Source organism: Oncorhynchus nerka, linkage group LG6 (genome assembly GCF_034236695.1).
Source record: "Oncorhynchus nerka isolate Pitt River linkage group LG6, Oner_Uvic_2.0, whole genome shotgun sequence".
Classification (NCBI taxonomy): Eukaryota; Metazoa; Chordata; class Actinopteri; order Salmoniformes; family Salmonidae; genus Oncorhynchus; species Oncorhynchus nerka.
In genome coordinates this window covers 48408387-48480475 of record NC_088401.1, presented here as the reverse complement: position 1 = coordinate 48480475, position 72089 = coordinate 48408387, and the positions used below count along the sequence as shown (strand labels likewise).

The following is a 72089-nucleotide window of genomic DNA, read 5'->3' as shown; positions in this document are numbered from 1 at the left end:
ATGGGTGAACCTTTACTTTAAGTATAATAAATGTATACTATAGAACTGTGTAAATGTATTGTATTAAGTCAGGGCTATAGGGTAAGTGTTCCAGTCACCTGTGAGAATGTGGTGTAACCTGTCTGCCACCAAGTCTGCGTCCTCCATACTGAAGCACATGGGAGGTTTAAACTTGACAATGTTCTCCCAGGGGCCGTCTGTACTGACACAGATATACTCCTCTTTCAGTCTGGAATGGGAGACGAGACCAAAGGATATTTCTGCTTAAAGGTTCTCTTCTAAAAAATAATGCAAAGATTTATACCAAAATAAGAATAGTGTTAACTCTTCACCGAATTGTGACTGCAGCAAACACTGACACACTTTGATATGATTGTATAGTTGTTGCTTCACAAGGCCTCGCAGCAGTGAATGACCAGTCTGACCCCATACCTTCTGACAACTTGCGCTGCTGCGTCTGTAGCTGGGGTCCTCTGTTCTTTGTCGGTGACCATCTCCAAGCCCACAAACAGCCCCACTCCACTGCCAAGAGTAAACACAAAGCCAGTTATTGTATACTGTCTTCAGCCAGTATCTCCGAATGGATCATGCTGTAGACTAGAGAGTATGAGGTTGACGGCAAGGTCATATTTGAGTAGTTATTATAGAGACATTCCCTTCACATAATCCACGTCGTAGGCACCCTACCGGACGTCTCCAATGATTGGATGTTTGGTCTGTAGCTGTCTCAGCCGGTCCAATAGGTGTCCTCCTACTCTTGAGGAGTTCCCCCTCAGGTCCTCCTTCTCAATCACGTCCAGGACAGCTAGGCCGATGGCACACGACACTGGGTTACCGCCAAACTGCACAGTCACAGGAGAACCACAAACCATGATTAGGGATGAGACTCCTAATATGAACGTTTGTGCACGGTTAACATGATTTAATAGGCAGAATATAGGTTGTAACAGCCACCAGTTTCTCACTGTATTGAAGTACTCCACTCCGTTGGCTGTGAAGGCCCCAGCGATCTCCGCTGTGGTTGCTACACATGACAGGGGATGTCCGTTGCCCATCGGCTTGCCCATAGTCACTATGTCAGGGCTAAAATTATCACCCTGCAGCTGGAAGGCCCAGAAATGGCTCCCCACACGCCCAAAACCTGTTTGCACCTCGTCTGCCACAAACACTCCCCCTGCAGAGCGCACGTATCTGTCAAGACAGAGAGATACCAACACTCACTGTCACATGTCAAAGATAAAAGCAATAACTTTTACTATCATAATGACGATTTGGCTCTTCGTCCTTTTCTTCACCGATGAGAAAATGGTACAGTATAATAGTGCACTAATATTTTATGCTCAGAGGCAGTACCTACTCTGCTACTTTAGTTGAGTATCCCTTGGGCAAGAGGATTTGGCCTCCAACACTGGGCAATGACTCAGAAAAAAATGCAGAAACCTGTAGGTTACAAGTCAGTTTTGAGTTATTAGATCCATAGAATTAGTACAATACTGAACATTGTTATTACACTGTTACTACACTAATCAGCATTACACCCCGCTCGGTGTCCAAATTGAGACTATTTTCGAACTCTCCTTCTCCATGCAAAACCTATTGTATTTACTGTACCTTGCGACCTTTTTGGTGCACCTTGTCTATCACATCCTTCACAGTATCTGCATATGCCTGGGCTGGGTTGGGATGGTCCTCTCTGAATATACCTCTATAGATGTCTGGTATGGGTGCCTGTAAGGATTAAACAGGAAAATTACAATTTTAGCTTTTTGTAGCACACGCCAAAGAAATAGAGGCATGCTATATCTATCCTCTTACACACCACGTGAACCCACTCTTTCTGTCCTGTCAGCTTCTGGAACTTGTATGGACTGATATCGATGAGCGAAGTCAGGTGCCCATGATATGCACTAGTATGGAGGAAGAGGGGGGAAAAGAGGAAGAAGTACATTTTAGAGAAGAAATCCACTGAGATTAATAGTAGTTTTTGTGTGATGTGAGAAACCTTACTGGTCAAGCACAATGACATCTTCATGTTGGGTGTACTGGTGGGCCAAGCGTAGTGCCAGATCATTGGCCTCTGAGCTGTTGGGAGACATACATATTACATTATTCTTCCTATATCTTACGTGGATGTCATTGGGGCTGTGTTTCAGGAGGAAGTCATAGGTTGTAGGACATGGTGTCTTACCCTGAGTTGACAAAATAGAAGACACGCAGCTTGTCGGGCAGAGTGGCAGCGAGGCGGTCGGCATACTGAACTATATTGTCGTGAAGGAAGCGCGAATTGGCATTCAGAAGCTCCATCTGCGTCGTGGCTGCTTGTGTGATGCTAGGATGGCAGTGACCCACTGTAGGTGCAACAACAATCCAACATTCCCAACGTTTCGTTACATACAATTACCACTAGGAGGTACTGTCATGTTGATTATATTGTGGCACTACTGTAATGTTCAAAGGGCTTTGGACTGTGACCTTTGCCCTCACAAAATATTACTCACAAAATCAGATGCATTAAAATAATGTCACCAATTGAGAGCAACAGTTGGTTTGTTGAACAAAGCCTATGGGGAAAAAGTATGGAGTTGTTGGATAAATGCCGAAAATAAGGTCTGTGGTAAATACAGGCTTAGGAAATCTTAAACGTTTTGTTCTATTAGATCATCTTTATCAGGTCACTTTTGGTGAATTTTGAAGCATTTACCCAGAGGGCATACGACGTGATAAAGACGGCTTTTACTAGTTGAAATCTTGTCGGAATGTCTTAAAACCAGATCACAACCAGATTAAGATGTATTTTTGACGTATGAACAAAAAAATTAAGTCTTATGTTGGTTGAGATCTGGTTTTTGGTTGAAATCTGATTGAAATACTGACCAGTTATCTATATGCTACTCAATGAAAAGACATCAATCTATATAAACATGGGCATAGTGTTTGTGGCCATGCACCCATTGAATATAAGACACTAGAAGCATTACAATTATTACAGTTAGAGTAATGTTCTTTTTCAGCAGGGTTTGCATGATTCAGACCGGGCAGAATAATATTACTCTGGGCTCCGGATATTGCTACCTGGGCCAGTCCAATTCATGTTATCCGGCACGATTAACTTATTCAGGAGCAGAATGTGTTCTTAATTAACTGACTTGCCTGGTTAAATAAAGGTTAAAAAAAAAATGGCAGTGTTTTTCGTAGTTACAGTTCACCCAATTGAAAAGTTTATATGCACAATATTTGGTCTAGGCGATAAACATGCACAATAATACAGGATACCCATACACAAATGCACTGCTGTTAAAATGCAGTAAAATGGCAGTACTGTGAAATAATGGTTGTTTAATTAATGATATCTGGTAGCTTGCGGTGTATTGTACTGTTTATTGTGCTGCACATTTTTCTTCTGTTCTCTGAATTCTATTTGGAAGTTCTATTATGACTAACTATTTATTTAAGAAATAAAACATAGGCCTGTCTTTTATTTCAAAAGCATACTACAATCCACCAGGATTTATAAAACCCTACTTTTAATCGCAATTATTTCCACAACTAATTAGTCTAAAATTATTGCACCTGAATTTGACCCTGAAAATATGGCTATTATATTTTTCCTTAAAGGCTTTAAGCAATTCACATAATGCGTGCAGTAATTTAAAATTTAATTTCAGTAGCTAAATAAGGAGGTAGGCATATCAGTTCCAGTTAAAAGTTGGCTGGGAATCTGTGCCTCGCGCGCAGTAATAGATCTCTGCGTGCAGGCAGCCTGCTTGCACGAGCACATCAGTCAACAACAACAGTTTCTAAAAATGTACACAAAAAACTTCTAAAAGATTTTACTGCTAAGTGGTAGTCCCTGTTCTCCTGCATTATTGTTTAACTTTTGTAGGTAAAGGGGCATTTTGTTGGGGAGAAAAACGTCAAGGAATAATTAGCTAGCTTGCTAACTAACTAACTCAGCAGGGCTAATTTTAACTAGCTAACATTAGCTCTCTGACTAATCCTTCATGGATATGGTAAGTCTTCATTTTTACCTGTTGTAGGTGTTTGTTGTAGCTAGCTTGCAAACAGATTGACATTTGAATATCTGTTCAGTTAATAATAGCAAATGTGTGTGTGAGAAAGATGATCACAATAACTTTAGAAAACATTGTCATGTCAAAGTTGTCATGCTAGCAATGAGAGAGGGGGAGAGAGATGATGATTGTTATCACAATCACGTATACAAAAGATTGTCGTCATATCAACATTTTGTCATGCTAGCTGTGTGACTGTGTGTGTGTGAGAGAGAGATGGTACTGTGTGTCAAATCAAATCACATTTTATTTGTCACATACACATGGTTAGCAGATGTTAATGCGAGTGTAGCGAAATGCTTGTGCTTCTAGTTCCGACAATGCAGTAATAACCAACAAGTAATCTAGCTAACAATTCCAAAACTACTACCTTATAGACACAAGTGTAAGGGGATAAAGAATATGTACATAAAGATATATGAGTGAGTGATGGTACAGAGCGGCATAGGCAAAATACAGTAGATGGTATTGAGTGCAGTATATACATATGAGATGAGTATGTAAACAAAGTGGCATAGTTAAAGTGGCTAGTGATACATGTATTACATAAAGATGCAGTAGATGATATAGAGTACAGTATAGTGTGTGAGAGAGATGGTACATAAATACACATATAGGAAACATTGATTGTGTGGGACAGTAAGGTACTTTAATTCTTTAAATGTGTACCCCCAATATGGTTGTGAAGATTTTCTTGATTCATTTTTATTTAACCTTTATTTAACTAAGCAAGTCAGTTAAAGAACAAATTCTTATTTTACCTACCCCGGCCAAACCCTCCCATACACCAGACGACGCTGAGCCAATTGTGCACCACCCTAATGGACTCCCGATCACGGCCGGTTATGATACAGCCTCATGCTTAAACCAGGGTCACTCGGGAGCCCATTCATCAGAGATCCTTCTATTTTTGTGTATTTTGTATTTGACAATACAATTCATTTTGCCTATCCCTGCTCCCCCTCTACACTCATTCTAATGTTACACCTCTCAACTGCCTTTTCGATTCTTTATTTTTTTTGCAGGAATCTTCTAGCTTGGAAGGATGGAGGAGTGAACAAAGGGAAGGAGTACTGAAGTTACCCAGCCTGCTGACTAAGAAATGTAATTAGCCTATGTTTTGTTGTCTATCACTCTCTCCATCTGCCTCACTGCCAGATTGCTGAAGAACATGGTCGATGTACTTGCTAGGCTAAGTCTAACTTAGTGAAGAGCTTAGGCAATGGTTAATCATGATTCGTCTTTGTCTTTACAGCTCCTGAAACATGTCAATGACTTAATGTATGGGGTCTACAACAGTTACCAGTGACCTATTCTGCCACATCCCAGTGAAACCCAATTTGTAAGTCGCTCTGGATAAGAGCGTCTGCTAAATGACTTAAATGTAAATGTAAATGTAAAGGAGAGAGCAGAACCACCCCTCCTTAAACCCATAGTCATTGACAGTAAGTTGTGTGCTAGATGTTATTTTGTCTTCTGTTTGATACTTTTTTACTCTGGATTAGGTCTCACTGAGACTGGATTACCCAAGAGACATGCTATTCAGTTTCCCATGATTGCCTAATCTTACACTTTAAAAAAAATAGGTGGTATCTAGAACCTAAAACGGTTCATCGGCTATCCCTATAGGAAAACCTTTTGAAGAACACTTTTTGGTTCCAGGTAGAACCCTTTGGTTCCAGATAGAACTATGTTGAATTCCATGTAGAACACTTTCCTCAGAGGATTCTACATGGAACGCAAACGGGTTATACCTGAAACGCAAAATGGTTCTACCTGGAACCAAACAGAGTTCTCCTATGGGGACAGCAGAAGAACCCTTTGGAAAGCCGAAGAACCCTTTTGGAACCTTTTTTTTCCTAAGAGTGTAGTGTAAGTAAATCCAATTGAAATAGCACTGCTTCTAATAACATATGTTTGTAAAGCAAATAAAATACAATTTTAACTCCCCCTTTTTTCAGTTGCAAAACCTGTGTCCTGATCAACAGACACCTCCCTTGCTGAGTCATGTATAGTTTCTCACATTTCTCTCTTGCTCATTCTCCTCGCTCACTCAAACATTACAGTGCATTCGGAAAGTATTCAGACACCGTGACTTGTTCCAAATTTTTTTTTACCTTACAGCCTTATTCTAAAATGGATTAAACCATTTTTCCCTCCCTCAATCTACACACAATACCCCATAATGACAAAGCAAACACTGGCAAAGCAAACACTTTAGATAAAAAAAAATCTTCTTCATTTTATTAAAATTTAAAAAACAGAAATAGCAGATTTACATAAGTATTCAGACCCTTTACTCAGTAAAGGCAGTGATTACAGCCTCGCTGTAATCACTACAAGCTTGGCACACCTGTATTTGTGGAGTTTCTCCCATTTTTCTCTGCAGATCCGCTCATGCTCTGTCAGGTTGGATGGGGAGCGTTGCTGCACAGCTATTTTCAGGTCTCTCCAGAGATGTTCTATTGGGTTCAAGTTCGGGCTCTGGTTGGGCAACTCGAGGACATTCAGAGACTTGCTCTGAAGCCACTTCTGCATTGTCTTGGCTGTGTGCTCAGGGTCATTGTCCTGTTGGAAGTTGAACCTTTGCCCCAGTCTGAGGTCCTGAGCGCTTTATAGCAGGTTATCATCAAGGATCTCTTTGTACTTTGCTCCGTTCATCTTTCCCTCGATTCTGACTAGTCTCCCAGTCCCATAAAGGCCTGATTGGTAGAGTGCTGCAGAGATGGTTGTCCTTCTGGAAGGCTCTCCCATCTCCACAGAGGAACTCTGGAGCTCTGTCAGAGTGACCATTGGGTTCTTGGTCACCTCCCTGACCAAGGCCCTTTCCCCCCGATTGCTCTGTTTGGCCGGGTGGCCAGCTATAGGAAGAGTCTTGGTGGTTCCAAACTTCTTCCATATAAGAATGATGGAGGCCACTGTGTTCTTGGGAACCTTCAATGCTGTAGAATTCTTTTGGTACCCTTCTCCAGATCTTGAGTTCTACATACAATTCCTTTGACCCCATGGCTTGGTTTTTGCTCTGACATATACACTGTCAACTGTGGGACCTTATATAAACAGGTGTGTGCCTTTCCAAATCATGTCCAATCAATTGAATTTACCACAGGTGGACTCCCAATAAAGTTGTAGAAACATCAAGGATGATCACTGGAAACAGGATGCATCTGAGCTCAATGTTGAGTCTCATAGCAAAGGGTCTGAATACTTATGTAAATAAGGTATTTCTGTTTTTTACTTGCAATAAATTTGCAAAACATTCTAGAAACCTGTTTTCATTTTGTGATTTTGGGGTATTTGTGTGTAGATTGATGAGGAAAAATGTTTATTTAATCAATTTTAGAATAAGGCTGTAATGTAACAAAACTTGGAAAAAGTCAAGGGGTCTGAATACTTTCCGAATGCACTGTACACCCATTTCCAACAATGTTACAATGGCGATTCTGATCCAACCATAAATTCATACATTGTGCCCCTGGCCTGATAGGATGGAAGTTCAACATGTAGCTAGATTTGCCAATTGCACCCATTTCTAACAATGTTTGTTGCAGGAATGATATGACAGACATAACTTTTGAACAAGATAATATTTGATTGTCTCTTTAAACATACTTGAATTGTTGCATTTGGCATTCTTTTTTTAAGACTGCCAAGCTGTCTTCAATTGGGGGAACCTTTGTCTGGGACAATGTCCTCAGGATTATGGAGCGGTGTGTTTATGTAAAGTTGTTTGAATATTAAACATGTATTAGGATTAAGCAAAACTTTATCATTTGGAGATGAGTTAAAAATTGTAATTATACAACTACTGTGTAATTTTGATATCCTCTTTCTTAAAATGTTTCAGATTGATGACCAAGGAAGTAATGTCCCACTTCAATATGAAGGAACAGAGGAGCAAACATGCCTTTGCTACCACTTTTAGTACATTCAGACTGTTAAATATATTTTTCTGTGTGTTATGTACTGTCCTGCATGCCCACATTATGCCAATCATTAATTTATTTTATTTTTGGAAAATGGAAAAGCTTTAAAAGGCTTTAAATAGGCCCTCACTCACCAGCCTTCTGGAAAGCCTTTAAATATGCCCCTGAACGCCTTGGTGGAGAAGGACGCAAAGTATGTGCATGAGCAAGTTGCTCTTTTTTGAAGACATCTCTAAGCTATAACTGCCACAAAATCGTTTTAACTAGTACCATGGAAATATTTTTAGCCAGCTGAGTCCACAAAGTTACATCAAGAATGTCCTTTTCTAGTTGTCTTTTAAAATCTCAAATGTATAAAGTTGTGATGCACTGATTCTCTTCACTGCAGATCTGACCCATCGCACGACTCTGGAAGAGGGCCACTACGCTCCAGATCGCCTTCTGTGCTCAGAGGTCCTTGATGACAACCTACCCCATCGCACCACTCGTATGAATCACTAATCAAATAAAACAATGGGCCTTTATATAGTCCGTGTCCCAGTCTTTCTATGCATGTAATTAATGTCTGTGGGGTGAATTATGAAACAATTACGGTATGCAGATGTGCAAAAAATTGTGATAATAGATTTGTTTTTGCCATTGCTTGATCGATTTTAAAATGTAAGAATATGTTGCAGATTAACTTTAATTGGTGACTATGGAAACAAGTAGAAATGTAATGAACAATGTTTTCAATATCCTACTTTATCCTCTGCAATACTTTTTACAGTAAACTTCGAAACAAAGGTGCTATCTAGAACCTAAAAGGGTTATTCGGCTGTCCCCATAGGATAACCTTTTTTGTTTCAGGTAAGTAGGACCCTTTCCACGGTTCTACATGGAGCCCAAAAGGGTTATACGTGGAACCAACAAGCCTTCTCCCTAGAACCAAGAAGAGTACAGCCGAAGAACCCTTTAGGAACCTATTTTTCTAAGAGTATAGGTAATAAATTGTAGTCAGGTGGTCATTACCAGGTTATGATGCGGTGTTAACCTCAGACTTTATTTTCGGCGTTTAACTTTATTCCAAAACTATTAATTTCCCATTAATTTTGCACATAGGAATGGCTGAACGATCCTGAGGTATATCATTTCCAATTTGTTGTACTATAAATTGGCGAGCTCTATAGATGTGTGTCTTACCGTGCTGAACGTTGCTGATACAGTCCAAGTACCGCTTGCCATTTTCGTCATACAAATACTGTCCTCTGGCTCTGACTATCTTCACGGGATCGTCTGAATAGAAGAGTCTGCAAGACTGCCTAGGAGAGACATAATTTAAACCATTTTATATGTCAGTGCATAATTTCATACGAGGGCCAAGCGTTGTTGCTGCCAGTTTGAGTTTCTTCCAAGTCAAACACAGTTACATACCCAATCAGTTTCTTTCTCATTGCAAGAGTCTCTTCTTTCCTGAACATTTCCAACGCCATTTTCACTGCGTTTCTCTTTGTTTGTATTACTAAATTAAACTCCAGTTTCTAGTTGTCTTTTCCGTCATAACAACTTTCTGAAGAAATCACGTGGATTTTCATAACTGCGCATGCGTCTGTCTGAATGACGTAGACGCATTCTGGATTATAATATTATATATTTTTTTTTAACGAATGATGTGTCTGTCTTTTTGTGTGTTTCTTTCCCATGCAAAAACTTGTAATTAATTCACAGCACCTCATCGTCACGAAAATTTGACAAACTACACTACCCAGAGTTCAAAACATGTTTTTGTAGAGAGCTGGAATCTCGCCGGGCACATTCATTTTCAAAAGGACTAATTAAAACTGTGGTAGTGGCAAAGACCAACCCAACCGACACATTGCTGACTTATTATCGCAGAAAAATGCTGTACAGTACTCGATGCGTTTTTCTTTAGAATACTTTCTGTCTGTTTTTTTTCTACTTTCAGAACAATAGGGGGGTGATTTTAAAGAATTAAAAAGCTAAACGTTTTTCACGTTTAAGATTTACATTGAATTTCGGAGACAATATATAGTTAATTCCTAGATGGATTGTGGTATAAATAGATTTTGTATAATAGAGATACACGCATGTTAGACGTTTCAACCACCCCTTTTTAATGGTTTGTTCCGATGGCTATATATTCAGTGCAAGGCCATCAACTACCCCGTGCTGCTTTCGGTTGCTAAGGAGACAAGGTGGGCAGGTAAATTAATCATCGAGCTAGCTACGAAGCAGTCTTGTGTTGCTGTCAATAATCAACGTCGTTTTAAGCTACATTTCTTATACCGATATGTAAATAAATTCAGATACGCTGACAATTAGCTGCGTAAGCATGACAACATAGCAAACTAGCTAATAATTGCTAGCGGAGTGATGAGCCAGACTGTCAGTTCCCACGGGCTGAATGTTCATGCTAGCTAAAGTTAGCTAGACTTGAGTCGGCTTGCTAGCTAACTAGGTGGCTGTCAAGTTAACGTTATCTGACCTGGACAGCTAATGTAGGCCAAATGAATAACCACTAGCTTAGCTATATATGCTTGTGGTGATACTGCAATTTGTTAGTCAAGACTGACCGGCTAGTTTGTCAGCACTTGCAAACTGTTACGTTTAATTACTAGCCAGCTGCCTGGTTGGCCCACCGCACAGACCGTATTGCTGCTGGCTAACGGTAACTAGCTAATTGCTTTCGTAGCTATCATTAGCCTCTAAGCCTCGTATTTGGGATGATGACCAAATTTAATGTCATACATTTGTAAGTTGCTTGCTAACGGTCACCATGCCTTATTGCTACTAGTTAGCCTATTCATATTAGCTTGCAACAATCCAATTGGTCAAGATCACATTTGTTGTAGCGTTAGTAGGCTAGCTTGCCTACTACTAGGTAAGTAGTTACTAGCTGGTAACTAAGTAGCTAGATCAGAAGATGGAGACCTCAGAGTTGACCACAAGTATCTCGGTTTACCAAGCACTCCTATTATTGATTTGAGACTTTGCTTTGTTAACTTCCAAAAAGAGTTGCCTGCTAAGTTGCAAGCAAACTTTAACGTCTTTCGAAACATGTTGAGGTTCCGTTAGGTTAACTGTATGGGTTTGTCAGTGAGTGGAACACGTGTGCCATTTAAACCAAACTTCTTATGATTAACATTACCATTCACGTTTTAATCACTAGCATTTGTAACTGTTTGATAGGTTTGACATGTAACGTGTGTTAGTGATGATTCTCCCACAAACTAAGTCCAGTCATGGAACTTATTAAGTTAGCTTATCTGTCAAATGGCTCGTCCATGCCACCAGCTTTTGACTTGTATTTAGTGTTGCGTTTTTCATGTGCTGTAGAATTAACTTGCCACATGGAAACCAAGTCCCTGTAGGCCACACAGCCCCTAAGCACTTAAAGCAACAGTGGCTAGTAGGTGGTGGAAACTCCCCATAGTTCCCAAAATGAGAGTCCTCTTGTCACCCACATTGGGATGACTGCATAGGCAGTTGGAAGTGGTTTATCAATTGTTGGTTTTATAACTTTTGGTTTCGTTGTGCACAATATTTATACAGAACAGTGCAAAGGTTGCAATGACTAGTCAAGTGTTGTATCTGGGCCGGTCTTATTTGGTGTGGGACTTTGTATAGCAGAGAATCAGTGTGTTCCCATAGGGTGTGTCTAGTTTCAATAACTGTTACGTTTGTTTTAAAGCTGACTGACTCTGGCATTTGCATGGGGGGGGGGGGGGTGCATGGTGTGGAATGTGTCAGCGAACAACACTAACTGGCACCTTTGTTTTGCTTGTCACTGCATGGTGCTTAGTTGTGCTCGGGTCCTTTTATGCATATTTTGTTTTCTCTGTGCCTTGGTCATTTTAAGGTCCTAGTCCCATTTTCCACTTTCTCTTCCCTCTTTTGTCTGTCTCAGAGTGGGCATGGCATGCCTATGGCCCCAATCCCCCTCTGTTTCACACACTTCCCCCATCCTCCCCCTCTTTTCCTCCTCTCGCTCTCCCTCCCCCTCCATTCTCCTCACAGCCCTCTACAAGGGCCACACTATTAGCACTCACTTTGAATTGGACCCACTTGACTATAATGTGCCTTGGTATTGCCCTGAACTCTACATCTGTGCAGCAAATAAATTATTTTGTTTGTATTCTCACAAAGAAAATGAATGTTTTCTGCAATGTATCGGATTAGTGTTCTTAACATCATCGCTTTTTGAGGTTGCACTTCTGCTGTTACTTTGCGTACCTTTCCTCTGAGGCAGGAGCTAGCCTATGTCCTAGTCTGTCTCCTGCCTTACCAGATAAGAGTTATAGAACACTCATTAGGGCGGTGGTCACTCTTCCTCCTTTTGGTCTTCTCACAAAACGGTGTCCAAATATCTGTACGTGAGTGTTGCATGCTTGTAAGAGGGAGAACAGATTCCAAGTACAGTAAGTATCCTGCCACTTTATGATTCGTGCACACAGGCACATTCCTGGTATTACCCAACGCAAAGCTGTGGGATTAAACAGGAAATTGACTTGCACACCCAATCATTCTTTATCCATGATGTTCAGATTGATGTGCTATTCCAATCCCTGGTAAAATAACTCTTGAATATGGTCTACTACTCGGCATTAAAATGTGGATGCTCTGCTTACTCTTTCCCTGTTCAGATGAGATGATGAAGCTGTTGATGACATTCTCTCAGTGAGGTTGGAAGGGTCAGTCTGGCCAGTTGAGGTGGGGAGGGGACACATCTAACCTCCCCAGCAGTCTGACTGACAAGCGCCACCCCTTCCTCATTGGCATCAGTGTGTCACCATGGTGACGCTCATCACAGAGCAGCTCCGCAGACAGAATCTGGAGGAGCCCCCTTATCGCAGGGCTTTCTCTCTTAATGTGGTGAGCATGCCATGTGATACAGACTGGCTGTTTTGTAGCTCTTCTATGAGGAATTACCATTGCTATAAATCCCTTATCTTCGTTGCTTTGTTTCAGTCGTTGCCTGAAGTGGGTTCTAGCCCCACGGTGTGTTGGCGTGGGTATGGGTTGACTCCAGGTAAGGATCCATTAATTCCTTGAACTTCAATAAAGTTGTCTCATTCAAAGCTCCCGCTAAATCATTAACTTGGAAGGGCCAACATTGAGTCATGTTTTTGGTTTGTTTCACTTCCACAGAGAGCAGTTGGTCTATGTTCCCATCCTCCAAGAACCATCTGCAGGATGCCGCCTCTGTCCTGTCCTCCCTGGACCCCCTAGGAACCCCTCTCCCCAGGACCTCTGCGACAAACATGTCCCTACAGAACTCCCCGCCGCTGCCCCCTCCTCCCCCCAAACGCCACTGTCGCTCCCTGTCCGTCCCTGAGGACCTGTCCCGCTACCGCACCCCCTGGCGCCCCAGCGCCTCCAAGATCTGGACCCCCGTCAAGCGCCGCTGCCACAGTGGTGGGGGGGTGGCCGGCATGGGAGTTGGCTCCTTGGTGGGCTCCGTACCCCTCCGAGGCCCCAGCGCCTCCCTCACCTCCTCCCTGCACTCCTCCTCCAGTCCCACCTTCTTCAGCCTGGCCCTGTCCCCGGACTCCCCTATCCCTTGGAGTGTTTCCTGGGACCACTATGACCCGCCCAGGGAGAGCTGCACAGGCTTATTCCCCTCTTCCTGCTCCTCCTCCCCGGCCACGCTGAGTTCCTGTCGGCCCCTGCAGCAGCGCCGCTTCTCTCTGTCCCCTGTGCACATCCTGCCCCCCCAGCCCTCTCCAGCTCTAGCCAGTCGCTACATTGGGATGGAGGTCCCGGCCCCCTCCCCTACTCCCTCCTCGGCCTGTAGTACCCCATCGTCCTCAAGGCGTGTCCTGCCCCTCCGTCTCCCACGCTGCCACTCTCAGCCCTGTGATCTACGTAAGCCCGGCCTGAAGCGACGCCATGACCCAGACACGCTCCCCAACTACACCAGGCCCGGCCTTGACTTCAGCAAGATGACTCAGGTGCGCTGGATGGGATGTACATCAGTTTTAAGGCCTATTAAATAAGATAAATGCAATATATAGAGCCAAAAATGCATAGCATGCACCATTTTAGTAGAAACTGCTCATAGTTGTCCTTTAGTCAGAGCAAACTTCATTTGCCTGTGAGTGGCTGGAGGCCTAAAGCGGCCCCCCCAGCTCTCCTGCCTCTCCCCATAGACCAAAGTGTTTATGTTGGGATCATTAGCGAGGAGAAATGGGCCTCTGGCTCTCTGGTTCTCTGAATCGCTCTCCCCTCATGAGACAGAACTACCGCTCTCACATTCCTGTCCCAGCCAGACCAGTCTGGATTTGGGTTCAGGGAGTGGTGTTGGGACTGTGCTGCCTGGCTATGTAGCCTCACTGCCCTGACCCAGCGTGTATGTGTGTTTTTGGGCTGACCCTTGCATTCCTGTGTCCGTTCGTTGATGCATGCCCATAACCAATTGCTTGCCCCTATGGACATCCACCACCACCCAGCCATCTATATTTAACCACTGGATTTGAGCAACACTACTGACTTCCTGTTCTGAGGAGTGATGTCATCACTTCTCCTTTCTCTTTTGCGATTTTCTCTCACCCCCAGTTCATTTTTATGGCCTTCTGGGCATTGGACCTGGGGGTGTGACTGAAGCTGCTGCTGGGTTTTGCAGCTGGCTCTGTGTGTCCTTGTCATGTTTTAAGATGGTGGGTGGTGGTTTATGAAATGGCTGCCTTTCTGGTGTAAAAAGATGAAGGGACTGCACAAAGTTAGCTCTGGCTGGGGTCTCGGTGCAGGATGAGGAAATAGCCAGAACATTTGTCCAGACAGTCTGATACATTTGCATATGATTTTCATAGACCGTCCTTAGGTGGACATTGAGGTTCTCAACGTGGTATTTTGAATAACCATGGAAAATACTAAAAGCTGTTGCAGTTGTATGCCTATTAGTTTCATATAAAGCAGATTTAAAATAAATATATATATATATAATAAATAAAAAGTTGCACTATGAAGATGCTGTATTTATTGTTTTCTTCCATGTCCTGTGTTTTAGATTCGTAGTGGGGAGCCCCTGGTGTGTGGAGCGGCCGTCTGCATTGGTCTGGAACCTGTTTTAGGGGACTTCAGAGGAACCTTTTCACCTGCAGACCTCCTGGGAAGAACCAGCATTGGACCGCTGAGTGAAAGTGAGGAGGAGGAAGAGAAAATACATATGGGTGTGCTAGAGGCTGGACAGCAGAGTGTGTTTGAAAGAGACTGCACAGAACTGGACTTGAACCTCATTGAGGAGAACTGAAAGAGGTCCCTGGTGCTCTCTGTGTGATTGATATTCATAATCATATCCACAACACACACACACACACACTTTATGTAAATGTTTTCAATGAAGGTAAAATAAACTAATGCACACCCCTGGCTGAGCCCTCAGGAACCTGCTGCCTTCCTAGGGGCCACACCAGGGACCCTTCATATCACTGGCTGACTGTAGACTAATAAGAATCAATATTACCATTATTGTGATGCTAGAGTAACTTTGACAACCTTGTGTTATTCAGCATTTTGGGACAATGTAATTCTGCGTGACCATACTCTTATGGGTAAATGTGTATACCCAGAAACCCAATGGAGATAAAGGCTATGAAATGATGAATTCTGAAGGTACAAAATAGGCAGTTTTTAATAATCTGGATAGTTGGTGTACGACTGATAAATACCATTATCACTCCTGTCGCCGTTGTACATTTCTGAAAGTATGGTCAGTTGCGTTGCTGATCGAAGGCCTCTGAAACTGTTACACAAGCAGAAGCCTGCACACACATCTGTTTTCATGGGTTTATTACTACTTTCTGATGCTTTTGATTTGGCCCTGTGGAATACCCACACCAGTAAAGGGAAACAGAGGGCTTTCCTCAGCTGGCGAATGGATCTTTACTGCTTCCTTTCCCCATATTTCTTGGACAATAATGCATTCATTTGTTCTCCAAACCACTTATCCATCATTGGATGAAATCAACATTGTACATTCATGCCTTAAGCTCACTATAAAAATAAGCTGTTGCCGTTTTTTGTTCATAACATCCAGATGTTTTCGCCTTGGTCGCCCATAGAAATGGAACCTAGATTCTACATTCTATTTCTTTGGTCTCCATTCTCTGTTTCCCACTAATGAACAGATCACACTTGCACTGTAATAGGACTTGAATAATTGACTCGTTGCTGCAGTTGGATCCTATAGGGCACAATGTAATAATGTACTGTACAGTGGTCAGGTGGAAACCATTTTGTGTGAGAAGAAACCAGTAGCGATGCAAAGGATTGGTGGCCTTTTGGAGAAAATTTGTATTGTATGTTTTCAGATGGAAGTTGTCCTCTTACACAATTTGTGTACAAATAAAGTTTATTAGAGAATAATTTTGCAAGAAACCCCCCCTTGTCCTGTGTTTCATTCAATGGGAGATTTTTTTTAATGAATATTTCACCCAAATTATAAAATTACATATTGGTTTCATTACCCTCTAAGCAGTCTATGGACAAGGTATGACGGGAATCCATGCTTTGGTTTAGCAAATGATAACGGGCTATTGTGATGCTCCATTAGCCATTACTGGATAGGTACTGTTTGGAGTAGCAGCATAAAGAATTTTCGACCAGCCTTGATTTGGTGATACTATCTTCATTCTCGATTTGGCCATACATGTACCTTCTAAAATGTCTGTGTCCAGTTGCAGGGGGTTTGTTTGAATTTATTAAAATGATTTGTTTCTCCATGAAGTAATCAAACAGTGTCTGCCTACAGATTGTCTGTTTCAAATCTTATCTCATTGATCGAGACAGGGTGTCTTCATGACATGCGGCACTTGGGAGTGAACCCACCTGTCTTAATCAACGATTGAAGATTTGAAATAGAAATGGTCTACTTATTGCCCCCACACCCACATAAACTACAATATCTTATTTATCCACCATATTTGGTTTAGCTTCCAAATGATATTATTTTAGCATTTCTGGCACAAGTCCCATTCTAGTCATAGGACCGATATTAGCTTATTTCACGCATTATGTCCAAATCATCTGAAAGTATCTAAAAATGTATTTTGAAGCTCAAAAAAAGTAACCTATAGATGATTTGAACATAAGCCGTGCTTGACTTGGGATGGAATAAGTGCAGGAGCTGTCTTTCCAAGTCGGTCCATTAGACTACGTTCACCAAAATTCACAAATGACATTATGCTATAGCTATAGAGACCTCTGATTATTCACTGCTAATGGTTTAGACACATTTTCCATGACTTTTAACCAACTTTTCATGACTTATAGCCTACATGAATGAACAAGTAAGCATTATCGGCACTGGAAAGCTGCTGTGTCTGATCCCATGCCATTGTGCCCTTGATCAAGGCACTTAGCCCCCCACATAGAACTGCACTGTTTGTCACATGTTGTCAACATGTGGTCAACCTTCCATCTGGAGAGCTTCTGGGTGTGCATGCTTGGCTTTTGATCCAGCCCGGAAACACCCAAGTCTGCTTATCAAGGTCCTGTTGAGGAGCTGATTTTTAGGCTACAATGTGGTTAATACTATGGTCTTAATAAAGTTATTCCCTCATTCAATAAATCATGGGTGAAATGGATAAGTTAGGCTACTTCAATGTACTGTCTCTAACTAGACGTGTTAATATATAAAGCTCAAATATGGATTTTTCAGGGGAGATCTATGCACATGCTTAGTTAGCTATAGTTAACTAGCGAGATAACTGCTACAAGTTATGTTTTGAATTGACGATCTAGTTAGTCTGTCATTATTGTATACCTGCTGCTCGGGCAACGGGCCACTCGCACTGGTGCACAAAAGGCAGCTTCACAGACATACACTGAAGGGTCAAAACGATAATGGCTGATATGTAGTTGTTTTTATTGGTTGATCATATTTAAAAGTGTGATTTCATGAATTACATTAAAAACAGGTTTGAAACAAATTCATATGACTTTTCATGACCATACAAACCCAAATGTGACATTTTGGAACAGTGCATATTCAATCTGCGCAATCTCGAACAGCCTACTGTCATGCACAGATTCACAGACCTGTGGCAAATAAACTTGAACAGAGCGGAATCAAGAGAAGAATGCACACTCCCCATTGATAACCAAAACGTGGATTGCTGTCACACCTTGTCCGTAATGCTTACAGGGTAGGGAAACCAATTTGTACAATGGACAAAAATATAAACGCAACATATAAAGTGTTGATCCCATGTTTCACCTAACATTGCCACAGATGTCTCAAGTTTTGAGGGAGCGTGCAATTGGCATTCTGACTGCAGGAATATCCACCAAAGCTGTTGCCAGATCATTTAATGTTAATTTGTCTACCATAATACGCCTCCAATGTCGTAGTTTTAAAGAATTTGGCAGTGTGTCCAACCCAGACCATGTGTAACCACGCTGGTCCCCAGGACCTCTGCATGTGGCTTCATCACCTGCGGGGTCGTCTGAGACCAGCCACCTAGACAGCTGATGAAAATGAGGAGTATTTATGTCTGCAATAAAGCCCTTTTGTGTTGAAAAACTTGTCCTTACTGGCTGGGCCTGGCTCCTCAGTGGTTGGGCCTATGCCCTCCCAGGCCCACCCATGGCTGCGCCCCTGCCCAGTCATGTGAAATGAAATAATTTCAATTGAATGATTTCCTTATATGAACTGTAACTCAGTAAAATCGTTAAAATTGTTGCATGTTGCATTTATATGTTTGTACAGTATAATTTGGGTGAACTATCCCTTTAAGATGTGTTGGGTTTGCATATTGATAGGAGTCAAATGGGATGACCAGATTATGTCAACATGAAAACATCCACTCGAGAAAATGTTGCCTTAGTCCTGAGAGGATAGGGGACATTATTGACTATATACTGTCACCTGGCGGTCAACACTGAGCTATCTAAACTTTCTAAAGGTTGGACAAATCATTGAGATATAAAGTTATTTAATTCCTGTAAGATATGTAGGAAGGTAAAACACAGACAATATAACAATGCATTGCTCTATATTCTATAACTTTACAGAGATCCGTGACCCAGTAAAAAATATAGAATTAGCTGCAAAGAACATTGCATGATAAATCGTAATAGTTTCTTCAATATATCATCAACTTGAACACATAATATGGAGAACGTCATTGGGTGCAGTGTTGCTATGTCCGCAGTTTTCCAACAATTAGGCTACTTTGAAAACGATGTCGCGGATTGGTCGCGGGTGTCTGTTTTTTGGGCTACTTCTAATGTATTTCACTGTGAACTGCTGCGGCTGACTATAAGGCAGTGTGCAGGCTGTTACTGAGTGAGTGAAAGGTAGAGAGGGTTGAGGGGTGAAGGGGTGTGTGTGCCATTCCGCCGCCATACGCAAGACCAAAAAATGCTGCCCCTCAAAAAACTAGAATAGTCCCAGTAAGCAAAATGACATTGAAAAGACGTATAAAATACGTATTTTCCAGAAGTTGACGTTAGGTTCTGAATGGAATGTGTAAAGGTATTTACCATATGTTTAAAATGTTTAAAATACATATTTTCGAGAACATTGAACATTTCGAGAACATTGAACATTCGAGAACATTGAAAAGGCATATTTTCCGGACCTTGATAAGTAAGTATTTTGCAGATGTTTTAAAATCAGGTTAATTTTGGGCTCCCGAATGGCGCAGTGGTCAAAGCCACTGCATCTCAGTGCTAGAGGCATCACTATAGACCCTCGTTCGATTCCAGGCTGTATCACAACTGGCTGTGATTTGGAGTCCCATAGGGTGGTGTGTACAAGTTGTCCAGGTTAGGGTTTGGCCGGGGTAGGCCGTCATTGTAAATAAGAATCTGACTTGCCTAGTTAAATGAAGGTTAAATCAAAAATAAATTAGCTGGTGTAACTGAGTCAGGTTTGTAGGCCTCCTTGCTCGCACACGCTTTTTCAGTTCTGCCCACATATTTTCTATAGGTTTGAGGTCAGGGCTTTGGGATGGCCACTCCAATACTTTGACTTTGTTGTCCTTAAGCCATTTTGCAAGTATGCTTGGGGTTATTGTCTATTTGGAAGACCCATTTGTGACCAAGCTTTATCTTCTTGACTGATGTCTTGAGATGTTGCTTCAATATATCCACATCATTTTCCTACCTCATGATGCCATCTATTTTGTGAAGTGCACCAGTCCCTCCTGCAGCAAAGCACCTCCACAACATGATGCTGCCACCCCCGTGCTTCACAGTTGGGATGGTGTTCTTCGGCTTGCTAACCTCCCCCTTTTCCCTCAAAACATAACAATGGTCATTATGGCCAAACAGTTCTGTTTCATCAGACCAGAGGACATTTCTCCAAAAAGTACGATATTTCTCCACATGTGCAGTTGCAAACCGTAGCCTGGCTTTTTTATGGGAGTTTTGGAGCAGTGGCTTCTTCCTTGCTGAGCGGCCTTTCAGGTTATGTCAATATAGGACTCGTTTTACTGTGGATATAGATACTTTTGCACCTGTTTCCTCCAGCATCTTCACAAGGTCCTTTGCTGTTGTTCTGGGATTGATTTGCACATTTCAACACAAAGTACGTTCATCTCTAGGAGACAGAACGTGTCTCCTTCCTGAGCGATATGACGGCTGCGTGGTCCCATGGTGTTTATACTTGCGTATTATTGTTTGTACAGATGAACGTGGTACCTACAATTTTTTTCATAGGTCTTTGCTGATTTCTTTAGATTTTCCCATGATGTCAAGCAAAAAGGCACTGAGTTAGAAGGTAGGCCTTGAAATACATCCACATGTACACCTCCAATTGACTCAGATAATGTCAATTAGCCTAACAGAAGCTTTTATAGTCAACTTAGTGTATGTAAACTTATGACCCACTGGAATTGGGATACAGTGAGTTATAAGTTAAAAAATCTGTCTGTAAACAATTGTTGGAAAAATTACTTGTGTCATGCGCAAAGTAGATGTTTGAGTTGCCAAACTATAGTTTGTTAACAAGAAATTTGTGGAGTGGTTGAAAAACAAGTTTTAATGACTCCAACCCAAGTGTATGTAAACTTCCGACTTCAACTGTATTTTACAGAGGTTGGAAATATGTATTTTCCGGACATTGAAATCAGGCAGATTTTTGGTTCTGAATGAAAGTTGAAAATAAGTCATTTATAGACATCCATGTTTGGGCCAAATCAAGGTTGGTCCAGATCGGACAAAATCTGAACCAAACATAGACATCTATGATTGGTTCAGATTTGGTCCGAATCGGACCAAAAACCAATGTTTGTGCATGTGGAAATCAAGGCCGGTCCGGAACTGCACCAAAAAAAGAAGTCCAAAAGGCGTCAGAGTTGGTCTGTGCTTACTGAGGTGTAGCCTACAGTGTTGACAGAAATATTATTTTATGAATGCCAATCTATGTGGTAAACCTACCACTTTAAAAACAGGCCATTGCATTGACTTTAGTAGTCCTGATTCCTGTGACGAATCAATTTGTCTATTTAAGCTATGAATATCAGCTACCCAGTTTTATCAGGAGTTATCGTGATCAGCTTATGATCAGCTTGTTAAAACATTGACGATACAAACTTGAAATCACTGATCAGGACAACCGGATGAAACTCATGGACAACAGTTGTGATTTCCCATTGCATATTGTCCATTTTACTTTGATTTCTTCTTTGCCAAGATAATCCTTCTACCTGACAGGTGTGGCATATCAATAAGCTAATTAAACAGCAAAATCATTACACAGGTGCACCTTGTGCTGGGTACAATAAAATGCCACTCTAAAATGTACTGTTTTGTCACACAACACAATGCCACAGATGTCTCAAGTTTTGAAGGAGCGTGCAATTGGCATGCTGACTGCAGGAATGTTCACCAGAGCTGTTACCAGATCATTTAATATGAATTTATCTACCATAAACCGCCTCCTATGTCTTTTTAGAAAATTTGGCAGTATGTCCAACCGGCCTCACAACCGCAGACCACGTGTATGGTGTAGTGTGGGCGAGCGGTATATTGATGTTGGTGGTGGGGTTATGCCCCATGGTGGTGGGGTTCTGGTATGGGCAATCATAAGCTACAGACGACGAACACAATTTAATTTTATCGATCGCAATTTGAATGCACAGAGATACCGTGACGAGATCCTGATGCCCATTGTGATTTATTTCAATTGACGGATTTCCTTATATGACCTGTAACTCAGTAAAATCTTTGAAATTGTTGCATGTTCCGTTCATATTTTCATTCCTTATGGAGACACCCTTTTTCCATAAAACATATTAATGCACTAGAACTGATATAATGGCAACATAGCACTGGAAAATGACTAGGTGCACTGGAGCTCTATAGATGAATTCGCTCAGAGGTGGTTTAATGTAAACTGCATTCTAATGTCGACTTTTCTTATGGATAACAGTATCAAGCGAAGGGTTTTACTCATGCTCAGTTTTAGGATCTGGAGCGCTGCACAAGTGGAAATTTAAAACGTAAGTTAAGGAACTTGTGCTTGTGTTGTGGGAAAAAGTCCACAATTAAAATGACATTAAATGTGGAGAATGATAGGCTACATTTGCATCTGTTGTCCATCAAGTAGGCTATTAATTTCTATGCCATTGCAGACTACTGTAGCCTAACATTTGATACAATAAATATATATTGAAAGTGTTTCTTGCACAGATCCTCTGTCCAACTTTTATCACTCAAACTCTCCTGTCGGATTTATCTATAGTTATGCACATGCGCAATTAGGATTTATTTACAATTATAAACTGGGTGATTTGAGCCCTGAATGCTGATTGGTTGAAAGCCATCGTATATCAGACGTGTACCACGGGAATGACAAAAACATACTTTTTACTGTCCCAATTACGTTGGTAACCAGTTTATGATTATTCATAGCAGTCAAAACGAGCTAAATTGACATCCATTGATGGAAAATGATCTGGAGAGTTTAATACGGGTGATTTATCTTTTCTCTTGCGACATATTCATAAATTTGCAAGAATTATTATTTTGATGGAAACAGAATTTTGATTCTTAGCCTAGGTTGTTAAAAATTACATCAATATTCCTTCTTAATTTGCTCGCTAACATTATGGAAAAAGGATTTATTGGATAATTATAAACAGGGTGGTTCGAGCCCTGAATGCTGATTGGCTGACCATGGGTATGGCAAAACATTTATTTTTACTGCTCTAATTACATTAGTAACCAGTTTATAATATCAATAAGACACCTCGGGGGGTTTGTGATATATGGCTAATATACCACAGCTAAGGGCTGTGTCCTAGCACTCTGTGTTGTGTTGTAAGAACAGACATTACCCGTGGTATATTGGCCATATACCACACCCCCTCAGACCTTATTGCCTAACTATACAATCGGTGGGTCCAATCCTGAATGCTGGTTTGTTAAGACCAAATCCCAGTCGATGTCTATTCCACAAGTTACCACCGGCTAAATATGTGACTTTAAAATGCCCATTTACCCTGTTCCTATCTGACGGTGCAATCCACTGTCTCGTCAGCCCAGCCAGGCACTTTATAAACTTGATCTCCACAATAAAAACAACAGCGGAGATTTGTATAAACCTTGCTGTTTGTCTGTCCGACATTTTGCAACATTGTTTCAATATTCAACTTTGATCTCTATCCGTCCCATAGAAATGAATGTGTAGGGAGTCGAGATGAAACAGACAGGCAGGCAGCGTTTTTCAGCTAGTCAACATCATGAATCAGCTAGCATAATGTTTATGGATATATACAAATAAATGTCAATTGAAAAACTTATGTTTGAAGTGGTTGTGTTAGCTGTGTTGTTGGCTAGCTCCTCTGACCAGGCGAAATTGCGCCTCATTAGCTCATAATTATGGATATCCAAATGTCTCTAGAAAACAGCTTAAACAAATACAAATACGGCTACTTTGCTGTTATTCTTGCTGCACTTTTTGACCTTACTGTAAATTAGCCGTAGTTGGCTAGCTAGCAAGCAAGGGATAAGAACGTTGCCAGCCAGTATGGCAATAGATCATTAAGAACAAATGACTGGGTCGCGACCACAGAACAACTGATCGACTGGGTCGTGTCTCTGGCAACCGAACGACTGACCAGAGGGCTTGGGTAGCAACCTTAGATTTGTGTCGGGTCAAGATCTTGTGGAAGGATGAAATTGTATGAATAAAAAAAATATATATATAAATAATTTATTTGAATATGTTGGTAACCCATTGTATAAAAGTGATGATGTCCTCGAAGCAGGGCCAAATGTGTCAACTCCTCTTGCTGCAAAAAAAATAATTCGTCCATAGTTTTCAGGCCTTGTGTCAGGTTTTCAAAGGTCATTGGATATACATTTTAGCTGGACCTGGCAACCCTGATTTGGGTGCACTGTTTGACCACCGCCGTGGAAGTTGAGGGCGCTCTGCCTTCCCCTCCTACCAATGCCTCGCACTCTGCCTGTCCGTCACACGTTGTGTACACTGGTACGGCGGGAGGCCTGACCCCCCACGAACCGGCGACTTCCTCTTTTTCAGATTTCATGGCGATCGGGAGAGAGGGAAGACCACCGAAGCACGCACACTGTCTCAATCCAACCGAAATACAATTATTTAGGTAAATAATTCGCCGCTCGTGCATTACTCAGTTACCGGGGTAGCGAATGATGCACGACTAACGTGCACGTTGGGGATATCCACGTTTCCTCCGTGATCTTTCGTTTCTAAATTTCAGATATTCACATTGTAGCGCAATTCGCTAATAACGAATCGGATGAAATGGGCTCCAACAGTACGCGTCTCCCACACATCGTAACGTTAGGCTAGCAAGCAAGCTAACTTGCGATGCTAACTATCCAACGGTAGTTTGATATGTTTGTTAAAATATAACGTTAAACTAGCCACCGTCAGGTCGAACTTTTCGTGTATTTTTGGGATGCTTAACATGCGTTTTGTTTAATCCAAATATGGTTCCGATAATAAGTAACGATGTGTTTTATCTGGCACGGTTAACTGACCAACTAACCTTAGCTAATGTTAGCTTACTGGCTATCTAGCTAGCCAGATGCGATAAACGGTCGTTATTAGTAGCCATACAGTTAATTTAATTGCTAATGTTAACTAGCTAGCTATCATGGCGGCTTCTGCAGAGTTTTGAAACTTGTAGCTAGCTGTTCGATAGTGAAATGTACTTTATCAGCCATATGTTGTAATGGGTTGAGCTCGCAAACAACTGTATTGGATACTTTGTATCAACCTTGCTCTTGTTAAATTATTAACTGCCATTGTTTCCATAACCCAGTCACTGTTGATTTACATTGTGATGGGTTTCAAGTTTGGAATGCATAACGTTAATCATCGCTACTTTTAGCATTTATACGTTTTGGAACGTTATCCCAACCTCTCAAATTATGTGATTCTATCTAAGTGTCATAGTTAGAGGTTTGAATGGATATTTTTAATTAGGGAAAGTTAGGCTGGCTAATTCTTCCTCACATTATGCCAGTGTACGTCATCAAATGGTAGCCAACTAGTGTTAACTGTTCTCTCTTAAGTTGGAGTCCAGTTTGTAAGCATAACTTGTACACATTATAATATGGCAGACACCCCTGTCCAAAATGTTAGACACTAGTCTTCATCTAACAGTGATCAAGGCCTAACTACTGTTCCACAAGCACTTTTTGTTATAAGGCCTTTTGTCATTCTGCCAAAGTACTCCATGTTTAGCACTCACCTTTTTATATGGGTTTGGCCTAGAAGTGACTGACGTTATTGTTATGAGTGGGCCCTGGGCATGTGAGAGGTGGGTCGGTAGTTATGAGAATACATCCTATATAATCACACACTATTTCTTCTTTATATTGTGACGTTTGGAGGATGATTTGGGTCACAGTCAACTTCTAATTTGCGTCTTGAGATGAAAAAGTTGAAGAACCCCTGTCAGTTATCTAATCAATGTGCATGTGTTGGTGTGAGCGAGCGAGTGAAGAAGACCCTCGGATAACAAGACTATATTGTTTTTGCTTGACAGTGAGATCTAAGCAGACAGACACTGAACAGATTCTCCTGCTGGTAAGTCAGCCACTCCTCCAAATGGTTACTAGTCTTTCCATTTAGAAAAATGGAAAGGGCACCATCTCTGTCCCTCTGGGTTAGGTCATTTATCTCACACCATTGGATAGGTAAAAGCAAGGGTTATCAACTACATGGCTTTCACCAATCCAGTCAAGTCAGAGTACGTATAATCTTTAGGGAGAGAAGAATGGATGCATTGTCAAAGTACTGAAACAGGCCCTAGGTTTAAATTTACCACAGAGAAAGCAGAAGTCAGAATACACACTCACCAATACCACACTACATGGGTAAGTGTTTATTTGGGTGTAAGTTCCGATTTAGTTTGATGCAATATTGTACAATGCAAGTGTAACAACTTGGGTTGCTTATTTTGTACCAATAAAGTTTGAGAGAATTTTGGGAGGGAGAGAGAAGATGCACTTTTTTTTGTGTAAGAACATAGGATTATAATTTGTTTAGTAGACACCTAAACCTTAGTGCCCTTTTGTTATTGTAACATCTTAAGGCTGCTAAACTTGAAACCACATTTGCATCAACTAACCTCTGAAGATCCTTCAGCAGTAACAGCACCCTACACTAACTGTGATAGTGTGGTTTTTCCCTCTCTCAAATTGTCAAACTTTATTTGTACGAAATAAGCAATCCATATTGCAGAAGCAGTACAACAGAAATGACTAATAAAACCTTTCACGTTCTACCCGGTCACAACTCTGTCTCTCTTGCGCTCTCTCCCCCTGTCAATTGCTATATCTCTCTCTCTCTGTGCAGGTGTTGCTCAGTGGGCAGTAGTGGTTTCTAGTGCTGGTGTTCTGTTGAAGGGGCTCCTTAGCGCTCTGTGCTGTTGTCTTGCTGTGTCCTGGGTTAGGACTGCCAGCCTATGGCTCTAATGGACAAACACAAAGTAAAGCGACAAAGACTTGACCGCATTTGTGAGGGTAAGGAGCCATATTTTGCGACACACTCAAACACGCGCACACAGACACTGACCTACAGATAACGCACACACTCACACACTGACCATACACAGACTGCGCATCTTACATCTTGTATTTTTCTATAATAGGCATTTGAATATTAAGATTTCACAATTCATTTTTATCAGGTTATAGTCATATGGTAATGAGTATTCTCACATGATATTCTCACACCTCCATCACAAATTCATAATACAAAATGGTTTCTACAGGTCTGATTTGGTGTATCAGAGAGGATGTGCAGTTTTCTTCAAATTGATTGAATGTGTGATTATCACATGCCTATGTCTATAATATTTTGCACTTGCAGTGCATTCGGAATGTACCACTTGTCTTTTCACATTTGTTACATTACACCCTTATTCTAAAATTGATGGGGGAAAAATTCCCCTCATCAATCTACACACAATACCCCATAATGACAACGTGAAAACAGGTTTTTTGAAAATTGTGCAAATGTATTAAAAATGAAAAACAGAAACCTTATTTACTTAAGTATTCAGACCCTTTGCTATGAGACTTGAAATTGAGCTCAGGTGCACCCTGTTTCAATTGATTATCCTTGAGATGTTTCTATAACTTGATTGGAGTCCACCTGTGGTTAATTAAATTGATTGAACATTATTTGGAAAGACCTGTCTATATAAGGTCCCACAGTTGACAATGCATGTCAGAGCAAAAACCACGCCATGAGATTGAACGATTGTGTCGAGGCTCAGATCTGTGGAAGGGTACCAAACAAATTCTGCAGCATTGAACGTCCCCAGGAACGGTTGCCTCCATCATCCTTAAATGGAACAAGTTTGGAACCACCAAGACGCTTCCTGTAGCTGGCCGCCCGGCCAAGCTGCGCAGTCGGAGGAGAAGGGCCCTATGGTCACTCTAACAGAGCTCCAGAGTTCCTCTGTTGAGATGTGAGAACCTTCCAGAAGGACAATCATCTCTGCAGCACTCCACCAATCAGGCATTTTTTAAGGGGGTAAAACGGCACATGGCAGCCCGCTTGGAGTTTGCCAAAAGGCACCTAAAGGACTCTCACACCATGAGAAACAAGATTCTATGGTCTGAAATCAAGATTGAACTATTTGGCCTGAATGCCTAATGTCACAAAGATGAACGGAGCAAAGTACAGAGAGATCCTTGATGAAAACCTTCTCCAGAGCGCTCAGGACCTCAGACTTGGGCGAAGGTTCACCTTCCAACAGGACAACGACCCTAAGCACACAGTCAAGACAACGCAGGAATGGCTTCGGGACAAGTCTCTGAATAAATGTCCTTGAGTGGCCCAGCCAGAGTCTGACTTGAACCCGGTCGAACATATCTGGAGAGACCTGAAAATAGCTGTGCAGCGATGCTCCCCATCCAACCTGACAGCTTGAGAGGATCTGCAGAGTAGAATGGGAGTAACTCCCCAAATACATGTGCTTGTAGCGTCATACTCAAGAAGATTCAAGGCTGTAATCGCTGCCAAAGGTGCTTCAACAAAGTACAGAGTACAAGAGTCTGAATACTTTTGTAAGTATATATATATTTTTTTTCTTTGCTTTGTCATTATGTGGTACTGTGTGTAGATTGACAAGGGGGGAAAACGATTCAATCCATTTTAGAATAAGGCTCTAACGTAACAAAATGTGGAAAAAGTTAAGGGGTCTGAATACTTTCTGAATGCACTGTACATCAGCTGCTGATATGGAATATATTTAATTAATGATCAGCCTATTGGTTTGTGGAGTGGCAGATGGGATATAGGTCTGGGAATTATTACATTGCTTTGGTGGCGATACGATATGTATTGCGACACTCACTGTTATATATGTTTTGTGATTCAGTGTTCCAAACATATTGCTCACCATATGTCTGCTGCAGAGAGTGGAGAGAGTATGATAATTAGTTTGCATCAGTCATGGAAATAAAAGTGCTGAAAATAAGTTTGTCTCCCTATTTCAAAAGAAGATACAGAACAAGCTATTAAGGAAAAAATACTGGAGTTTTGGTGCCGGTACAGTCAACTAGCTCAAAAATAATATTGCAATATTGTGAAAATATAGTCCAAAAATAATATCCTGATATGTAACTGTATTGATCCTCCCCCCACCACTAGTATAATAGTGTAGTGATGGCTTGGGGATAGTCAGAGAGAGCGCAAAATGCCCTTATCTCACTTCCTGTTTCTGTCTGTGGGGATTTCAAGAGGGGTTAGTGGGTGGCCAAGCTGGTGTGCCTGAGCTATGAGCCGTGAGAAAGAATGTCAAAGCAAGGTACAAATGATGAGGATGACTGAGTACATGACAGGCTAGGATAATAGACCAGTTAGATTACAACATGATCAGTGTTTTTTGTGTGTTTTTTTTACAAAGACTGAAATTAACTGAAAAGGTAGAATGGTATCGCTTTTGCCTAGATTGTAAAACAAATAAATTGGTATTGCAAGTCATGCCAAGCCTCAATTTGTAGTGTATACAAATGTCATAAAAAGGTAATGAAGTCATATAAAATATCTTATTAAATTCTGGACATATAAGACAAAATTCTGGTCTGTGCTACCCCAGTCCAAACTAAATAAATTGGTGTGAAATGCAGCCCTTGGGTGATGTTGAGATAAAATGGAGGGAGTTGTCTGGGAGAGTCAGGTCCCCTGAGATGAGTGAGAGGGGCAGGGTGAGGGGTCGCGGCCGTGGCTACAGGGAAACGGGCCAGCTGTCTCTTTAAAAAACAACAACAGCCAAACCAGACCTAGCCACTGCCTGGCTATGCTAATGAGGTTAGTGCTGGTTGGCTGGCCCTCAATGGAGCCGTCCGTGATTGGAGCCGGACCGTGGGGGAGGGGCTGGGTGTGGATGACAGCAGGGACCTAGCCAGCCGAGAACAGTCTGACAGAACTAGAGAGAGAAAAGAAAGAACGATAGAGGGAGAGAGCGAGGCGAGAGAGAGGAAGACAGGCTGGCAAACTTCATAATGCAAGGTTAGGCGCTCTGTGTGTGTGTGTCGTTAAATGTGTTTGTGAATGAGAGCTTGAAGATGGAAGGGGGTGATATGGGCTTGGGTGTGGTGTTGCCGACGAGTATGTGTCTCGTTTCCTTTTTGCTCAGCGTGTCCTTGTAGCGAATTGAGCAACTGTGTGTGTGTGTGTGTGTACGGCGCCTGCGTGTATGTGTGTTATTGTGTGTCTGGCTGGATGTTGGGTGGAGTAGTGCTGCATTATCATCCTACCCTGCCCCTCCCCCTCTCCCTGCTCTCTCTCTCTCACACTCCTTAAACCAAGGGAAAGAGAAAGGAGGAGGAGGAAGGGAAAGGAAAGGAGGGAGGGAGAATGAATGAAGCGCTGAATGAATTGCATTGTGTGCGCGGCCATGCTTGTGCTCCATAAGCCTTGTACGCAAGCGTCCTTTACTCTAAATATTTGTGTGTTTGCGCTTCTGAGGCTGCCTTTTGTTAACCAGTAATTGTGAATCCATTGTGATCTCTGGCATGTGGAGATTAAGATAAAGGAAAATGCTTTGTTATTTTTTTTTAATGAGATGCAGATTCACTTTCTTTTAAGCCTTCTCGGCTAGGCCCATTTGGGAAATGCTTTGACGTCACAGGAAGCGTCCACAAATATTTGTCTTCCACCGCCTGCCTGCCACCAGTTCCTATCCTACTCCCCCCTCTCTTTCTCCCTCCCCCACACTCCCACTATGACACAGGACATAGTGTTTGTGCATGTGGATGTCGGTCTGTGTGTCTGTCCCTGCATGCGTCCTGCCCTCTGTCCATGTGAATGTTCCAGCGAGACACATGCACCCCCCCTTCTTCTCCCTCTCCCCCACCCCAGACCATACACCTGTCACGCAGAGACTGTGTGTGTGCTTCTGGTCTAGGGGCCAGTGGTGTGGTCTGGTGTGTGTTACGTGTGTGTGTGTGTGTGTGTGTGTGTGTGTGAGAAGGGCAGTGCGTTCTGATTCAAAAGGCCAGTTCATGATTAGTTCAGTGTGAAGGAGAGGCAGAGCGCTAAGACACACACACACACACGAATGTCTTATGATGATGGTATCAGTGGTGATGTTAGCTTTTGTTCCAGTTGGCCACATTTCTCTAGTGACCTTTGGCACAGATGTTAGCCTTGTGCTTTGTCTCGCATTCTGCCACTTGGTGCTCAGTGATGATTGAGGATTTCGATGCAGACGCAGGACCACGGTGGACAAATGTAGCCATGTATCAGTGGCGTGTGTTTACGGATGTGTGTACAGAACGTGTGTGTTTGGGGGGGCTCCAGAGGAGGGAATTTAGGTCATGACTCAGTCTCTCTCTCTACCCCCTCCCCCCTTCTTCCCTGCACCCCGCATCTCAACCCCTCTACTGCCCCTCCCCCAACCGTCACACTCGACCTCCCCTGGCACTGCAGCCAGCTACAGTGTAGCTCCACAAGCGTTTTCATCCTCCACTCTGGCTGGAGTCAGCAATGTGGGTGGTGTGTCATTCAGTGTGTCTTACATGTGTCGTCATAGCATGTGCGTCTGATTTCCGTGGGGTTGCATGTGTTGACGTTGTAGGTTCGTGATGGTGTTGGACCCCCCCCCCCCTGTCTCTTTGTCATCTCAGATGTGCTCTCTGCAGCAGCAGATCCAGTTACATATTACCATTGCGTAACCATCACACGCAGCCACTGATCCCTCAGGGTGCCAGTGTTGACAAGGCCCTGGCTGTTTGTGGGGATGGAGAAGAGAGCATCATGGGACTCGCTTTGGTAGTAGTAATCATGTTAGTGGTCACTGGTCAGACTCACTTTTGGTTGAGCCTGCTCTGGCCCTAGCACTGATGATGCCAGTGGCTATTGTCATGCCTGGTCAAGTTCAGAGGGACTTTAATGGTGTGCACGTGTGTGTTGTAATGGTCAAGGCAATGGTGCGTGTAGAAGGTTTAGGGCAGTGATTCATTTTGCCCTGGTCCAGAGACTCCAGAAACATTGTTGATTCACTAACCTCAGTGAACAGTCCCATCTGGGAAAACATGGTGCGCTGTATGGTGTTTTTGACTTTATCACACATCCCCCAAAGGAAGCCATTTTGTCTGGGCGAACGATCAACTCAAAGTGGACTGTAAACGTCAGATGAACACTTATAGTTTGATGGTTATAATATGGACATTAAATAAATAAAAAATAATCCACACCCATTAGTGTGTCAAGCACCATGCTCCAACCTAGCCAGCCATTGGAACCAAAGCAGCACATACGATTTTAGAATGCAACTAATTTAGTGACCTTTCATAATGCCAAATCATGTCTTAACTGTCCCCCTCTCCCCTGTGTGCAGGCATCCGCCCCCCCATCCTGAACGGGCCCATGCACCCTCGGCCCCTGGTGGCCCTGCTGGACGGGCGTGACTGCACCATAGAGATGCCCATCCTCAAGGATGTGGCCACTGTGGCCTTCTGTGATGCCCAGTCCACCCAGGAGATACACGAGAAGGTAGAGTGAGACACACACACTTTAAGAACACCTGCTCCTTCTATGACATAGACTGACCAGGTGAATCCAGGTGAAAGCTATGATCCCTTATTGATGTAACATGTTAAAGACACTTCAGTCAGTGTAGATGAAGGGGAGGGGACATGTTAAAGAAGGATTTTTAAGCCTTGAGACATGGGTTGTGTGTGCCATTCAGAGAGTGTATGGGCAAGACAAAATATATTTTACAAAGACTGCCTTTGAACGGGATATGGTAGTAGGTGTCAGGTGCACTGGTTTTAGTCTGTCAAGAACTGTAACGGTGCTGGGTTTTTCACACTCAACAGTTTCCTGTGTATATCGAGAATGGTCCACCACCCAAAAGACATCCAGCTAACTTGACACAACTGTGGGAAGCATTGGAGTTAACATGGGCCAACATCCCTGTGGAACACCTTCGACAGCTTGTAGAGTCCATGCCCCAATGAATCGAGGCTTTTCTGAGGGCAAAAGAGGGTGCAACTCAATATTAGGGAGATGCTCCTAATGTTTTGTACACTCAGTGTTTATAAGGCAACATACACTGTCTGGTTGTAAGCTTCCTGTTAATTTGGCTATAAGCGGCACTTCCTGATTTCTAAAATATTTAAAAAGTTATTCAGGACTACCTCCTGACTGCCAGCCATGTGTTTATTTGAGTATTTATGATACTGTCTAACCAGCAGTATGTGTGTTAACCCTGTAGGTGCTGAACGAGGCTGTATTAATTTGTGTGATGGCCTTGTCTGACGGTGTGTGTTAACCCTGTATTGCCAACTGTATAACGGTGTCTGTGTATTAACCCCATAGGTGCTGAACGAGGCAGTGGGGGCTCTGCTCTACCACACCATCACCCTCTCCAGAGACGACCTGGATAAGTTCAAAGGCCTCCGAGTCATTGTCAGGATCGGCAGTGGCTTCGACAATGTCGACATCAAAGCTGCAGCTGAGCTGGGTGAGTCATGCCTGAATACACACACGCAGTATGCCGATGAACAGGTACACACACACACACACACACACACACACACTCCTCTCTTTCCTTCGTCTCACCATCTCCCTCTCTCCCCACCTCCCCATCTCTCTCCCCCAGGCATCGCAGTGTGTAACGTGCCAGCGTGCTCGGTGGAGGAGACGGCCGACACGTCCATGTGTCTGATCCTGAACCTGTACCGCCGCGTCACCTGGATGCATCAGGCCCTGAGGGAGGGCACCAGGGCCTCCAGCGTGGAGCAGATCAGGGAGGTGGCCGGGGGAGCTGCCCGCATCCGGGGGGAGACGCTGGGCATCATCGGCCTGGGTGAGTGGGGGTCATCTGGGCTAGGGTAGGGAGGTTGATGGAGTTACTGGGTAGTGGAGAAGGGGGCTGATTTTAAAAATCTTTTATTTACCTTTATTCAACTAGGCAAGTCAGTTAAGAACAAATTCTTATTTTCAATGACGGCCTAGGAACAGTGAGTTAACTGCCTGTTCAGGGGCAGAACGACAGCTTGTCAGTTCGTGGATTTGAACTTGCAACCTTTCGGTTACTAGTCCAACTCTCTAACCACTAGGCTACCCTGAGTGGTGACTAGTGGTCACTAGGCTACCCTGACTAGTGGCCCCTAGTCTGGCCTGTTTTCAATTGATAATTGGGGCTGCGAGAGGCCCTGGAATTGCTTTGGGTGCCTATGTGCCCCACCATGGATATACAAACACTAGTTACCCCTGTGCGTTCCTCTCTGCAGGTCGTGTGGGCCAGGCGGTGGCTCTGCGGGCCAAGGCGTTTGGTTTCGGGGTGATCTTCTACGACCCCTACCTGCCTGACGGAGTGGAGCGCTCCCTGGGCCTGCAGAGGATGACTACGCTCCAAGACCTGCTCATCCACTCTGACTGTGTCTCTCTACACTGCAGCCTCAATGAACACAACCACCACCTCATCAACGACTTCACCATCAAACAGGTACACGATGTCATAAACACACATCGTACACAGACATTTTATGTATGTTTTAGGGCTGTCAAACGATTTAAATAATCACAATTCATCTAAATGTTTTAATTTTCTGAAATTTGTCCCTTAAGAAAAAATAACCCTATTAAAAAGCAGTTTGTTGAGTTACAGGCGTACTATGCTTTTATTGTAAGGGACGGAAACACAATCTGTATAAGAAATAAAATACTCACAATGTTTAAATTAGCTACATGTAATATTTTTGCATTGTAATTTCAGAAAATTTCATTATTATATCTGAAGTAATAGTAGAATGATAGTGTTTCACAATATTTTTTTCCTCCAAAAAAGTGATTGGGCCCACACAAAATTGCATTCTATTGGTGCAGCCTTCTTATTGGTCAACAGAAGACGGACTGTCTTGTTGTTAAATTTCCTGAGCCGCATGCTAACCGAATCCATTAGTGAGCGATACTTTATACAAATCGTTCAGCCCCAGTCAATTTGACAAGAGATTTGCCGGGCCCAAAAATACTACATGTAGCTCTTTTAAATATACTTACTCCCTCTTATTAATGTTCTTGACGTTTTAACGCTTGTGAACACACACACACACAGACACACACACACACACACACAAACAAACAGTTAAAGCTTCAGGCATTCTCAATTAGTGTTCTCCCAATTTCTGATTTGGAGGGTTAAGTACAGGAAAACAGAACTGTCTCTATGGACACAAGGAGCATTTTACACCTGTTCAACAATGATATGAATTCCACAGAAGACAATAGCTCTGCCAGGTCTGAGTTCATGTAATAACAGCTATTAGATGTAGCCTAGGCTACTTCAACATGAGCTAGTCACAAGCTGGTTCTACAAAAATGGAGATTATTTGCTTAAATCTTTTGACCTGAGAAATGCAAGAAAAACAGTTACCTAAATGGAATGGATGTCCTGTTCTGGTTTAAAACCATTGTGGCTAGTTAGTTATGTCAAGAGGCATTCAACCATGACATTGTAAACATTATTTTGGTTAGCTAGCGAACTTTAGTATAAGTTGCTAGCTATTTTTGTCCAAAATATGTTTTTGCTGTTATCTAAAGAAACACCTGAGAATGTGTGTATGGTTGAGCTTTTTTTCCTTCAAAATTGTGGCTCAAAGCTGCGCGCAAAGTGGATGTTTTAAGGGTGTTTTCACATATTAGTCCTCTTTTAAAATAAGTGGTGTCAGTCCTGTTTTAAAGTGAACAAAAGAAATCTAAAGAAGTCTGTTCTCTTTGTATTCACACTGCCTTTGAATGAGGACTCAACTCTTTTGCCAGTTCACTTCGCCTTTTTTGAGGTCCGAGTCCTCTTTGCATTCGCATTTCAATTTTTTGTTAGAAAGGAACCAAAGATATTTGTCCAACATTCACTCAATGCACTCTAGTAAAAGTACAGAACAAGCCATTCCATCAGAACGTGCAAACGGACAGCTAGATATACCTAATTACATTTTGGAAGTTAACAGATTGCATTTTGGTAAAAGGAGGAGACATAATAATTGTCATCAGAAGATAATATTAACATGTAAATATTATTGGTAACAGATTAACTACAGTAAATTAATTGCCGATTTAAATAATGCTGTAGGCTACTGACCCTTCAACAGCTAGAATGGATTTTGTACCCATGTTGTGATTCTCACCAAATATGTTGCCTTTTCACACTATTCAAACCCCACATTCGAATAAACAGTTTTATGAACCTCTCTTGCAAACAGAGAATCTGAACATCGCGTCAGTACAAAACTCCACACACACATTTTAGAGTTTCTCTGCGTCCTTGACAATCGCTAATCAGCACACATTTATTTATGTGAACCGGCACATCCTCTTCTCTCTCCAATGTGAAGGGGTTATTGCAGAGGAAACGGTGTTCCAGTAGTCCAGTGTGTGGTGCGGTTAAAATTACAAGCAAACCCGGGGAGCTTTGTGTTTACCTTGTCCTAAAAAAAGAAGGGGGAACCGGACTTCTGAATTCAAGCGAACCATACTCAAACCACCTCTCGAGGTGGTCTCAGTTCGGTTTGCTTAGGGTGCTCTTCTGAGGGCTCCAAGTTCCTATGGAGTGTTCACACTCCACTGTGTTCCTTTTGGAGTCTTCACACTCCACTGTGTTCCTTTTGGAGTCTTCACACTCCACTGTGTTCCTTTTGGAGTCTTCACACTCCACTGTGTTCCTTTTGGAGTCTTCACACTCCACTCTGTTCCTTTTGGAGTCTTCACACTCCACTGTGTTCCTTTTGGAGTCTTCACACTCCACTCTGTTCCTTTTGGAGTCTTCGCACTCCACTCTGTTCCTTTTGGAGTCTTCGCACTCCACTGTGTTCCTTTTGGAGTCTTCGCACTCCACTGTGTTCCTTTTGGAGTCTTCGCACTCCACTGTGTTCCTTTTGGAGTCTTCGCACTCCACTGTGTTCCTTTTGGAGTCTTCGCACTCCACTCTGTTCCTTTTGGAGTCTTCGCACTCCACTCTGTTCCTTTTGGAGTCTTCGCACTCCACTCTGTTCCTTTGGAGTTTGCACTCCACTGTGTCTTTGGACTCCACTCCACTGTGTTCCTTTGGAGTTTGCACTCCAGTCTTCGCACTCCACTCTGTTCCTTTTGGAGTCTTCGCACTCCACTCTGTTCCTTTTGGAGTCTTCGCACTCCACTCTGTTCCTTTTGGAGTCTTCGCACGGCACAAAAAAAATGAGGGGAGCCGCACTGAATTCACAAAAATTGTCTGAAGGGGACCAAGTGTGAAAACACCCTAAGAGACAGACGGCGCCACATAACAGCAGCTGCAACATAGTATAGGGTCTGTGTGGAAACACGTGCGCTTGAAAGGGGTCCGTGCGGTGAAAAATGAATGCCTTTTTGAAAATCTAACACCTTATTAACTCGTTAACAGCCCTAGTATGTTTGTAAATTCACGTTCTTACATGCATGTACAGGTAACTTCCAAAATAATGGAAACAATTGACTAAATGAGGGATACAAAGTATATTAAAAGCAGGTGCTTCCACATAGGTGTGGTTCCTGAGTTAATTATGGGAGTGCGTGTGTGTATGAAGTTAACCCTGTGTTTTGTGTGTAGATGCGCCAGGGAGCGTTCCTGGTGAACTCTGCGCGGGGAGGGCTGGTGGATGAGAAGGCTCTGGCTCAGGCCCTGAAGGAAGGACGGATACGAGGAGCTGCACTAGACGTCCACGAGACAGAGCCATTCAGGTACACACACACACACACACACACTGGACGTTCAGTCGTTCACGAGACAGAGCCCTTCAGGTACACACACACACACACACTGGACGTTCAGTCATTCACGAGACAGAGCCCTTCAGGTACACACACACTGGACGTTCAGTCGTTCACGAGACCGAGCCATTCAGGTACACACACACACACACACACACTGGACGTTCAGTCATTCACGAGACAGAGCCATTCAGGTACACACACACACACTGGACGTTCAGTCGTTCACGAGACAGAGCCATTCAGGTACACACACACACACACACACTGGACGTTCAGTCATTCTGGACAGAGCCCTTCAGGTACACACACACACACTGGACGTCAGTCATTCACGAGACAGAGCCCTTCAGGTACACACACACACACACTGGACGTTCAGTCATTCACGAGACAGAGCCCTTCAGGTACACACACACACACACACACACACTGGACGTTCAGTCATTCACGAGACAGAGCCCTTCAGGTACACACACACACACACACTGGACGTTCAGTCATTCACGAGACAGAGCCCTTCAGGTACACACACACACACACACTGGACGTTCAGTCGTTCACGAGACAGAGCCCTTCAGGTACACACACACACACACACTGGACGTTCAGTCGTTCACGAGACAGAGCCCTTCAGGTACACACACACACACTGGACGTTCAGTCATTCACGAGACAGAGCCCTTCAGGTACACACACACACACTGGACGTTCAGTCATTCACGAGACAGAGCCCTTCAGGTACACACACACACACACACACACTGGACGTTCAGTCATTCACGAGACAGAGCCCTTCAGGTACACACACACACACACTGGACGTTCAGTCATTCACGAGACAGAGCCCTTCAGGTACACACACACACACACTGGACGTTCAGTCATTCACGAGACAGAGCCCTTCAGGTACACACACACACACACTGGACGTTCAGTCGTTCACGAGACAGAGCCATTCAGGTACACACACACACACACTGGACGTTCAGTCATTCACGAGACAGAGCCATTCAGGTACACACACACACACACTGGACGTTCAGTCATTCACGAGACAGAGCCATTCAGGTACACACACACACACACTGGACGTTCAGTCATTCACGAGACAGAGCCATTCAGGTACACACACACACACACTGGACGTTCAGTCATTCACGAGACAGAGCCATTCAGGTACACACACACACACACACTGGACGTTCAGTCATTCACGAGACAGAGCCATTCAGGTACACACACACACACACTGGACGTTCAGTCATTCACGAGACAGAGCCATTCAGGTACACACACACACACACTGGACGTTCAGTCATTCACGAGACAGAGCCATTCAGGTACACACACACACACTGGACGTTCAGTCATTCACGAGACAGAGCCATTCAGGTACACACACACACACACTGGACGTTCAGTCATTCACGTTCAGACAGAGCCCTTCAGGTACACACACACACACTGGACGTTCAGTCATTCACGAGACAGAGCCTTCAGGTACACACACACACACACTGGACGTTCAGTCATTCACGAGACAGAGCCCTTCAGGTACACACACACACACACTGGACGTTCAGTCATTCACGAGACAGAGCCCTTCAGGTACACACACACTGGACGTTCAGTCATTCACGAGACAGAGCCCTTCAGGTACACACACACACACACACACTGGACGTTCAGTCATTCACGAGACAGAGCCATTCAGGTACACACACACACACACACACACTGGACGTTCAGTCATTCACGAGACAGAGCCATTCAGGTACACACACACACACACTGGACGTTCAGTCATTCACGAGACAGAGCCATTCAGGTACACACACACACACACACTGGACGTTCAGTCATTCACGAGACAGAGCCATTCAGGTACACACACACACTGGACGTTCAGTCAGTCATGAGACAGAGCCATTCAGGTACACACACACACACACACACGCTTCACATTGGACAGAGCCATTCAGGTCATTCACACACACAGAGTTCAGTCATTCACGAGACAGAGCCATTCACACACACACACACACTGGACGTTCAGTCGTTCACGAGACAGAGCCATTCAGGTACACACACACACACACACTGGACGTTCAGTCATTCACGAGACAGAGCCATTCAGGTACACACACACACTGGACGTTCAGTCATTCACGAGACAGAGCCCTTCAGGTACACACACACACACACACACACTGGACGTTCAGTCGTTCACGAGACAGAGCCCATCAGTCATTCACGAGACAGAGCCCTTCAGGTACACACACACACACACTGGACGTTCAGTCATTCACGAGACAGAGCCATTCAGGTACACACACACACACACACTGGACGTTCAGTCATTAGCCATTCAGGACAGAGCCCACACACACACACACACACTGGACGTTCAGTCATTCACGAGACAGAGCCATTCAGGTACACACACACACACACTGGACGTTCAGTCATTCACGAGACAGAGCCATTCAGGTACACACACACACACTGGACGTTCAGTCATTCACGAGACAGAGCCCTTCAGGTACACACACACACACACACTGGACGTTCAGTCATTCACGAGACAGAGCCCTTCAGGTACACACACACACACACTGGACGTTCAGTCGTTCACGAGACAGAGCCCTTCAGGTACACACACACACACTGGACGTTCAGTCATTCACGAGACAGAGCCCTTCAGGCCACACACACACACACACACACTGGACGTTCAGTCATTCACGAGACAGAGCCCTTCAGGTACACACACACACACACACACACTGGACGCTCAGTCATTCACGAGACAGAGCCCTTCAGGTACACACACACACACACACACTGGACGTTCAGTCATTCACGAGACAGAGCCCTTCAGGTACACACACACACACACACACACTGGACGTTCAGTCATTCACGAGACAGAGCCCTTCAGGTACACACACACACACACACACACACACACTGGACGTTCAGTCAGTTCACGAGACAGAGCCCTTCAGGTACACACACACACACACTGGACGTTCAGTCATTCACGAGACAGAGCCCTTCAGGTACACACACACACTGGACGTTCAGTCATTCACGAGACAGAGCCCTTCAGGTACACACACACACACACACTGGACGTTCAGTCATTCACGAGACAGAGCCCTTCAGGTACACACACACACACACTGGACGTTCAGTCATTCAGAGCCATTCAGGTACACACACACACACACTTCAGACAGAGCCATTCAGGTACACACACACACTGGACGTTCAGTCATTCACGAGACAGAGCCCTTCAGGTACACACACACACACACTGGACGTTCAGTCATTCACGAGACAGAGCCCTTCAGGTACACACACACACACACACTGGACGTTCAGTCATTCACGAGACAGAGCCATTCAAGTACACACACACACACTGGACGTTCAGTCATTCACGAGACAGAGCCATTCAGGTACACACACACACACACACTCAGTTCAGTCATTCACGAGACAGAGCCCTTCAGGTACACACACACACACACTGGACGTTCAGTCATTCACGAGACAGAGCCCTTCAGGTACACACACACACACACTGGACGTTCAGTCATTCACGAGACAGAGCCATTCAGGTACACACACACACACACACTGGACGTTCAGTCATTCACGAGACAGAGCCCTTCAGGTACACACACACACACACACTGGACGTTCAGTCATTCACGAGACAGAGCCATTCAGGTACACACACACACACACTGGACGTTCAGTCATTCACGAGACAGAGCCCTTCAGGTACACACACACACTGGACGTTCACAGAGCCCTTCAGGTACACACACACACACACTGGACGTTCAGTCATTCACGAGACAGAGCCCTTCAGGTACACACACACACACACTGGACGTTCAGTCATTCACGAGACAGAGCCCTTCAGGTACACACACACACACACACTGGACGTTCGTTCACGAGACAGAGCCCTTCAGGTACACACACACACACACTGGACGTTCAGTCATTCACGAGACAGAGCCCTTCAGGTACACACACACACACTGGACGTTCAGTCATTCACGAGACAGAGCCATTCAGGTTCAGGTACACACACACACACACTGGACGTTCAGTCATTCACGAGACAGAGCCCTTCAGGTACACACACACACACACACTGGACGTTCAGTCATTCACGAGACAGAGCCCTTCAGGTACACACACACACACTGGACACACATTGAGACAGAGCCCTTCAGGTACACACACACACACACACTGGACGTTCAGTCATTCACGAGACAGAGCCATTCAGGTACACACACACACACACACTGGACGTTCACTGACAGAGCCCATTCAGTCATTCACGAGACAGAGCCCTTCAGGTACACACACACTGGACGTTCAGTCATTCACGAGACAGAGCCATTCAGGTACACACACACACACACACACACTGGACGTTCAGTCATTCACGAGACAGAGCCATTCAGGTACACACACACACACACACTGGACGTTCAGTCATTCACGAGACAGAGCCCTTCAGGTACACACACACACACACACTGGACGTTCAGTCATTGGACAGAGCCATTCAGGTACACACACACACTGGACGTTCAGTCATTCACGAGACAGAGCCCTTCAGGTACACACACACACTTCAGTCATTCACGAGACAGAGCCATTCAGGTACACACACACACACACTGGACGTTCAGTCATTCACGAGACAGAGCCATTCAGGTACACACACACACACACTGGACGTTCAGTCATTCACGAGACAGAGCCCTTCAGGTACACATTCACACACACACTGGACGTTCAGTCATTCACGAGACAGAGCCATTCAGGTACACACACACACACACTGGACGTTCAGTCATTCACGAGACAGAGCCCTTCAGGTACACACACACACACACTGGACGTTCAGTCATTCACGAGACAGAGCCATTCAGGTACACACACACACACACACTGGACGTTCAGTCATTCACGAGACAGAGCCCTTCAGGTACACACACACACACACTGGACGTTCAGTCATTCACGAGACAGAGCCCTTCAGGTACACACACACACACACACACTGGACGTTCAGTCATTCACGAGACAGAGCCCTTCAGGTACACACACACACACACTGGACGTTCAGTCGTTCACGAGACAGAGCCATTCAGGTACACACACACACACACACACTGGACGTTCAGTCATTCACGAGACAGAGCCATTCAGGTACACACACACACACACACACACTGGACGTTCAGTCATTCACGAGACAGAGCCATTCAGGTACACACACACACACACACACACACACTGGACACGAGACACACACAGTCACTGGACGTTCAGTCATTCACGAGACAGAGCCATTCAGGTACACACACACACTGGACGTTCAGTCATTCACGAGACAGAGCCCTTCAGGTACACACACACACACACTGGACGTTCAGTCATTCACGAGACAGAGCCCTTCAGGTACACACACACACACACTGGACGTTCAGTCATTCACGAGACAGAGCCCTTCAGGTACACACACACACACACTGGACAGAGCCCTTCAGGTACACACACACACACACTGGACGTTCAGTTCACGAGACAGAGCCCTTCAGGTACACACACACACACACACTGGACGTTCAGTCATTCACGAGACAGAGCCCTTCAGGTACACACACACACACACACTGGACGTTCAGTCATTCACGAGACAGAGCCCTTCAGGTACACACACACACACACACTGGACGTTCAGTCATTCACGAGACAGAGCCCTTCAGGTACACACACACACACACACACACTGGACGTTCAGTCATTCACGAGACAGAGCCCTTCAGGTACACACACACACACACTGGACGTTCAGTCATTCACGAGACAGAGCCCTTCAGGTACACACACACACACACTGGACGTTCAGTCATTCACGAGACAGAGCCCTTCAGGTACACACACACACACACTGGACGTTCAGTCATTCACGAGACAGAGCCCTTCAGGTACACACACACACACACTGGACGTTCAGTCATTCACGAGACAGAGCCCTTCAGGTACACACACACACACTGGACGTTCAGTCATTCACGAGACAGAGCCCTTCAGGTACACACACACACACACACACACACTGGACGTTCAGTCATTCACGAGACAGAGCCATTCAGGTACACACACACTGGACGTTCAGTCATTTACGAGACAGAGCACTTCACACACACACACACTGGACGTTCAGTCATTCACGAGACAGAGCCATTCAGGTACACACACACACACACACTGGACGTTCAGTCATTCACGAGACAGAGCCCTTCAGGTACACACACACACACACTGGACGTTCAGTCGAGACAGAGCCATTCAGGTACACACACACACACACTGGACGTTCAGTTCACGAGACAGAGCCCTTCAGGTACACACACACACACACTGGACGTTCAGTCATTCACGAGACAGAGCCATTCAGGTACACACACACACACACACTGGACGTTCAGTCATTCACGAGACAGAGCCCTTCAGGTTCAGTCGCTCACGAGACAGACACACACACACACTGGACGTTCAGTCATTCACGAGACAGAGCCCTTCAGGTACACACACACACACACTGGACGTTCAGTCATTCACGAGACAGAGCCTTCAGGTACACACACACACACACACACTGGACGTTCAGTCATTCACGAGACAGAGCCCTTCAGGTACACACACACACACACACACACTGGACGTTCAGTCATTCACGAGACAGAGCCATTCACACACACACACACACACACACTGGACGTTCAGTCATTCACGAGACAGAGCCCTTCAGGTACACACACACACACACACACTGGACGTTCAGTCATTCACGAGACAGAGCCCTTCAGGTACACACACACACACACACTGGACGTTCAGTCATTCACGAGACAGAGCCATTCAGGTACACACACACACACTGGACGTTCAGTCATTCACGAGACAGAGCCCTTCAGGTACACACACACACACTGGACGTTCAGTCATTCACGAGACAGAGCCCTTCAGGTACACACACACACACTGGACGTTCAGTCATTCACGAGACAGAGCCCTTCAGGTACACACACACACACACACACACACTGGACGTTCAGTCATTCACGAGACAGAGCCCTTCAGGTACACACACACTGGACGTTCAGTCATTCACGAGACAGAGCCCTTCAGGTACACACACACACACACTGGACGTTCAGTCATTCACGAGACAGAGCCCTTCAGGTACACACACACACACACTGGACGTTCAGTCATTCACGAGACAGAGCCCTTCAGGTACACACACACACACACACACACTGGACGTTCAGTCATTCACGAGACAGAGCCCTTCAGGTACACACACACACCACTGGACGTTCAGTCATTCACGAGACAGAGCCCTTCAGGTACACACACACACACACACACACACACTGGACAGAGTTCAGTCACTTCACGAGACAGAGCCCTTCAGGTACACACACACACACACTGGACGTTCAGTCGTTCACGAGACAGAGCCCTTCAGGTACACACACACACACACACTGGACGTTCAGTCATTCACGAGACAGAGCCCTTCAGGTACACACACACACACACACACTGGACGTTCAGTCATTCACGAGACAGAGCCCTTCAGGTACACACACACACTGGACGTTCAGTCATTCACGAGACAGAGCCCTTCAGGTACACACACACACACACTGGACGTTCAGTCATTCACGAGACAGAGCCCTTCAGGTACACACACACACACACACTGGACGTTCAGTCATTCACGAGACAGAGCCATTCAGGTACACACACACACACACTGGACGTTCAGTCATTCACGAGACAGAGCCATTCAACACACACACACACTGGACGTTCAGTCATTCACGAGACAGAGCCCTTCAGGTACACACACACACACACTGGACGTTCAGTCGTTCACGAGACAGAGCCCTTCAGGTACACACACACACACACTGGACGTTCAGTCATTCACGAGACAGAGCCATTCAGGTACACACACACACACACACTGGACGTTCAGTCATTCACGAGACAGAGCCATTCAAGCCACACACACACACACTGGACGTTCAGTCATTCACGAGACAGAGCCATTCAGGTACACACACACACACACACACACTGGACGTTCAGTCATTCACGAGACAGAGCCATTCAGGTACACACACACACACACACACTGGACGTTCAGTCATTCACGAGACAGAGCCCTTCAGGTACACACACACACACACTGGACGTTCAGTCGTTCACGAGACAGAGCCCTTCAGGTACACACACACACACTGGACGTTCAGTCGTTCACGAGACAGAGCCCTTCAGGTACACACACACACACTGGACGTTCAGTCGTTCACGAGACAGAGCCCTTCAGGTACACACACACACACACTGGACGTTCAGTCATTCACGAGACAGAGCCATTCAGGTACACACACACACACACTGGACGTTCAGTCATTCACGAGACAGAGCCCTTCAGGTACACACACACACACACTGGACGTTCAGTCATTCACGAGACAGAGCCCTTCAGGTACACACACACACACACTGGACGTTCAGTCATTCACGAGACAGAGCCCTTCAGGTACACACACACACTGGACGTTCAGTCATTCACGAGACAGAGCCCTTCAGGTACACACACACACACTGGACGTTCAGTCGTTCACGAGACAGAGCCCTTCAGGTACACACACACACACTGGACGTTCAGTCGTTCACGAGACAGAGCCCTTCAGGTACACACACACACACACTGGACGTTCAGTCATTCACGAGACAGAGCCCTTCAGGTACACACACACACACACACTGGACGTTCAGTCATTCACGAGACAGAGCCATTCAGGTACACACACACACACACACTGGACGTTCAGTCATTCACGAGACAGAGCCCTTCAGGTACACACACACACACACTGGACGTTCAGTCATTCACGAGACAGAGCCCTTCAGGTACACACACACACACACTGGACGTTCAGTCATTCACGAGACAGAGCCCTTCAGGTACACACACACACACACTGGACGTTCAGTCATTCACGAGACAGAGCCCTTCAGGTACACACACACACACACACACACTGGACGTTCAGTCATTCACGAGACAGAGCCCTTCAGGTACACACACACACACACACACTGGACGTTCAGTCATTCACGAGACAGAGCCCTTCAGGTACACACACACACTGGACGTTCAGTCATTCACGAGACAGAGCCCTTCAGGTACACACACACACACACACTGGACGTTCAGTCATTCACGAGACAGAGCCCTTCAGGTACACACACACACACACACACACACACACTGGACGTTCAGTCATTCACGAGACAGAGCCCTTCAGGTACACACACACTGGACGTTCAGTCATTCACGAGACAGAGCCCTTCAGGTACACACACACACACACTGGACGTTCAGTCGTTCACGAGACAGAGCCCTTCAGGTACACACACACACACACTGGACGTTCAGTCATTCACGAGACAGAGCCCTTCAGGTACACACACACACACACACTGGACGTTCAGTCGTTCACGAGACAGAGCCCTTCAGGTACACACACACACACTGGACGTTCAGTCATTCACGAGACAGAGCCCTTCAGGTACACACACACACACACACACACACACTGGACGTTCAGTCATTCACGAGACAGAGCCCTTCAGGTACACACACACACACACACTGGACGTTCAGTCATTCACGAGACAGAGCCATTCAGGTACACACACACACACTGGACGTTCAGTCATTCACGAGACAGAGCCATTCAGGTACACACACACACACACTGGACGTTCAGTCATTCACGAGACAGAGCCATTCAGGTACACACACACACACACACTGGACGTTCAGTCATTCACGAGACAGAGCCCTTCAGGTACACACACACACACACTGGACGTTCAGTCGTTCACGAGACAGAGCCATTCAGGTACACACACACACACACACACTGAACGTTCAGTCATTCACGAGACAGAGCCATTCAGGTACACACACACACACACTGGACGTTCAGTCATTCACGAGACAGAGCCCTTCAGGTACACACACACACACTGGACGTTCAGTCATTCACGAGACAGAGCCCTTCAGGTACACACACACACACTGGACGTTCAGTCATTCACGAGACAGAGCCCTTCAGGTACACACACACACACACACTGGACGTTCAGTCATTCACGAGACAGAGCCCTTCAGGTACACACACACACACACACTGGACGTTCAGTCATTCACGAGACAGAGCCCTTCAGGTACACACACACACACTGGACGTTCAGTCATTCACGAGACAGAGCCCTTCAGGTACACACACACACTGGACGTTCAGTCATTCACGAGACAGAGCCATTCAGGTACACACACACACACACTGGACGTTCAGTCATTCACGAGACAGAGCCCTTCAGGTACACACACACACACACTGGACGTTCAGTCATTCACGAGACAGAGCCCTTCAGGTACACACACACACACTGGACGTTCAGTCATTCACGAGACAGAGCCCTTCAGGTACACACACACACACTGGACGTTCAGTCATTCACGAGACAGAGCCCTTCAGGTACACACACACACACACTGGACGTTCAGTCATTCACGAGACAGAGCCATTCAGGTACACACACACACACACTGGACGTTCAGTCATTCACGAGACAGAGCCATTCAGGTACACACACACACACACACACTGGACGTTCAGTCATTCACGAGACAGAGCCATTCAGGTACACACACACACACACACTGGACGTTCAGTCATTCACGAGACAGAGCCCTTCAGGTACACACACACACTGGACGTTCAGTCATTCACGAGACAGAGCCCTTCAGGTACACACACACACACTGGACGTTCAGTCACGAGACAGAGCCCTTCAGACAGAGCCCTTCAGGTACACACACACACACACTGGACGTTCAGTCATTCACGAGACAGAGCCCTTCAGGTACACACACACACACACACTGGACGTTCAGTCATTCACGAGACAGAGCCCTTCAGGTACACACACACACACTGGACGTTCAGTCATTCACGAGACAGAGCCCTTCAGGTACACACACACACACACACACTGGACGTTCAGTCATTCACGAGACAGAGCCATTCAGGTACACACACACTGGACGTTCAGTCATTCACGAGACAGAGCCATTCAAGTACACACACACACACTGGACGTTCAGTCATTCACGAGACAGAGCCATTCAAGTACACACACACACACACACACTGGACGTTCAGTCATTCACGAGACAGAGCCATTCAGGTACACACACACACACACACACTGGACGTTCAGTCATTCACGAGACAGAGCCCTTCAGGTACACACACACACACACACTGGACGTTCAGTCATTCACGAGACAGAGCCATTCAGGTACACACACACACACACACACTGGACGTTCAGTCATTCACGAGACAGAGCCATTCAGGTACACACACACACACACACTGGACGTTCAGTCATTCACGAGACAGAGCCATTCAGGTACACACACACACACACACACTGGACGTTCAGTCATTCACGAGACAGAGCCCTTCAGGTACACACACACACACACACACACACACACTGGACGTTCAGTCATTCACGAGACAGAGCCCTTCAGGTACACACACACACACACTGGACGTTCAGTCGTTCACGAGACAGAGCCCTTCAGGTACACACACACACACTGGACGTTCAGTCATTCACGAGACAGAGCCCTTCAGGTACACACACACACACACACTGGACGTTCAGTCATTCACGAGACAGAGCCCTTCAGGTACACACACACACACACACTGGACGTTCAGTCATTCACGAGACAGAGCCCTTCAGGTACACACACACACACACACACTGGACGTTCAGTCGTTCACGAGACAGAGCCCTTCAGGTACACACACACACACTGGACGTTCAGTCATTCACGAGACAGAGCCCTTCAGGTACACACACACACACACACTGGACGTTCAGTCATTCACGAGACAGAGCCCTTCAGGTACACACACACACACACACACTGGACGTTCAGTCATTCACGAGACAGAGCCCTTCAGGTACACACACACACACACACACACACTGGACGTTCAGTCATTCACGAGACAGAGCCCTTCAGGTACACACACACACACACTGGACGTTCAGTCATTCACGAGACAGAGCCCTTCAGGTACACACACACACACACTGGACGTTCAGTCATTCACGAGACAGAGCCCTTCAGGTACACACACACACACACTGGACGTTCAGTCATTCACGAGACAGAGCCTTCAGGTACACACACACACACACACTGGACGTTCAGTCATTCACGAGACAGAGCCCTTCAGGTACACACACACACACACTGGACGTTCAGTCATTCACGAGACAGAGCCCTTCAGGTACACACACACACACACTGGACGTTCAGTCGTTCACGAGACAGAGCCATTCAGGTACACACACACACACACACACACACACTGAACGTTCAGTCATTCACGAGACAGAGCCATTCAGGTACACACACACACACACACACTGGACGTTCAGTCATTCACGAGACAGAGCCATTCAGGTACACACACACACACACTGGACGTTCAGTCATTCACGAGACAGAGCCATTCAGGTACACACACACACACACTGGACGTTCAGTCATTTACGAGACAGAGCCCTTCAGGTACAGTCATTCACGAGACAGAGCCATTCACACACACACACACACACACACACTGGACGTTCAGTCATTCACGAGACAGAGCCTTCAGGTACACACACACACACACTGGACGTTCAGTCATTCACGAGACAGAGCCATTCAGGTACACACACACACACACACTGGACGTTCAGTCATTCACGAGACAGAGCCCTTCAGGTACACACACACACACACTGGACGTTCAGTCATTCACGAGACAGAGCCCTTCAGGTACACACACACACACACACACACTGGACGTTCAGTCATTCACGAGACAGAGCCCTTCAGGTACACACACACACACACACTGGACGTTCAGTCATTCACGAGACAGAGCCCTTCAGGTACACACACACACACACACACACACTGGACGTTCAGTCATTCACGAGACAGAGCCCTTCAGGTACACACACACACACTGGACGTTCAGTCGTTCACGAGACAGAGCCCTTCAGGTACACACACACACACACTGGGTTCAGTCATTCACGAGACAGAGCCCTTCAGGTACACACACACACACTGGACGTTCAGTCATTCACGAGACAGAGCCCTTCAGGTACACACACACACACACTGGACGTTCAGTCATTCACGAGACAGAGCCCTTCAGGTACACACACACACACACACACTGAACGTTCAGTCATTCACGAGACAGAGCCATTCAGGTACACACACACACACACACACACTGGACGTTCAGTCGTTCACGAGACAGAGCCCTTCAGGTACACACACACACACACACACTGGACGTTCAGTCATTCAGGAGACAGAGCCCTTCAGGTACACACACACACACACACTGGACGTTCAGTCATTCACGAGACAGAGCCCTTCAGGTACACACACACACACACACTGGACGTTCAGAGACAGAGCCCTTCAGGTACACACACACACACTGGACGTTCAGTCATTCACAGAGACAGAGCCTTCACACACACACACACACACACTGGACGTTCAGTCATTCACGAGACAGAGCCCTTCAGGTACACACACACACACACTGGACGTTCAGTCATTCACGAGACAGAGCCCTTCAGGTCACACACACACACACACACACACTGGACGTTCAGTCATTCACGAGACAGAGCCTTCAGGTACACACACACACACACACTGGACGTTCAGTCATTCACGAGACAGAGCCCTTCAGGTACACACACACACACACACACTGGACGTTCAGTCATTCACGAGACAGAGCCCTTCAGGTACACACACACACACACTGGACGTTCAGTCATTCACGAGACAGAGCCCTTCAGGTACACACACACACACACACACTGGACGTTCAGTCGTTCACGAGACAGAGCCATTCAGGTACACACACACACACTGGACGTTCAGTCATTCACGAGACAGAGCCATTCAGGTACACACACACACACACTGGACGTTCAGTCATTCACGAGACAGAGCCCTTCAGGTACACACACACACACACACTGGACGTTCAGTCGTTCACGAGACAGAGCCCTTCAGGTACACACACACACACACTGGACGTTCAGTCATTCACGAGACAGAGCCCTTCAGGTACACACACACACTGGACGTTCAGTCATTCACGAGACAGAGCCCTTCAGGTACACACACACACACACACACTGGACGTTCAGTCATTCACGAGACAGAGCCCTTCAGGTACACACACACACACACACACTGGACGTTCAGTCATTCACGAGACAGAGCCCTTCAGGTACACACACACACACACACTGGACGTTCAGTCATTCACGAGACAGAGCCCTTCAGGTACACACACACACACACTGGACGTTCAGTCATTCACGAGACAGAGCCATTCAGGTACACACACACACACTGGACGTTCAGTCATTCACGAGACAGAGCCCTTCAGGTACACACACACACACACACTGGACGTTCAGTCGTTCACGAGACAGAGCCCTTCAGGTACACACACACACACACTGGACGTTCAGTCATTCACGAGACAGAGCCCTTCAGGTACACACACACACACTGGACGTTCAGTCATTCACGAGACAGAGCCATTCAGGTACACACACACACACACACTGGACGTTCAGTCATTCACGAGACAGAGCCATTCAGGTACACACACACACACACACACTGGACGTTCAGTCATTCACGAGACAGAGCCATTCAGGTACACACACACACACACACTGGACGTTCAGTCATTCACGAGACAGAGCCCTTCAGGTACACACACACACACACTGGACGTTCAGTCATTCACGAGACAGAGCCCTTCAGGTACACACACACACACACTGGACGTTCAGTCATTCACGAGACAGAGCCCTTTCAGGTACACACACACACACACTGGACGTTCAGTCATTCACGAGACAGAGCCCTTCAGGTACACACACACACACACTGGACGTTCAGTCATTCACGAGACAGAGCCCTTCAGGTACACACACACACACACTGGACGTTCAGTCGTTCACGAGACAGAGCCATTCAGGTACACACACACACACACACACTGGACGTTCAGTCATTCACGAGACAGAGCCATTCAGGTACACACACACACACACACTGGACGTTCAGTCATTCACGAGACAGAGCCCTTCAGGTACACACACACACACTGGACGTTCAGTCATTCACGAGACAGAGCCCTTCAGGCCTGGACTTCAGTCATTCACGAGACAGAGCCCTTCAGGTACACACACACACACACTGGACGTTCAGTCATTCACGAGACAGAGCCATTCAGGTACACACACACACACACAGACGTTCCCTCACGAGACAGAGCCCTTCAGGTACACACACACACACACACACTGGACGTTCAGTCATTCACGAGACAGAGCCCTTCAGGTACACACACACACACACACACACACACACACACACACACTGGACGTTCAGTCATTCACGAGACAGAGCCATTCAGGTACACACACACACACACTGGACGTTCAGTCGTTCACGAGACAGAGCCCTTCAGGTACACACACACACTGGACGTTTTGTCATTCACAACACAGAGCCCTTCAGGTACACACACACACTGGACGTTCAGTCGTTCACGAGACAGAGCCCTTCAGGTACACACACACACACACACTGGACGTTCAGTCATTCACGAGACAGAGCCCTTCAGGTACACACACACACACACACTGGACGTTCAGTCATTCACGAGACAGAGCCCTTCAGGTACACACACACACACACACTGGACGTTCAGTCATTCACGAGACAGAGCCATTCAGGTACACACACACACACACTGGACGTTCAGTCATTCACGAGACAGAGCCATTCAGGTACACACACACACACACACACTGGACGTTCAGTCATTCACGAGACAGAGCCCTTCAGGTACACACACACACACACTGGACGTTCAGTCATTCACGAGACAGAGCCCTTCAGGTACACACACACACACTGGACGTTCAGTCATTCACGAGACAGAGCCATTCAGGTACACACACACACACACACTGGACGTTCAGTCATTCACGAGACAGAGCCCTTCAGGTACACACACACACACACACACTGGACGTTCAGTCATTCACGAGACAGAGCCATTCAGGTACACACACACACACACACTGGACGTTCAGTCATTCACGAGACAGAGCCCTTCAGGTACACACACACACACACACACTGGACGTTCAGTCATTCACGAGACAGAGCCATTCAGGTACACACACACTGGACGTTCAGTCATTCACGAGACAGAGCCCTTCAGGTACACACACACACACACTGGACGTTCAGTCGTTCACGAGACAGAGCCCTTCAGGTACACACACACACACACACTGGACGTTCAGTCATTCACGAGACAGAGCCCTTCAGGTACACACACACTGGACGTTCAGTCATTCACGAGACAGAGCCCTTCAGGTACACACACACACACACTGGACGTTCAGTCATTCACGAGACAGAGCCCTTCAGGTACACACACACTGGACGTTCAGTCGTTCACGAGACAGAGCCATTCAGGTACACACACACACACACACTGGACGTTCAGTCATTCACGAGACAGAGCCATTCAGGTACACACACACACACACACACTGGACGTTCAGTCATTCACGAGACAGAGCCATTCAGGTACACACACACACACACTGGACGTTCAGTCATTCACGAGACAGAGCCCTTCAGGTACACACACACACACACTGGACGTTCAGTCGTTCACGAGACAGAGCCCTTCAGGTACACACACACACACACTGGACGTTCAGTCATTCACGAGACAGAGCCCTTCAGGTACACACACACACACACACACACTGGACGTTCAGTCATTCACGAGACAGAGCCCTTCAGGTACACACACACACACACACTGGACGTTTTCAGTCGTCATTCACGAGACAGAGGACAGAGCCCTTCAGGTACACACACACACACACACTGGACGTTCAGTCGTTCACGAGACAGAGCCCTTCAGGTACACACACACACACACTGGACGTTCAGTCATTCACGAGACAGAGCCATTCAGGTACACACACACACTGGACGTTCAGTCATTCACGAGACAGAGCCATTCAGGTACACACACACACACACACTGGACGTTCAGTCATTCACGAGACAGAGCCCTTCAGGTACACACACACACACACACACTGGACGTTCAGTCGTTCACGAGACAGAGCCATTCAGGTACACACACACACACACACTGAACGTTCAGTCATTCACGAGACAGAGCCATTCAAGTACACACACACACACTGGACGTTCAGTCATTCACGAGACAGAGCCCTTCAGGTACACACACACACACACACACACACACTGGACGTTCAGTCATTCACGAGACAGAGCCCTTCAGGTACACACACACACACACACTGGACGTTCAGTCATTCACGAGACAGAGCCATTCAGGTACACACACACACACACACTGGACGTTCAGTCATTCACGAGACAGAGCCATTCAGGTACACACACACACACACACACACACTGGACGTTCAGTCGTTCACGAGACAGAGCCCTTCAGGTACACACACACACACACTGGACGTTCAGTCATTCACGAGACAGAGCCCTTCAGGTACACACACACACACACACTGGACGTTTTGTCATTCACGACACAGAGCCCTTCAGGTACACACACACACTGGACGTTCAGTCGTTCACGAGACAGAGCCCTTCAGGTACACACACACACACACACACACACTGGACGTTCAGTCATTCACGAGACAGAGCCCTTCAGGTACACACACACTGGACGTTCAGTCATTCACGAGACAGAGCCCTTCAGGTACACACACACACACACACACTGGACGTTCAGTCGTTCACGAGACAGAGCCATTCAGGTACACACACACACACACACTGAACGTTCAGTCATTCACGAGACAGAGCCATTCAGGTACACACACACACTGGACGTTCAGTCAGTCATGAGACAGAGCCATTCAGGTACACACACACACACACACACACACACACACACACACTGGACGTTCAGTCGTTCACGAGACAGAGCCCTTCAGGTACACACACACACACACACTGGACGTTCAGTCATTCACGAGACAGAGCCCTTCAGGTACACACACACACACACACTGGACGTTCAGTCATTCACGAGACAGAGCCCTTCAGGTACACACACACACACACACACTGGACGTTCAGTCATTCACGAGACAGAGCCCTTCAGGTACACACACACACACACACTGGACGTTCAGTCATTCACGAGACAGAGCCCTTCAGGTACACACACACACACACACTGGACGTTCAGTCATTCACGAGACAGAGCCATTCAGGTACACACACACACACTGGACGTTCAGTCATTCACGAGACAGAGCCATTCAGGTACACACACACACACTGGACGTTCAGTCATTCACGAGACAGAGCCCTTCAGGTACACACACACACACACTGGACGTTCAGTCGTTCACGAGACAGAGCCCTTCAGGTACACACACACACACACTGGACGTTCAGTCATTCACGAGACAGAGCCCTTCAGGTACACACACACTGGACGTTCAGTCGTTCACGAGACAGAGCCATTCAGGTACACACACACACACACACTGGACGTTCAGTCATTCACGAGACAGAGCCATTCAGGTACACACACACACACACACACACACACACTGGACGTTCAGTCATTCACGAGACAGAGCCATTCAGGTACACACACACACACACACTGGACGTTCAGTCATTCACGAGACAGAGCCCTTCAGGTACACACACACACTGGACGTTCAGTCGTTCACGAGACAGAGCCCTTCAGGTACACACACACACACACACACTGGACGTTCAGTCGTTCACGAGACAGAGCCCTTCAGGTACACACACACACTGGACGTTCAGTCATTCACGAGACAGAGCCCTTCAGGTACACACACACACTGGACGTTCAGTCATTCACGAGACAGAGCCCTTCAGGTACACACACACACTGGACGTTCAGTCATTCACGAGACAGAGCCATTCAGGTACACACACACACACACACTGGACGTTCAGTCATTCACGAGACAGAGCCATTCAGGTACACACACACACACACACACTGGACGTTCAGTCATTCACGAGACAGAGCCCTTCAGGTACACACACACACACACTGGATTCAGGTCACGAGACAGAGCCCTTCACACACACACACACTGGACGTTCAGTCATTCACGAGACAGAGCCCTTCAGGTACACACACACACACACTGGACGTTCAGTCATTCACGAGACAGAGCCATTCAGGTACACACACACACACACACTGGACGTTCAGTCATTCACGAGACAGAGCCATTCAGGTACACACACACACACACACACACTGGACGTTCAGTCATTCACGAGACAGAGCCCTTCAGGTACACACACACACACACTGGACGTTCAGTCGTTCACGAGACAGAGCCCTTCAGACACACACACACACACTGGACGTTCAGTCATTCACGAGACAGAGCCCTTCAGGTACACACACACACACTGGACGTTCAGTCATTCACGAGACAGAGCCCTTCAGGTACACACACACTGGACGTTCAGTCGTTCACGAGACAGAGCCCTTCAGGTACACACACACACACACTGGACGTTCAGTCATTCACGAGACAGAGCCCTTCAGGACACACACACACACACACACACTGGACGTTCAGTCATTCACGAGACAGAGCCATTCAGGTACACACACACACACTGGACGTTCAGTCATTCACGAGACAGAGCCATTCAGGTACACACACACACACACTGGACGTTCAGTCATTCACGAGACAGAGCCCTTCAGGTACACACACACACACACACTGGACGTTCAGTCGTTCACGAGACAGAGCCCTTCAGGTACACACACACACACTGGACGTTCAGTCATTCACGAGACAGAGCCATTCAGGTACACACACACTGGACGTTCAGTCATTTACGAGACAGAGCCCTTCAGGTACACACACACACACACACTGGACGTTCAGTCGTTCACGAGACAGAGCCATTCAGGTACACACACACACACACTGGACGTTCAGTCATTCACGAGACAGAGCCATTCAGGTACACACACACACACACTGGACGTTCAGTCATTCACGAGACAGAGCCATTCAGGTACACACACACACACACTGGACGTTCAGTCATTCACGAGACAGAGCCCTTCAGGTACACACACACACACACACTGGACGTTCAGTCGTTCACGAGACAGAGCCCTTCAGGTACACACACACACACACACTGGACGTTCAGTCATTCACGAGACAGAGCCCTTCAGGTACACACACACTGGACGTTCAGTCATTCACGAGACAGAGCCCTTCAGGTACACACACACACACACACTGGACGTTCAGTCGTTCACGAGACAGAGCCCTTCAGGTACACACACACACACACTGGACGTTCAGTCATTCACGAGACAGAGCCCTTCAGGTACACACACACACACACTGGACGTTCAGTCATTCACGAGACAGAGCCCTTCAGGTACACACACACACACTGGACGTTCAGTCATTCACGAGACAGAGCCCTTCAGGTACACACACACACTGGACGTTCAGTCGTTCACGAGACAGAGCCCTTCAGGTACACACACACACACACACACTGGACGTTCAGTCATTCACGAGACAGAGCCCTTCAGGTACACACACACACTGGACGTTCAGTCGTTCACGAGACAGAGCCCTTCAGGTACACACACACACACACTGGACGTTCAGTCGTTCACGAGACAGAGCCCTTCAGGTACACACACACACACTGGACGTTCAGTCATTCACGAGACAGAGCCCTTCAGGTACACACACACACACACTGGACGTTCAGTCATTCACGAGACAGAGCCCTTCAGGACACACACACACTGGACGTTCAGTCGTTCACGAGACAGAGCCCTTCAGGTACACACACACACACAACTGGACGTTCAGTCGTTCACGAGACAGAGCCCTTCAGGTACACACACACACACACTGGACGTTCAGTCATTCACGAGACAGAGCCCTTCAGGTACACACACACTGGACGTTCAGTCGTTCACGAGACAGAGCCATTCAGGTACACACACACACACTGGACGTTCAGTCATTCACGAGACAGAGCCCTTCAGGTACACACACTGGACGTTTAGTCCACGAGACAGAGCCCTTCAGGTACACACACACACACACACACACTGGACGTTCAGTCGTTCACGAGACAGAGCCCTTCAGGTACACACACACACACACACTGGACGTTCAGTCATTCACGAGACAGAGCCCTTCAGGTACACACACACACACACTGGACGTTCAGTCGTTCACGAGACAGAGCCCTTCAGGTACACACACACACACACACACACTGGACGTTCAGTCATTCACGAGACAGAGCCCTTCAGGTACACACACACACACACACACTGGACGTTCAGTCATTCACGAGACAGAGCCCTTCAGGTACACACACACACACACACACTGGACGTTCAGTCGTTCACGAGACAGAGCCATTCAGGTACACACACACACACACACTGAACGTTCAGTCATTCACGAGACAGAGCCATTCAGGTACACACACACACACACACTGGACGTTCAGTCGTTCACGAGACAGAGCCCTTCAGGTACACACACACTGGACGTTCAGTCATTCACGAGACAGAGCCCTTCAGGTACACACACACACACACACACTGGACGTTCAGTCATTCACGAGACAGAGCCCTTCAGGTACACACACACACACACTGGACGTTCAGTCGTTCACGAGACAGAGCCCTTCAGGTACACACACACACACACTGGACGTTCAGTCATTCACGAGACAGAGCCCTTCAGGTACACACACACACACACTGGACGTTCAGTCATTCACGAGACAGAGCCCTTCAGGTACACACACACACACACACTGGACGTTCAGTCGTTCACGAGACAGAGCCCTTCAGGTACACACACACACTGGACGTTCAGTCGTTCACGAGACAGAGCCCTTCAGGTACACACACACACACACACTGGACGTTCAGTCGTTCACGAGACAGAGCCCTTCAGGAACACACACACTGGACGTTCAGTCGTTCACGAGACAGAGCCCTTCAGGTACACACACACACACACTGGACATTTTGTCGTTCACGACACAGAGCCCTTCAGGTACACACACACACACACACACTGGACGTTCAGTCGTTCACGAGACAGAGCCCTTCAGGTACACACACACACTGGACGTTCAGTCGTTCACGAGACAGAGCCCTTCAGGTACACATACACACACACTGGACGTTCAGTCGTTCACGAGACAGAGCCCTTCAGGTACACACACACACACACACACACACACACACACACTGGACGTTCAGTCGTTCACGAGACAGAGCCCTTCAGGTACACACACTGGACGTTTAGTCCACGAGACAGAGCCCTTCAGGTACACACACACACACACACACTGGACGTTCAGTCGTTCACGACACTGAGCCCTTCAGGTACACACACACACTGGACGTTCAGTCGTTCACGAGACAGAGCCATTCACACACACACACACTGGACGTTCAGTCATTCACGAGACAGAGCCATTCAGGTACACACACACACACACTGGACGTTCAGTCATTCACGAGACAGAGCCCTTCAGGTACACACACACACACACTGGACGTTCAGTCATTCACGAGACAGAGCCCTTCACACACACACACACACACACTGGACACGTCACGAGACCTTCAGGTACACACACACACACACTGGACGTTCAGTCATTCACGAGACAGAGCCCTTCAGGTACACACACACACACACTGGACGTTCAGTCGTTCACGAGACAGAGCCCTTCAGGTACACACACACACACACTGGACGTTCAGTCATTCACGAGACAGAGCCCTTCAGGTACACACACACACACACACACTGGACGTTCAGTCATTCACGAGACAGAGCCATTCAGGTACACACACACACACACTGGACGTTCAGTCATTCACGAGACAGAGCCATTCAGGTACACACACACACACACTGGACGTTCAGTCATTCACGAGACAGAGCCCTTCAGGTACACACACACACACACACACTGGACGTTCAGTCATTCACGAGACAGAGCCCTTCAGGTACACACACACTGGACGTTCAGTCATTCACGAGACAGAGCCCTTCAGGTACACACACACTGGACGTTCAGTCATTCACGAGACAGAGCCATTCAGGTACACACACACACACACACACTGGACGTTCAGTCATTCACGAGACAGAGCCATTCAGGTACACACACACACACACACACTGGACGTTCAGTCATTCACGAGACAGAGCCATTCAGGTACACACACACACACACTGGACGTTCAGTCATTCACGAGACAGAGCCCTTCAGGTACACACACACACACACTGACAGAGCCGTTCAGTGGACGTTCACGAGACAGAGCCCTTCAGGTACACACACACACACTGGACGTTCAGTCATTCACGAGACAGAGCCCTTCAGTCATTCACGAGACAGACACACACACACACACTGGACGTTCAGTCGTTCACGAGACAGAGCCCTTCAGGTACACACACTGGACGTTTAGTCCACGAGACAGAGCCATTCAGGTACACACACACACACTGGACGTTCAGTCATTCACGAGACAGAGCCATTCAGGTACACACACACACTGGACGTCACACGAGACAGACACACACACACACTGGACGTTCAGTCATTCACGAGACAGAGCCCTTCAGGAACACACACTGGACGTTCAGTCATTCACGAGACAGAGCCCTTCAGGTACACACACACACACACTGGACGTTCAGTCATTCACGAGACAGAGCCATTCAGGTACACACACACACACACACTGAACGTTCAGTCATTCACGAGACAGAGCCATTCAGGTACACACACACACACACACTGGACGTTCAGTCGTTCACGAGACAGAGCCCTTCAGGTACACACACACACTGGACGTTCAGTCATTCACGAGACAGAGCCCTTCAGGTACACACACACACACACACACTGGACGTTCAGTCGTTCACGAGACAGAGTCCTTCAGGTACACACACACACACACACACACTGGACGTTCAGTCGTTCACGAGACAGAGCCCTTCAGGTACACACACACACACTGGACGTTCAGTCGTTCACGAGACAGAGCCCTTCAGGTACACACACACACTGGACGTTCAGTCGTTCACGAGACAGAGCCCTTCAGGTACACACACACACACACTGGACGTTCAGTCATTCACGAGACAGAGCCCTTCAGGTACACACACACACTGGACGTTCAGTCGTTCACGAGACAGAGCCCTTCAGGTACACACACACACACTGGACGTTCAGTCATTCACGAGACAGAGCCCTTCAGGTACACACACACACACACACACACACACTGGACGTTCAGTCATTCACGAGACAGAGCCATTCAGGTACACACACACACTGGACGTTCAGTCATTCACGAGACAGAGCCCTTCAGGTACACACACACACACACTGGACGTTCAGTCATTCACGAGACAGAGCCCTTCAGGTACACACACACACTGGACATTCAGTCATTCACGAGACGGAGCCCTTCAGGTACACACACACACACACACACTGGACGTTCAGTCGTTCACGAGACAGAGCCCTTCAGGTACACACACTGGACGTTTAGTCCACGAGACAGAGCCATTCAGGTACACACACACACACTGGACGTTCAGTCATTCACGAGACAGAGCCATTCAGGTACACACACACACTGGACGTTCAGTCGTTCACGAGACAGAGCCCTTCAGGTACACACACACACACTGGACGTTCAGTCGTTCACGAGACAGAGCCCTTCAGGAACACACACACTGGACGTTCAGTCGTTCACGAGACAGAGCCATTCAGGTACACACACACACACACACTGGACGTTCAGTCATTCACGAGACAGAGCCATTCAGGTACACACACACACACACACTGGACGTTCAGTCGTTCAGCCATTCAGACAGAGCCATTCAGGTCACGAGACAGAGCCCACACACACTGGACGTTCAGTCGTTCACGAGACAGAGCCCTTCAGGTACACACACACACACACTGGACGTTCAGTCGTTCACGAGACAGAGCCCTTCAGGTACACACACACACACACACACTGGACGTTCAGTCGTTCACGAGACAGAGCCCTTCAGGTACACACACACACACACACACACACACTGGACATTTTGTCGTTCACGACACAGAGCCCTTCAGGTACACACACACACACAACACTGGACGTTCAGTCGTTCACGAGACAGAGCCCTTCAGGTACACACACACACACACTGGACGTTCAGTCGTTCACGAGACAGAGCCCTTCAGGTACACATACACACACACTGGACGTTCAGTCGTTCACGAGACAGAGCCCTTCAGGTACACACACTGGACGTTTAGTCCACGAGACAGAGCCCTTCAGGTACACACACACACACACACTGGACGTTCAGTCGTTCACGAGACAGAGCCCTTCAGGTACACACACTGGACGTTTAGTCCACGAGACAGAGCCCTTCAGGTACACACACACACACACACACACACACACACACTGGACGTTCAGTCGTTCACGACACAGAGCCCTTCAGGTACACACACACACTGGACGTTCAGTCGTTCACGAGACAGAGCCCTTCAGGAACACACACACTGGACGTTCAGTCGTTCACGAGACAGAGCCCTTCAGGTACACACACACACACACTGGACGTTCAGTCATTCACGAGACAGAGCCCTTCAGGTACACACACACACACACTGGACGTTCAGTCATTCACGAGACAGAGCCATTCAGGTACACACACACACACTGGACGTTCAGTCATTCACGAGACAGAGCCATTCAGGTACACACACACACACACTGGACGTTCAGTCATTCACGAGACAGAGCCCTTCAGGTACACACACACACACACTGGACGTTCAGTTGTTCACGAGACAGAGCCCTTCAGGTACACACACTGGACGTTCAGTCATTCACGAGACAGAGCCCTTCAGGTACACACACACTGGACGTTCAGTCGTTCACGAGACAGAGCCATTCAGGTACACACACACACACACACTGGACGTTCAGTCATTCACGAGACAGAGCCATTCAGGTACACACACACACTGGACGTTCAGTCATTCACGAGACAGAGCCCTTCAGGTACACACACACACTGGACGTTCAGTCATTCACGAGACAGAGCCCTTCAGGTACACACACACACACACTGGACGTTCAGTCGTTCACGAGACAGAGCCCTTCAGGTACACACACACACACTGGACGTTCAGTCATTCACGAGACAGAGCCCTTCAGGTACACACACACACACACACACACACACACACACTGGACGTTCAGTCATTCACGAGACAGAGCCCTTCAGGTACACACACTGGACGTTCAGTCCACGAGACAGAGCCATTCAGGTACACACACACACACTGGACGTTCAGTCATTCACGAGACAGAGCCATTCAGGTACACACACACACACTGGACGTCAGTCCACGAGACAGAGCCCTTCACACACACACACACACACACTGGACGTTCAGTCATTCACGAGACAGAGCCCTTCAGGTACACACACACACACACTGGACGTTCAGTCGTTCACGAGACAGAGCCCTTCAGGTACACACACACACACACTGGACGTTCAGTCATTCACGAGACAGAGCCATTCAGGTACACACACCCACACACACACTGGACGTTCAGTCATTCACGAGACAGAGCCATTCAGGTACACACACACACACACACACACTGGACGTTCAGTCATTCACGAGACAGAGCCATTCAGGTACACACACACACACACACTGGACGTTCAGTCATTCACGAGACAGAGCCCTTCAGGTACACACACACACACACTGGACGTTCAGTCGTTCACGAGACAGAGCCCTTCAGGTACACACACACACACACACACTGGACGTTCAGTCGTTCACGAGACAGAGTCCTTCAGGTACACACACACACACACACACTGGACGTTCAGTCGTTCACGAGACAGAGCCCTTCAGGTACACACACACACACTGGACGTTCAGTCGTTCACGAGACAGAGCCCTTCAGGTACACACACACTGGACGTTCAGTCGTTCACGAGACAGAGCCCTTCAGGTACACACACACACACTGGACGTTTTGTCGTTCACAACACAGAGCCCTTCAGGTACACACACACACTGGACGTTCAGTCGTTCACGAGACAGAGCCCTTCAGGTACACACACACTGGACGTTCAGTCGTTCACGAGACAGAGCCATTCAGGTACACACACACACACACACACTGGACGTTCAGTCATTCACGAGACAGAGCCATTCAGGTACACACACACACTGGACGTTCAGTCGTTCACGAGACAGAGCCCTTCAGGTACACACACACACACTGGATGTTTAGTCCACGAGACAGAGCCCTTCAGGTACACACACAACACTGGACGTTCAGTCGTTCACGAGACAGAGCCCTTCAGGTACACACACACACACTGGACGTTCAGTTGTTCACGAGACAGAGCCCTTCAGGTACACACACACACACACTGGACGTTCAGTCGTTCACGAGACAGAGCCCTTCAGGTACACACACACACACTGGACGTTTAGTCCACGAGACAGAGCCCTTCAGGTACACACACACACACTGGACGTTCAGTCGTTCACGAGACCGAGCCCTTCTGACACACACAGCCCACTGAAGGATCCTAGCCTGATTTCGAACCCCCACAGGTCTGTTTGACCGTGCAACCCCCCCCCTCGCTTTCCCCCTCTAACCCTCTCTCTGTTGTTGTAGTTTCTCCCAGGGCCCTCTGAAGGATGCTCCCAACCTCATCTGTACCCCCCACACATCCTGGTACAGTGAGCAGGCCTCCATCGAGGCCAGAGAGGAGGCTGCCAGGGAGGTGCGCCGTGCCATCACTGGTAAGACCCCTAACACTCAGCTTCAGCTAGTTAACACCGCCTGGGATTCCATCGCCATCCTAACTTTGTATTATTAGTTATTACGTAGTGATGAATTGATTATTTCAGTGGCTTTATGTAGCTTGAGTATGGCTGCATCTTTTGAGGTTCTAGAGTGGGCTGGTGTTATATCTTACCGACACTCTTATTTTTTTTGCACACAAGAAAAATGCTAATCAATATTGTGAGAGTTTAAAATGGTTATAAAAAAAAATTTGCTGCATGTGCAGGAGACTCCCTGAGTGGCTTGTACGCCACCTGTCCCGAAAATGGTATCCTGGTTATTAAAACGGAGATTGGGGGATTTACACGCTAAGCCCTTGTCCCCTGTCTGTCCTCTGTTAGGGCGTATCCCAGACAGTCTGAAGAACTGTGTGAATAAGGAATATCTGATGGCAGCGTCCCAGTGGCCCAGTATGGAGGCTGCAACAGTCCACCCTGAACTCAACGGAGGCGGTGCATACAGGTGAGACCCTCAGCGGTTAAGGTGAGCACAGGAGGACAACCAAGTCAGGAAGTGTATCGTGATTATTATAATTATATTTCATTTTATGCAAAATACGATATCTGTTCTTCACAGTAGATTTGGTTGTTGATGAATGTGCTGCAATGTTGTTCCCTCCTGAACAAGGCCCTGATACGTTCTCTCGCTGTCTCTACACGTCAGGTTTCCTGTGGGTCTGATCAGCGTAGCAGCAGGGGGTCTGACGGGGGCGGGAGCAGGGGTAGAGGCCCTGGCTCACGCCATCGCCCCTGTGTCCCACCCCCCCCACACCTCATCGCCAGGGCAACCCAGCAAGGCAGAGGCAGACAGAGACATCCCCTCTGACCAATAGCACCCCAACATTCCTCCGTCACCCCTGGAAACCAACAACCCCACCCTCTCCTCCCACCATCGTCATCACCACCAACCCTCCTCTCCGACCTCAGGCAGATTGACACTGGGGTTCCGGTTTGATCCGGTTCGATCTGGATCTGTTCAAGCGCCGGTCCTTCAGAACACAGTACCAGCCCAGGAGTGACCTGCCGTCCACAAAATCCCCCTCCTCCGTAACCCTTCCTCGGACCCACTGAACCCCCCCCATGGACCCCTAACTCCCCTCTATCCATATTCCCCCCACAACAAACAAACCTTCAGCAATAACTCTCTTCTCAAGTATTCAATTGGATTGGTATTTTCATATTTTTTTTTTTATTCTTTTGAGGAAAAACAAAACATTTAGTTATTGTTTTGAGTAGCATTTCTCCAGCAAAGCTGGACCGAGAGTCTGGCTGTTATGATCCGTGAGAGAGGCGTGAAGGGTTGGCCCGGCGTACATTAGTGGCTTTCTGATGTTACTGCAATCCTTTCTCTTACGCCTCTCTCTCTCTCTCTCTCTCTCTCTCTCTCTCATATTTTAGAAAATGTGTACAAAAGTAAGACACACAACACATCGGGCTTCTATTGTCCGGATAATTCCTAGCCTGATCCTAGATCTCTATCTAGCTAGCTTTAGCCAAGTCAGCTAAAGCACATACAGATCTGGGTCCAGGCTACCTGATTCCCTGTCTGTTGGCTAGTGTAGGGATGAATAATGTCAGTGAAGAGCTGAAACCTTAGCAAAGCGTGTTACGTCTCCTCTGCCGCTACAGGGCTGTGTTAAACCCTGTGAGTCCTGTCTCTTCTCCTCAAGATGGTTAACCCTCTCCTTTGGCAGGCGACAATTCTCTTTCCTGCTTTTATATGCCCTTTTGGTGGTCTTTAACAGCCGAGCTCCTTTTGTTCCAGCGACAGTCACTTCCTGTTGAAAGGTCAGATGGATGGCGTCCTATGTTGTGCTCTGTGTCGTCACTCAACAGGCCCTTGCCCACGACGTGGTCTTATACTCAGCAACAGTTATGTGAAATGTTTATTCTGTAAAGGCTGTCCCCTGAACCGGTGTGTAGCTTCAAGATCACGTGAGAACAGTTTCATATCAGTAGGATTGTGCCCCCCCCCCAAAAAAAAAGTCAAACTATTGTTCAAGGGCCTTTTTGTTTCTCAGAGGCACTTAGCACCAAGTACACCCGGACACACACAGCGAGCTTGCAACATTGTTAGCAGTGGGCAGCACAGGTCAGCTGTGTAGGACTGATGTTTGGCCAGCAGGGGGTACCACTGCCATCTGAATGCTCGGTCTGCAGGCTGTGCTCAGAGAGAGGGGCAGTGATTTGGCTGCAGCGCTGAGCTGCGTATAACCAGCCTGACAGCTACCCCTGGGTTTTCTTAACACGTCCACACGAAGCAGTCAGCCGCAGGGAAAGTGAAGTACAACTCTTTTGCCGTGACGTCATTAATTACCTGCTGACTTCCAAAGACAACCAGGACGGGTGACAAGGCAAGGACTCGCTGTCTTTCTCTCTCTCTCGCTCTCTCTCTCCCAGACCTCTCCGATCTTTTATCGCAGTCCATCCACCCAACCTCTCTCTCTCACCCCATCCAGCCCTTGAAGAACTCTGCTCTCCACTAGTGCTTTATCAGCAAGTGTGGATCCACCCATCCCTTTAAGAATGGGCAGTGTAGCCAGCGAGTTGATTCAACCATCCCTTTAAGAAGACGGAGATTCACCGTTCCCGTTAAGGCCAAAGGGAGAGTGTGTGGAGTCTTTATTCTTACATGATCATAGTGGCTTTTCAAAGGCGACCGTGTTGTCTGCATGTGGACCCCCCCTCCCCATTGGTTGTATTGACAAGTCGTTGTCTTTCTGAAAGAGTAGTTCTTAACGCCGTCGTTTCTCGTTGTTTCAAGGGAATAACTTTTTATAGTACCTCAGTAACAGATATTGAATGTACGTTCAAACCCTTTTCTTTTTTGTACAGCTTTTGTAGAGACCACTTTGCTATTCCTGACCAGAAGGGTTGTGAAAATTGTAACAATGACGATGATAAATAAGAACCCCACTCAATAACCGAATTGACCAACTTTTTAGGATTTGTCTGCAGTCCCCCCCCCCCCCCACACTGTCAAAAATCTCAGGCACCGAGACCAGTTACTTATCTCTCATCTTCACCTTAAATGTTATACTTCATTTGTTTCTCTGTGGAAAAAAATGAGCACAATGCTTTCCCGTGATTCTCCATTTCGACATCAGATTGCAGTTGATCTGACAAGCTTCTTCAACCTCCCCGTTCTACAGCACAATGAAACTTGGATTCAAATTCAAAGTGTCAGCATGATCCGTTTTTATTTTCTAGAATGTAGAACTGTATGCCTTTCTACTCTCCCTAATGTCATGCTGCTCTAGCTATTGTGCATGTGAGGTATTTTTGGAGGGCAAACGCTATTGGCCTAAAGATTGTCATCTTGTTGTCCACCCTTTGCTCCCCAGTGCTTAACCCTTAACCCAAGTTGCCATTTTGTGGTGGTCAGTAACCAGTGATGTACAGTTTTTCCCCCCTTCCTACCAGAGTCTATGAGGACATGGACATGAGGACATTATAGGCTCCTGTGTCATGTGATGAGTATATATTTTTTTAAATATCCCCCATAGTTTGTATTAGGAGCTTAAATAGTGACCTTAAATTGCCATTGATGATATTGATGACATTCTTTTGGTTTTCAGTTCATCAATGTGTTCAAATCCATTTGATTTTTTTTGACTCTTCAGTTGTAATCGCGCTCACTTTGTGTTCTACATGTTGTACTGACACATTTCAGGAACAAACGTTTGAGTTGTTTTGTTGTCGTTGTCTTAGCCTCCCTGCTGTATTTAGCCTCTCCCTGTATAGTAGCTGTAGAGTCGCCATGGAAACACTCACTGCCTTAAACACAGTTGACCACAGTAGGTGGGGTAGGAGAGACACACAGTCAGACGAAACCCCGCTAACAACTCACACCGTAAGGACGTTATTCAATCAAAAACTGGTGACAAGGTTTCCCGGATAAGTCAACAATAACATGCTCTCCACAGAGCTAAAAAGGGTATTTGATTTGACATGCAGTTGAGTGTCTAAGTTTCACACTGCAAATGTTTTGTTGAGTACATCAATCAAAATATGCATTTTCTCAGTCCAGAAAAACATTTCTGGGTTAACCGGGTGAGCCATTTTGATTGAATTTCCCCATACATGTAGCTGAGTAGGTCACTGTCAGTGCTACAGACTGAAGGAAAGTCCATCTGATATTTCACTCTGGGGTGTGAGAATGTTTCCCCTGCTCCGGCGCTCTGAAAGTCTTTCATGGCCAGCCCCGGGGGCAACAGCGGACACTGATGTGGTCTGTCAGACCAGCTGAAAAGGATAGATACAATTGGTCACTTTTCTCTCTCAGGGTTGAAATGCGCACACATCCTCCCGCAGCCTCTTCCTCTCCCTGTCTGTTCTGTGTTCCGCGCTCCTCAGAATGTTGAGCAGTCTCCTGACTTCCAGAAGGCCCTCACCATTCTCTCCCTTCATTTGTACACCGTGAGTTCTTGTTTGGTTTTACCTTCTGTTCTTTGGCACTGACATCTAACCTTCATCTAGCAATGAATGAATAAATGTTTTAAATGAGCTGTGTGTAATGTTGAAATTTGGGAAATGTATTTTTACAACATGTGAACATGAGTTTTTTTATTTTTTTTTTGGGGGGGGTGTCTTTCACTCATCCTTTGTCGTGAATTCATTGATTTACTTTCACCAGACTCCTGTAACGTCTCCTGTAACGTCTCCTGTAACGTCTCCTGTAACTAGGCTCTTAAGCTTTGTTTTTGTTTTGTTTACTTTTTGTATTAGAAACAATCATGTTTGTGATGGTAATTTCCGATGGTAAACTCCACACCGTATTTTAATAAAATCCCAAAAATATACCCTTTGCTTTCTCGCCCTGCTTTCTTCTGTGTTCTCGTTCTGTGTGAAACATATGTCTATGTCAAACCTTTAACTCATTTGACTGACCGTTGCTCTCGTGTGTGTGTGTGTGTGTGCGCAATTTTCATGTGTGCATAGTGCAAGGTTTGCTATATAGCAGTGTTGATCCAGGTGTGCTGCCTGCCGCCGCCTTCTCCTGTTTATAAAGTCCGGCCCTTGGGATATAGGAGCAAGTTTTACAAACTTCTGGCACCCTAACCAACTCTGTTTTACAATCCCTGCTTGTCTGTCTATACGGGCACAGGGGTGATGCAGTGCCAAGCAATCCAACAGCTTTATAGGCAGGCAGGTGAGATGGGTACAGTCATAGCACCACAGGGATTGGGAGGGGGGAATGCCAACCCCCAAATTGCCACCACATGTACCATCCCTAGCCCCTGATGAGACTGTTCTTCATTAAAAAGCTGTCTAAACCTTTTGGTCCCTCCCCATGGAGGTAGTACTCTGCCCATCTAAGCTGAGCTAAGGCACCCTTAAGACTACGCTATCGTGGGTGCACACTTGCATGGAGGCTACTTTATAGGATGCAATGCCACCTTAGATTAACATGATGCACTTTATGCTGTTTTTAATTGAATTTGCACTCCCTACTCCCTTTTGAAGAAATTTCCCTCCGAGTCCTTCGACCTTGGACCAACACTTAAGAGTAGAGAGTTTGTTTTCCTACAGTGGTATTGTTTTCCTTCCTCACGAGGAACTGCGTTTTCCATAGACCGGTAGACAAAAACAATTTAGTCAACTCAAGTCAGTTACCGTTAGGCACATGTACAGCCTATTTAAATATACAGCATATTGCAGATTCTAGAAGGGAAAATACTTTCCTCAGCAGAAACCAGCTTTTTACCAGGCTGATTCACTGGTCTCTGTGTTTCACTGTTTCCTACTCGGGGCTGGTTGTTGTGCAACAGGCTGGGCTGCTGTGCTGCATTCCCCTGTCAGACCCCACACTGGCCCCGGACGGAGATATTTATCTGTCCCTCGTTTGTGTTAGACGGGAAATGGACATCAATACAACCTGGGAATGCACAGGTGGACCTGAAAAAATTGAGTTTAGAGTGAAGCTTGTTGGTTACTGCCATGGTGGGTTGAGGTCATACGATGGGAAATGATGGGGTATTTTGTTTTGGGGTCATCGCTGAAGACCGGACTAGATCCTGCTGGCTACA

The 72089-nt window shown here is 46.4% G+C and overlaps 3 protein-coding genes and 1 long non-coding RNA gene across 10 annotated transcripts in view; 3 read left to right on the top strand and 1 right to left on the bottom strand.

The window, feature by feature from the left end:
* phykpl (5-phosphohydroxy-L-lysine phospho-lyase) overlaps positions 1-9599 on the bottom strand; it is a 41694-nt gene extending 32095 nt beyond the window's left edge. For 2 of the 4 annotated variants that reach the window (XM_029661725.2, XM_029661724.2), the window contains exons 1-11: positions 9410-9597; positions 9179-9297; positions 2189-2348; positions 2008-2082; positions 1820-1907; positions 1612-1728; positions 1358-1440; positions 966-1191; positions 688-842; positions 433-522; positions 99-229 (exon numbers count right to left, since the gene is read on the bottom strand). In XM_029661725.2, coding sequence (XP_029517585.1) covers positions 99-229; positions 433-522; positions 688-842; positions 966-1191; positions 1358-1440; positions 1612-1728; positions 1820-1907; positions 2008-2082; positions 2189-2348; positions 9179-9297; positions 9410-9468 — 1303 coding nt within the window. In that variant the 5' untranslated portion in view covers positions 9469-9597. Of the gene's footprint in view, positions 1-98; positions 230-432; positions 523-687; positions 843-965; positions 1192-1357; positions 1441-1611; positions 1729-1819; positions 1908-2007; positions 2083-2188; positions 2349-9178; positions 9298-9409 lie in introns of all 4 variants that reach the window. The other 2 variants (XM_029661722.2, XM_029661726.2) reach the window with 2 other exon arrangements.
* LOC115130514 (uncharacterized) lies at positions 5094-8523 on the top strand. Its single transcript, XR_003863790.2, has 3 exons — positions 5094-5174; positions 5326-5412; positions 8385-8523. It is a non-coding gene; the product is annotated as an uncharacterized LOC115130514 (long non-coding RNA).
* A 498-nt stretch (positions 9600-10097) lies between the features above and the next one.
* On the top strand, positions 10098-16372 carry LOC115130511 (protein FAM53C-like). 2 transcript variants are annotated; one of them, XM_065019602.1, is made up of 4 exons: positions 10098-10199; positions 12965-13025; positions 13145-13947; positions 15003-16372. In XM_065019602.1, exons 1-4 carry the CDS (start codon positions 10113-10115, stop codon positions 15243-15245), a joined length of 1194 nt encoding a protein of 397 aa, XP_064875674.1. In that variant the 5' UTR covers positions 10098-10112; the 3' UTR covers positions 15246-16372. The 2 variants fall into 2 exon arrangements, with proteins under 2 accessions (XP_064875674.1, XP_064875673.1); XM_065019601.1 differs by lacking the exon at positions 10098-10199 and adding an exon at positions 12681-12868.
* Positions 16373-24391: 8019 nt separating this feature from the next.
* LOC115130025 (C-terminal-binding protein 2) lies at positions 24392-70862 on the top strand. 3 transcript variants are annotated; one of them, XM_065019598.1, is made up of 11 exons: positions 24392-24567; positions 25981-26021; positions 26793-26959; positions 32293-32447; positions 33276-33420; positions 33559-33765; positions 34193-34407; positions 37519-37649; positions 65891-66018; positions 66403-66523; positions 66725-70862. In XM_065019598.1, the coding sequence occupies exons 3-11, from the start codon at positions 26902-26904 to the stop codon at positions 66891-66893; spliced, it is 1329 nt and encodes a 442-aa protein (XP_064875670.1). In that variant the 5' UTR covers positions 24392-24567; positions 25981-26021; positions 26793-26901; the 3' UTR covers positions 66894-70862. The 3 variants fall into 3 exon arrangements, with proteins under 3 accessions (XP_064875670.1, XP_064875672.1, XP_064875671.1); XM_065019600.1 differs by having other exon boundaries at positions 66403-66544; positions 66725-66813; XM_065019599.1 differs by lacking the exons at positions 24392-24567; positions 25981-26021; positions 26793-26959 and adding an exon at positions 29845-29960.
* The last annotated feature ends 1227 nt before the right edge of the window (positions 70863-72089 follow it).

Coding starts and splice junctions, on each gene's coding strand:
- LOC115130025 (XM_065019598.1), top strand. CDS start 26,902: ATGGCTCTAATGGACAAACACAAAGTAAAGCGACAAAGACTTGACCGC. Junction 33,766..34,192: donor GCTGGGCATCATCGGCCTGG/GTGAGTGGGGGT, acceptor TCCTCTCTGCAG/GTCGTGTGGGCCAGGCGGTG. Junction 66,019..66,402: donor GGTGCGCCGTGCCATCACTG/GTAAGACCCCTA, acceptor GTCCTCTGTTAG/GGCGTATCCCAGACAGTCTG.
- LOC115130511 (XM_065019602.1), top strand. CDS start 10,113: ATGGTTTGTTCCGATGGCTATATATTCAGTGCAAGGCCATCAACTACC. Junction 10,200..12,964: donor TAAGGAGACAAGGTGGGCAG/GTAAATTAATCA, acceptor GCTTTGTTTCAG/TCGTTGCCTGAAGTGGGTTC. Junction 13,026..13,144: donor TGGGTATGGGTTGACTCCAG/GTAAGGATCCAT, acceptor TCACTTCCACAG/AGAGCAGTTGGTCTATGTTC.